The following is a 64288-nucleotide window of genomic DNA, read 5'->3' as shown; positions in this document are numbered from 1 at the left end:
CGCGTGGCGGTGAAGCTTGAGCAAGACTTGGCGCCGATGAATGAAGGCAATAGTGAAAAGCAAGTGAAGTCAAGATCGATAAACCAATATGATCATATGATCATATGAAGTGGATCATATCATTGTTGATCGTGTTGGTGCATGTGTTGCATCAACATTGTAGGAGATGGAATGGAATACGCAAGGCAAAGGTATAACCTAGGGCATTTAATTTCACCGGTCATAGGTGTATAGAGAAGTTGATGATCGGGTTTAGGATAGATGGCCGTACTATCAAGAAGGGCAAACTTATTTGCATATCGATCATCTAAGTGCCACTCGAGTGATCTAACTTTGCATCGTTGCTAGGATTGAGTGGCGTGGCAAGTTGAGTGGCTAATCCTTTGGAAAATATTTGTGAAAATATGCTAACACATGTGCACAAGGTGATACACTGGTGGTTGGCACATTTGAGCAAGGGTTAGAAACTACACCGGCAGAGTGTCCGCCCATAGAGTGTGGACAGTCCGATGATGCCACCGGCGCCCTATACAGAAAAGATAGGGTCTCATAGAGTAGACCGGACACTGGTCATGTGGTGACCGGACGCTGGGGTCCTACGTCTGGTCAGTGGCAGTAGTGAGCGCGTAGGCATCGGTCTTTGACTGGACGCTGGCAGGGTACGTCTGATCAGGCTGACATACGGTGACATAAGTGACACAGAGAAGTTGGTGAAGGACCGGATACTGATGCTGCGTCCGATCGTGACCGACCGGACGCGTCCGGTCACTACTGGTACCTTACTGGAAATGACCGGACGCTAGGGTTGTTGCGTTCGGTCAGTTTGAGCAGCTGCATCTGGTCATCACTTGACCATTGAGATCAAGTGGCTAAGGTTGAATGGAGGCAACATTTGGCGAGCATCCGTTGACCAGACGCTGAGGTCCTGCGTCCGGTCGATACGACCGGAGCATCCGATCGTCCCGAGTTTTTCCCAGTGAAAGAGTAATGGCTAGTTTAGCCCAACCTCGATGGGTATTTTAGTAAGTGTTCATGGTTCCTTTGGTTATAAAGTCTTTGAGTTGTTGAGCTATACTTTTACTTGTTTGCGGGTTCGTCATTCATCGCCGTGGCGGATGCTCTAGTAGAGGGCTCCCGATAAAGACGGATAATCCTGATCGACGCTAGAGTAGTAGTTGATAACGTAGACGTGGTGTCTAGGCTAGAGGCTACCTTCATTTGCCTCGTACCCTCTGGTTAAGGGGTAGGCAGCAGGTGGTGGTAGCCTTATCCGTCCCTCATAATCCCCCATGTTTGGGTACGGTGTAGAGCTACAAGCTAGCCTCGCCTGGCAGACCAGGTGTGATCCGATGCCTGAAGTAAGCAAGTAATAGTAGAGTTTATCTATCCTTAGACCCTAAGCCATAGGAATCCATCTCTACCCTCATCAAGCTATCCTTGTGTTGTCCTTGGACAAATTAGCTAGAAGAAATACCTCCGTTCCCTATGGAAAATACGATACCCTAAATACTTCCCGGTGAAAGCTACAACAGTAATTTTGTACGCTTGCTGAATCTTTCTATTTATGTTAAGAAATACCAACAAGCTTTCTGGCGCCGTTGCCAGGGAACAGTTGCTATTTTCTTCGAACCTAGTTCATCCTCGTATCTGTATCCTTTATTTTTATAAAAACAAAATATTTTTCTTTTATCTTTTCAATCATGAAGCCATCATAATTCCAAAATCTTTCTTCTTCAAAGGGGGAGTTCCTGATTCACCACCAAAATCAACCCTTCATTCTAGGAATGAACTCCACCCTAGTTTAAAAGCTATGGTTCGGGCACAACCCTTCTCTAGGCTTGAAAATGAAAACCCTTGCTACCACCTGCTAGAGTTCGAGGAGATGTGTTCGTGCCTGAGCATCTCTGGCATGACGTAGGAAACACTAAGGTGGAAATTGTTTCCCTTCTCTCTCATGGGGAAGGCAAAGCAATGGTACACACACGCTATAGAAAGTATGAATGGGGACTAGTATGAACTTAAGGACAAGTTTTGTCTTGCATTTTTTCCCATGTCCCGTATCGTCTCTCGACCAAGGGCGATCCGTGACTTTAAGCAATATGGGAAGGAGTCTTTAGGTGCAGCCTGGGCCAGATTTTTAGTGTTAATTCACTCTAGCCTAGACTTGTCGTTGCCCTATGTCATGATATTGCATCTCTTTTGTTCGAGTATTGACATAAATGTTGACATATGCCTAGACATGACTGCCGAAGGATGGTTTACACACAAACCTATGATGGAACAAGTAAAATTCCTTGAAAACTTTATAGACAGACACACTTCTTCCATCATAAGAACCAAACCCCTCTAGGCCAATGTCATGTCGAGTGTTGAGGAATCTTCATTAGTCGAATCCAAACTCATACCATTCCTAGGTTCGACTCATGAGCCCACAACCGAACCACGAACACTGAAGGAACGAGTAATTCATCCTTCAGAGTTCCCTATCGAATATAGGGATTATGGCAATACCTCGAAATACCATGGGCACTAAAAGCTAACACTTCCTTCTAAGGAAGATTCCCCTAGGGTAAATCCATCAAAGGAATGATTAATGGAAGTGAAACATTCTTCCGAAGTAATTTAGATTCTTTCACCTTCCACGGCCATGCCTTGCTCGTTAAGGGGAACAAATGTAAAAGCCCTACACAATCCCACGGTCGAGATGAATATCTTGTGGAAACCCTTTTGCACAACATGCCGCTAGTCTCGACCAACAGACTCTTCAAAAGTTCGTCAGGACTCATCTTCGAGTGTTGTGGGATTGCTAGGGCCATACCAGTTGAAATAGACAAAATCAAGGTTGTCCTAGATTTCCACATCTTTGCCATCCTTGAGTTTGATCTTCTCATAGGCTACCCATTAGACAAACTTTTTCAAGTAAAACCTTCCCATGGGAACCTTAATGAAGAATTGGGAGAAACTGTTGTCGCTACACCTATCCCTTACCCAAAAAGTCCAATGGCAAAGCAGCATCCAACCATGACCCGTTCAAGGAGGTGAAGTTCATTTCCCCTTTTGTTTCACATTCTTGTGAAACGGAACATCCAACACCCTCGCTCAAACTTAAGCAACGTCCCTCTGGCCAACCAAACTCTTATGCCATGGACATTTCTAAAACACCAACTCTGGAAACTAAGGAGAATGATTCCACCATTGAGTATGAAAGTTTCCCTTTTGAGACCCCTCATGTTTCATGCTCACGTTTGGAGTCTTCAGAGTTTGTTATGCTTAGTGTTGCTTGCTGCTATGAGGAAGACAACCACCCATCACTCCTCATCTCTAAACATTTTAGGAGGATGGTTGTAGATGTCTTCGTTTATCACAAACATTGTAAATCCCGTAGTAGCACTGTGGTATGAACCTTGTAGCTTGAACATTAATGCTAAATGTTTGGTGGTAAAGCTGGGAACTATACCACCATTGATAGCTGCAAGATGAAGTTCCCAAGGTCGAGCTTGTGACCATAAATCAAGCACTGTCGGGAGATACCCAAGATTATCATAAAAATAATAAATAATATATGACTAACATAAAAAAAACTTTTAATAAAAGCAAGAACAGGTTGTCAGCTTAGTATGAACCTTCGGGTATTCTTGCCCGCTAACCATCATGATGCTCCTTGGTGATGAAACAAACTCAAAAAGAGATTCCAACCTTACACACTTGACTTTTACGCAAAAGTCCAAGTGTGGAGGAGAATGGTGAGAACATCGCTACACATTTCATTTATACCAAGGGCTACCTAGGTTTGATGATGTTAGCTCTACCTTGCTATAAAAAAATTTATTATAAAAAATGATGATAAAAAAATGTTCACCAACTCCATTACTAATTTTTGCCTCCATATGATGTTGTTCATGCTTTCTTTGTTTATGACATATGCACTTGTTGAGATGTATTCTCGCGAGTTACATCCATAGGCTTTTTAAATTAAGCATGGTGCTTAGGTTAAAATAGCCTTCTTTAATCAAAGTTTGACATGGTGTTGAATTTTAATTAATGAACTTGAGTTATTGTTTTCATAATCAATGAAAGTGAATACTATGATGGAGATATACCAAGGCCTATTTTACTCTACAACTTTACCTTAGCCTTGCTTGAGTACAAAAAGTCTGGTGAACAAACAAAAAAATAATAAACATAATAAATGAATAGATAATAATAATAATAAAATAAATAATAATAATAATAGTGATTAATAAATTTAGGCTCCACGGTGTACAAGCCAGTAGAGCCCTTGCTTGTTTTTGTTTCTTTGTTGAAAAATAAAGCAGGTACAAAATAAGTGTGGAAGAGATCTCTCAAGCACAGCAAACGCACATTCGAGATCTCCCACCAACATGTTGCACAACATCGAATGGTACATCATGCAGAAGGACAAGACAGATAGCTCAGAGAGGATTGGTTGTACCTTTTGGTTTAGCCAAACCACCTCTGATTCCCCTTAACTCCTTCCTCTACAACGTTGGTTTGTGCAACTCAACTCTCCTAAGTTTTGAAGTTTAAAACTAAACAAATTTAAAAATGCAAAACAATAATGCTTCATCTCCATGCTATCCTTGAGTTAAGTTTGCATACTCTTTATTCCTTGCTAAAAATCCTATAACTTGTGAACAAATCATCATAGGGACCCCATGTTATCTAAGTAATTGAAGTATGTGATATAGTAGGATGAAAAAGAACCTTGCTCTCTCATGTGAAGAACTTGGGATTTACTTTACAAAATCAAAATTTGAATAGCATGCTCCTCAATGATATGCAAATTCCTATCAAAGCCATATCTAGTGTTTAGAACATAAAACCTCCAAAAGTATGCTACTTATTCCTGCATTGAGTTTTGTCAAGTCTTGTTGACCCATGTTGAGAAAGTTATCATGCCCCCAAGATCAAGGTCACGTACACCCACATACATAAGCTATTCCTACACTAGGAATACGCTAAAACATGCATCTATCCACCAAAATTCTACTCCTACACTAGGAGTAGACAAAAACATGTCTTAGAAATAAATACTCCATGTTCTACAAATAGTGATCTCTCTCTCAATATGTGGTTTAAGAGACATGTGCTATGCAAAAGTATTGAGAAAAAAAGGGACACATGAAGGTCTCAAGGTATTGAAAAAAATAGGGACACATGAAGGTTCCAAAGAAAAAAAAATGGACACATGAAGGTCCAAGTATATAAAAAATGATGAGCACATGAAGGCTCATGTGAAAAAACAAGAAAGAGAAAGAAGATAGCCATGTTCTCAAAACAAAACTTATGAGAGAGATCACTCATATCAAGGAGTATAGTATAGGTATAAACTTTGTTTTATCCACACACTTGCACTTCTTGATCTAAGGGTATGACATCTTTTCTCCTTGATACAAGATTTGACTTAATAAAATACGCAGAGTAAGTATGCCTTCATATCTTTCCCTACCCAAAAGGTCCATATAAGCTTTCTAGAAGTAGGAAAGAAAGAAGGCAACACTATGATATGCCTTGGTGAGGAACCAAACACAAATGTGAGCGATCTGAGAGAATCATTTGAGGAGCTAAGCTATGTTTACATTTTCAAATTCAAATGAAACCCCAAGTTTCTAAACTGATTGATGCAAGGGGATTTGAATCCATGTTGTTCCATTATTCAATCACTCAAGATAATGTGGTAGACACTCTAAAAGTTCACAAGTGCAGGTGAAGCTTAGAATAACTTGTATGTAGATGTAATATCAAGGAGATGATCCATCTTAGTCCTTAACTTTACTCAAGGATGAGCAAAGGGCTAAGTGTGGGGGAGCTTGTTGGGGGTCCTTAACTCACATTTCTTACCGCCAATCTAGATATAAAAGAGGAGAAATTAATAAACTTAAGCATATATACCTTTACTATTGACCTAGTTCCATATGTATTTGGAGATTATGATTTTAGAGGACATAAACACGAATACATGGGAAAATACACCAAAAGGCGCATTCCAACAAGGCGTAAAGCTGATTTGCGCAAGGAAATAAAGAAGAAGGCCCAACCTACCCAAAGAATTTGGGCGAAGCACCCACTTGGGCTTGATCTAGGATCATCTAGAGACCCACTAGACAAAAATTGGGCCGAGAGGGCACAGTGGTGGTGTGGTAGCACCAATGGTGCGGCCGCACCCCAACTGGCTCCTCTCGAGCCCAAATTTCACAGGTCACCTCCCACCGACGTTGCAAAGGCCAGGTTTAATGCATCTTGAGGTCGGTTTGGTACCTTCCATGAGGAAAGGAAGCATTTTCCAAAGAGCCCCCTCCTCTCCACCAATAAAAGGAGGCTCTCTCCCCCCTCATTTCAACAACACACAAGAGAAGAGCACAAGAGCAAGAGAAGAGCAACACCATTCATGGGCTTAGGCCCTAGCTAGTTCTAGTAAAGAAGTTAGGGAGAGATGTGAGGGAGAGTTCAGGGAAGAAGTGCCAGACTTGTCGGTAACCTTCTTCTGCTTGTACCTCGGCGAACACAAGCTTTGTACCTTGACGGGTATTTTAGTAAGTGTACGTGGTTCCTTTGGTTATAAAGTCTTTGAGTAGTTGGGCTATACTTTTACTTGTTCGTGGGTTTGTCATCCGTCGCCATGGCGGATGCTCTAATAGAGGGCTCCTGATAAAGACGGATAACCCTGATCGACGTTAGAGTAGTAGTCGATAGCGTAGACGTGGTGTCTAGGTTAGAGGCTACCTTTGTTTGCCTTGTACCCTTTGGTTGAGGGGTAGGCGGCAGGTGGTGATAGCCCTGTTCGTCCCTCGTAATCCCCCACATTTGAGTATGGCGTAGAGCTATAGGCCGGCCTCGCCTGGTAGACCAGGTGTGATCCGGTGCCCGAAGTAAGCAAGTAATAGTAGAGTTTATATATCCTTAGACCCTAAGCCATAGGAATCCATCTCTACCCTCATCAAGCTATTCTTGTGTTGTCCTTGGACGAATTACCTAGAAGAAACACCTCTGTTCCCTATGGAAAATATGATACCCTGAATACTTTCGGGTGAAAGCTACAACGGTAATTCCATGCGCTTGCGGAATCTTTCTGTTTGCGTTAAGAAATACCAACAACAGGTTTCTCCATTTTGCACCTGAGCTGAGGAAAAGGACCTAAAACTCCCTTAGGTTGTCTTTCCACCAAAAGGAGCCTTTTTTGGTGCTTCCTGGGTGCTTGACATTAGAGTAGTGTTTTTCCACACAAGTGAGACCCAGGGTATGTCTATTTCTATTGAAGAATTTGTCTACATTTTTCAGCATCAGGGCTTTATTGTGTTTTTTTCTTCAAATTTATAACTTCGAGTTCTACTTCATCCTTGGGAGGCAAACTAGTTCCCATGCTGCTTTTGTGGGTTTCTTAGAGTTGATATTTGCCCCGCCCCTCTAGAGTCACGGTTTTCTAAACTTGTCTAATTGCTTGATGACAAACTTTGGTAAGGCAAGAGCACTTAGGTGGAAGGTGGGTAATGCATTAAGGACAACATTTGTCATTTCCAGCTTGCCAGCTTGGGAGAGGAAAGTTGAGGTGTTGGCTAGCCTTCTTTCACATCTTTGACTTCGGTAGGACAAGAGGCAAGCCCAGATAGGTGAAGGGGAGGGAGCCTTTAGCACAACTAGCAAGATGTTGAACTTTATTATCTTAATGTGATTGTCGAGAAGCAGATTTGGATAACTGGATCCCACTGATCGTGTCCTCTAGTATTATATAAGTTACAATTGTGATTGCCGAGAATATATATAAGCGACAATTATGAAATTAAAGGACATGATCGGTGGGATCCAGTTATCCAAATCTACTTCTTGGATTTTTTTTTCTTATTGATTGATGAAGATGGTGCTTGCGGAATGGGATGAATGCTCTATAACAAGAATAAGAGTGATTTGCATAATTTTACACATACAAAACACAACAGAATTAACTTCTGGGGATCATCAAGGAAAAATAAAAAGAGCATAAACAAGCTCAAAATTAAAGTTGGATAACCCTGGATTCTCACACAACCCTAAATTAAACCCTCCCGCCTCTCGTCCGTTGATCTCCAGCTGTTCACCCGGCTCCTACTCTTCATGGCCAACTCCATCTTCCTCTGACTGTGCTCCACCACCTCCGGGACCTTGTGTTTAAGGATGGATGCGAATGTCTAGATATATGTATCCATTTTAGTGTAAATATGGATATCTGTATTCGTATTCGATTTAAATATGAGTTTAAATGGATATATCAGCATTCGTTTTCAAAGATTGTTCTCTATTCGATTCCACATCCGTATCTGACAAAAATGTGAAATATATGCTATTATCCGCATCCGCGAAGTACAAATTATTTTGAAACCATCTAAATCTTATTATTATGACCAATTTACTAAGTAAATGAAAATTTTTAATATAATAGATGATATGTATCATTATTTAAAAGTTATCTATGGTTAACGTAATTTTAATATTATTAATGGTATATAAATCTTAAGTTTAATTAATTTAAATATGGATAATCATATTAATTATTATTTTATTTATATACTTCTATAATATTATTTTATTTATTTAAATTCAGTAATTAATATATATTATCTACAATTTTCTTATATTTTACATATTTATTATTGAAACACTGATTAACATATTTTGTTTTTTGTAGTCGTCTTTATCCCCGGTGTTAGAGCATCTCCATGAGTATTTCTAAATCTCACTCTCTAAATTATCATTTAAAGAGCCATTTGTATAAAAATCGTTTTCTATATTTTTTTCACTCTCTAACAGTTTTTCCATATCTCATGCGCACTCTGGAGAGCCATTCTCATCTTCTATATTTGGCTAGCGAAAAATCTGGGATAGAAGATGGCTATATTTGAATGACAATTTATAGAAGCTGTTGGAGAGTAGTTTTTCACCAAAATCTCTATTTCTAGTATTTAGGAAGAATACGAAGAGTCTCTTGAAGATGCTCTTATATACCTATATTTTAAATCCCTTCATCCATTATAATTATATTATACTATGAAACTATCAATAAGCAAATAGATACATATTATCTTCAAAATCAAAGTAAATATCCGAATTCGAAATATCCCTTTTACATTAGTATGCGATATCCACGTTCGTATTAAAATTTGAATTAAAATATGGTAAATAATGGTATTCGAATCCGTATCCGTCCCTACTTGCGTTGCCGCGTCACGTCATCAGCTTCTGCTATGCATCCCTTGTATGCGCTCCTGGGTGTTTGCGCTTTGCATCGCCTGTCGGCTGTCGTCTCCTCGTTCCTGACGCGATCGTCGCCATGGCCAGGGAACGCCAGGAGGCATCTTCTTCGGGTTGGGAGTGGGACACCCCATGTCTGAGATCCTGGCGGCTTGCTTGATATCTCCTGCTTTGAACCAGTGTCGTCTCAGGGGCAGGGCCTCCGCGGACGCATCCCGTGACGGAGCGGCGGCGGCCACCTCGTGCTCATCAAGCGATATCTGCAGCAGCGTGCCCAGGGCGGCTTCCAGGGACGCCCTCCACCCGCTCACGACGGCGCGCGCGAGGCCGCACACCCTCCCGCACTCGTGCCCCAGCAGGCCGCCGACGGCCTTGACGATGTCGGTGGTCGTCAGCATGACCGGCGTCACCGGGACCACCCGCAGCGTCTCGAGCGCCTCGGCCATCGCCACGTCGAGCAGCCAGCAGAGCTCCTCCGCTCGGCCGTCGTCGTCAGAGGCGTTGCAGAGCAACTCCACGATGTCGCCTCTCACCTGCCGGTACTTGTCCCGGGAGCAGCCCTCGGGAGCGGCGGCCTCGATGCAGGCGTCGATGGCGCCGAACGCAGCGAAGAAGGGCTTCCACCGCCGGAGTGGGCTCTTATCTGCCATCGATCACGTACCGCGGCGGCGGCGCTGTGCGCTTGATAGGCAATTAATAGCTCAAAGTTGCAATTCAAATGATTTCAATGAATAATATATATATATATATATATATATATATATATATATATATATATATATATATATATATATATAGAAGGAAAAAATATAAACATACTTGAACCGTCTCTATTCATAACACAAACCTTTGTGTTTTGTTTTGGCAAGCACTGCAGTAATAAATTCCGGAAATCTTCTGGTCAAAACGCTCAGACCAGAGTCGCGTGCCGAACGGCGCCTGCCACCACTGTTGCGTGAGCCACAATGTTATCGGGTGGGCTGTAACATCTTAGATGTTAAAAAGCAACTAAAATTTGACCATAAGCATCATCAGCATATCACTAAGTGTCATGTCATTGTGCATTTTAAGTTTCAATTGTTGCATTCATATGTTGCATATATGGTATTTCTTTTGTTGCATGAAATGTTATTAATAATAGTGATTAAGAAACTTTGTGAATTTCTATATGTGAATTTGCTTAAACAAGTAAAATTTTGTTAAAACAAACTTTGTAGTGATTAATGTGTACTTTAATGTGGAATCATAAGTTGGTGGTGTTTCTAAATCAAACATGTTGAATTGGAGCTTCAAAAACTGTATTTAATATTGCCTTTCCCTCGGCATTTTTGGCTGTGTTGGAAACCAGTTATTAAGTTCATTATTTGGAGAATTATTAAACCAATTTTCATAAATAAAAGTTGAGTAACTTTGCTGCTATGAACTGGTATGATGTTTAGGATTTGATAATATGTAATTAGTTGCAGTGTTTGATTAATGGTTGTCCCCTAATTAATTGCTCAAAGTAGCTTACTCAAAATTGTTTCAAAACCTGAAACTGAATCCTGTTTTTCAGTTTCATTGTACCCGAGTTTCCCATTCAAAATCTCTCCAATCTTTGATCCTTTGATGTTAGTTCCTTAAGCAAATATGGATATCAATGATGGAGGGACAACTTTGATTAAGTCTGTTGATCAAGTTGTTCTGCAAAATCGTGAGAGAAAGAGATAGAAAGATGGCGTTTCATTCGGGTCCTGTAGCATGTCGACAGCATGACACGCAGGTGCTTGCCGCCGTGGTCGCCGAGCTCCTTCGCGCCGCTTCTGGACCGAGGCACGCAGCTGCTTGCCTGGTGATGGTCAAGCAGCTGCTGTCGAATTCTCCTGCCTCGCCCTCATCTTCTTAACGCGACGAAGCCGGCCGTTCTCCCTTTTCTCCTCATCCCGCTCGCCGCCGTTCTTCTCTGCGCGTCGGAGCAATTCGTCAACACCGCCGCGTCCCTATCCAATTCCTTGCGTACGCCGCTTCGCCGTGTCCTTGCGCTTTCCCCTGACCCGCTCGCGCCAACCCTCGCCAGCGAAATCGGCCGCAGCGCCAGTTGCCGCCGCGATCACCCCGCCATCGCCACCGCGCACACCTCACCATGGCCAGCCCGCTCCAGTGAGCTTCTCGATCAATTAGCTGCAATTATGAGTTCTCCGTGATGCCTTGGTTCTCACCAGCGTGACCGTTGATCGATTCTCCTCCAGGTCGGGTCGGAACGCCGCCCTCGCCGCCGGTCCGAGCCGCCGCATCCGCCCTCACCGACGGCAGCCGCCTCCGTCGCGTCTCCACCTCAGCTGAGTAGTCTATCAGGTTCGTTGTGAGGCCCTGGAGCTATCTGACGCCTCAATTTAATCTCTACCGGCTTGTCGTGTCCGGCGCGTCACAGCCGCTCCGCCGTGGCCGCCATGGCCGGCGTCGAGCTCGCCATGAAACCCTAGCTGCCCAGTTAGCACCCTAGATCGATGTGCGGGTCATCCCGAGCACGTAGGTGCAAGCCGCGTCGCCGGAGGTCTCGCCGGCGGCGAGAACCCGCCGGTCAGCGCTAGGAGCCCGCCAGAGTTGACCCGGGCCCGCTGTCAGTGAGCGCGGGTAGGCGGGAGCTCAGTAAAAAGGTTTTCTTCGGTTTTATCTTTTTCAGAAATGGATTAAATGTGCTGATTCTTGTTAAATTCATAGTAAAATATAGGAATATGATAAAAATCATGAAAATATTTGTGTAGCCTCTTCATGATGTGCTCTATCTAACAAAAATATGATTTGGTGGAAATCAGTAGTTTTTACACGCTTTAAAATTATATCTTTTAATTAATAAATGCACTTTCCATTATTTTTATAGGCTAAAATAATTAACCTTTGTGGGTAACCGCTGCATTAATCCACCTAAATCGAGTGTCGACCACTTGACCCCTCAATTTAAGCAAACCAACAACGAGGTTCTTAGGAGCGCACGTAGCAACTCCTCTTTAGGATCAGTTCGAGAGAGAGAATACATCACAATAGTGCATAGATCACATTACAAGTTCCAAGCATTAAAGTTTACAAGTCTAGGTTCACACACTTAATTCATCACACGGTCATACATTGCAATCTACATCAAATTCTAGCAGAAGTCTTTCAACATAACATAGTTCATGATAATGGATACATGGGTGTGCCACAGCCTTATATGTACAGAACACAAGATCCTTCACCACTCCTGATCCGACGAGGGGTCGGGAGCATAGAAGTATCCATGCACAGGAACTATGGTACCTGTAAAACTTAAGATCTCACAGGGTGAGTACTCGAGTGTACTCCGCAGGACTTACCCAATAAAATAAATAAGGATTATGTATTTGGGTAGTAGCGTATTTGGGTAGTAGCAAGGAATGCGTATCTTTGCATAAAAGCATTTATATTGTAAAGTAAAGGTGATCTATGAGGTAGCAGTTATTAAGCATAGCAACGGTAATCAAGTTAAGCAATAATAAGCGGGAACTTGATCTTCCACGAGTCCTAATATCCAAGCCCAACTCTAGTCAGTATCTAGAAGTAGAACTTATTGCTTTCAATGTTTATACTCTGCAGAGGGGTATAAGTTAACCCCACTCGAAACAAGGGATATCACCCATAAGACCTATCGGTACAGAAGGGATATCTCGATGTCTTGACCTTTCCCTAACCTAGCCAAGATGTCCGACGAAAGGTTCGGCTACGATGCCTGATCAATGTCCTAGACATTCTCGACCAACGCCATCCCCCTTGCCAGTTTCACGGATAAGCTAGTCGCAACCAATTACTTGGCTTGTCACCCCCATTGGAGACAAATGGTTTGTACAGTTTTATGTTTGTACTCACTACCATGGATACACAGTCCTTAACCGGTAAGCAAGCTATGTCATCCAAGAATCCCCATCTTGGCATGACCATACCCCTTGCCGACCAAAGCTCATACCATAACCAAGTAGAACTAATGTTGATCCCTTCCCAAGGTGTTGCTTAGTGGATTATCATCCTATCATCATGTGAATAATGAGAAACCCATCATTAGCTCGACTTCTAAGATCTAAGCATGGTTTGTTAAACAAGACATGTTTGGTTGATTGGTGTGGTGATATATGGATAAGGCTTGACATAGGTAATTCCCTTCCCGGTTTACTAGTCATATGGTAACAAAGCAATGCAGTAGATAAACATAGTTCATTATGCATTTGTAAAGCATAGGGATGCATAGGGGCCTGCCTTGAATGTCGTTGCTAGGCTCGAGGACTTCTTCCTCCTGAGGCTCCTCCTCAATAGGTTCTTTAGGAATCGGGTCACCTATACATGCATGATGCTTGATGAGTGAAATGCGTAAAGTACATGCTCATGCTATGCAATGATTCTTAGTTGTTTATGCTTTAGTGACACATGAGTGAGTGCATAGTCAGACACTAGTTATCTATTGATTGGTTACTATTGGGTAGTATGGTGTGGATGTCGGATGGTCCGGTGGTTACTGGGACTCAGTGGGATATTGGCTCTCTAATCCATCGGACTCTCTGAACTAGGATCAGAATCTCCGGTATGAAGTCTGTGCTCTCGGGAATCTCTCTATGTAAGAGGTGATCCTATCGAAAGGTTCCATCAACTGTAGCAGACCATCCATCAGATCAGGTCTATAGGGTGCTGTGGCTACTAAGGGTTCAGGCTCCATCGGATACCCCGTACGAGTGACAGTTCATCCGTAGGAACTGGCTACTCTTGGGTTTCTAGTTTATAATTCAGCGAACACTCCGGAATATCGACAGACGCTCCGTTGTACCAAAACTATGATCTAGGTTCTCTGGACACTTCTGTCTCGGGCGTATAACTCATCGGATGGTCTGGTGTAGTGATAGACACTCCGGTGGGTTATAGACGTGTTTTGTGCAAGTGAGCAGTAAGACATTCAGTACTGACAGACACTCCACTGGTGATGTTGGACCCTCCATCGATACTGACAGTGAACACCTCATAGTAACTCGAGTTCCAACTCTTCATCCATGGTGCTTACATGTGTAAACCATCTTTAGGGTAGACTACTAGGGTTCTATAGAACATATCTAGCTAGTTAGTTCTAACTACATTGGGTGCAAACTAACTTTAGGCCACAAATCGATGTTTCTTAGGTTTTGGCTCCTAAAGACACAATCCTAGGTTTGACTTGGTTAAATCCTTACCAAGGGTTGCAAACACAAGGTACCAAGCTCTCCAAGAAGATGGAGCAGCTAGAGCTCCTCCTTGGTAACTCAAAACCTTCTTCTTCTTGCCTCCTTCTCCTCCTAGCTCCTTATGGCAAGGGTGAGAGGGCTCCTCCCCCTTCTAACCCCTATCTCTTGTGGATGACGGCCTCTAGGTGATCCCTATGGCCATCTCTTGCTGCTTCCAAGCGCCAATCCCTTCTCCTTTCTCCTCCCTTACTTCTCTTCCTTGCTTGAGTGTGAGAGAGAGTAGAGAGATGAACTAGAGAGAGAGAGTGGGAGTGTAAGAGTGAGTGAGTGAGCTGGTGGACTCTCTGCCTTGGTGTGTCCATGAGATGGATAGCTATGGTGAAGTGTGGGACCCAATGATTCACAAAGTGACACCTCACATTTCTACATGGGACGATCCTATCGAACAATCTGTCATGATGGTGGACTCTCTGGTGGTGTCGGGTTACTGACGGACAGCGTGCTAGCGAACTGGTAGATAACCCAGTGGTGCTGCAGATTCTCCACAAATTCAACGGTGAGCAGTTTAATGCAGCATTCAGTTTCTAACTATTTGATTTCAAATGCAAAGATGCTCATGATGTTGATGCTCACAAGGGTGTCAAGACCAGGTCGTGACAACCTTTAATCATGAAACTTTTTGTGTATGCTTTATATGCTTAGTCCTGCCTTCATAAAATTAATAATTTTAATGTATCCACTTAATTGCATGCTTTAATTATTAATTAATAATTACCAGAATAATTAGGATAAATCATAAAATGACTTTGGTGTGTTTTATACTTTGATTGTAGACCTTGGAACACCAAAACCCTTGTTTAATTACTTGTTTGATATGCTTTGAATCAACTTGTTTATATAATAAATTAAAATGGTTTATTTAATAATTAGTTTAGTTTTATAAGTTTCTTATAATGATCGTGAGTTTTGATGAATGTTAATCACTTCTTGTTGGACCATGCTAGTATAATTCTTTTCATAATAGACAACTAATATACTTGATATGTTAACTAACTAAAATGCTTTTATGATAATGAACTCGGTTCTTTGTTGAAGGAAAGTTGTACTCAACTTTCTTAACCTTGTTTAACTTCTGTCATGCATTTGAATGCCTCTCATCATGCATCATTGCATGTAGTCCATCTTGTTAAGCAAGCATCCTTTATTACGTGTAGTACATCCAAGAGTGAGAAGATTTGTGTTGATCAAGTTTTGGAGAAGGTCCATCCACCCATGGTGTTGATGCCAAGTTAACCTCTAGATCTTTCTGTGGATTCTAACCTCCTCTACAACGCAGGCAAGCCCTAGAGCATAAACCCTTCTCTAGTATTTTCAAATCTTTATTACACTTTAAGTCTTGTGAGATGTGCATTAAGTAATTAGGAGTTGGTTGAATACCGTTGCTGCATGATTACCTTGATATTCAGGTATCCTTAGTCGTACCCTGTTAGTCTGTGTAGGTCGTTTACCCTAATGCTTAGTAATGCTTAGACTTCAATAGAAGTCGAATGATGGTTTCATCGTTCGAGAGAAACATGTTTACCTTGCTCTTCTCAGCTCTGTTTATGAGTTGTGGTAATACCATGATAAGGTTAATATTAAATTGAGACTAGATGGGACACGGGTTATGTCTTTGGTGGTTAAGCCAACAGGGTTGTCTAGTCGTGCTTGTCCTATCTGTGTTGATTGAGGACCGTTTGTTGTAGGCCACCCTTTGGCCAAGACCTTGCAATACTGGCCACATACTCCGATAAGCCTAATATCTTAGCTATTCCATTATGTGAAAAGACAACTGCGCACTGGGCGTGGGAGATGGTGAGAGTAGCGTGTACACATCCTGTGAATCCGTCACGGACGAACGACGCAGGGAGGTGGAGTACTGTGCTCTCGGGTAGCGTAGACCGGTTCACGTTTTGGAGGATCCAAGTGAAGGTTGATATATGTAGGTCTTGGACCTGCATATGTCATGTGGTAAGGAAATCCTAGCTGGGCCTAATCGATTCGAATCGTCGTGCTCCTCGGTTATGAGGACTTTACCCTCTGACCATACATCGTAGTTAATCAATAGAACATGGTTACTTATGGATAAGAGATGAACATGAGATGAGATGAGTAATGAAGTGATTGATTTAGATCAGGTGTGAACTGGATACTAATAATGAAGTAATACCTAGCTAAAACATTAAAAGTAAGGATCCACTGGTAGTAAGCTTTTTCTGCTAAAGTTGCTTCTTGCTTTAAACTTTTCTTTAGGCTTGCATACCCTTGGAGTCTTTTCTTTTTAGTCGGGTAAGACTTGTTGAGTACCCTCAAGTACTCAAAGTTTGTTAACCCCTGTTGCAGGATCTGACTCGTGCTGCTAATTGAGGTCATGTTAGTGGACGCGACATGATCTGGACATCTCTTCTACCTTAGATGCTTCACCTAAGTCGCTTCCGTAATTATACTTACATTTTGAAACTTAAGTTAAGTTTGACTTGAACATATTTTCTAAACTAATGTTATACTCTGATGTAAGATATTTTGTATCAATTATTGTAATGTTGTGGTAACTCCATTGTTGATGTATGAGTTGTAAAATATGGATGATTCGGGGTTCTCTGAGGACACCCGACAGACTACCAAAGTAATCTGGCTTTTGTGTGCAGCAGTCAGAGGTATTTAAGACAATGATAGGTGCACGTGCGCCATATAATTTGGGTGGTTCTGCCACATGGGCCCGAACAGGCCCATCAGCATCCTCAACGGTCGCACCACCACCCGTGTCTGTGTCGGCATCCGCATCTCCGGCGCCCGCGTCCGTCTGGCTCTCTGTCTCCCTCGTCTCTATCTCCGACACTCGTGCCCCAACACCGCCCGTGTCTCCCTCATCTCCAACTCCGGTGGGGCTTAGAAGGAATTTTGGGGGGGAGGCAGACTGGCTAGCGGGCCAGGCGGTGGGGATGACGGCTATGCGGTTAGGGGCCCTGGCAGCGATGGAGGCGACTGAGCCAGGTCGGGGTGGGGGCGTCGCGGCGGTGCTCGTCACCATGGTGGTGGTGGGATTGGGCCAGGAGGCCGAGGGGAAGGATGAGGCCTCTGTGGGTGTGGTAGGGTCGCAGACGCAGACCTCCGGCGAGACCCTACCGCGGTGGGGGCTGGACGGTGGCAGCGTGTGCGAGGCGAGGGAGGAAGGGCATGTGGAGAAGAAGAATAGTGACCTGCCGGCGCGTGGCTATGGTCTGAACGACCGGACTGTAACACGCCCTAGTAAATTCGGTGCAAAACCCGATCGATCTGCAACCGTAAATTGGAGAAAACAGCACCAGTAAAACAACACCATTTTATTCTTTTTTTTTATGTGCAACCATGAAAACTCATAATCAAGTAGAAATTTCCAAAAGTAGTGATATGTTTTACTACCCGTGTGGTGTTTGATGATTTTTATTCTAGCATATTAAGCTTTTTTTCTAGCCAAAACAAAAAGATTATCCTGTAGTAGATAGATGACGCTCAAGTAGTAATTAGCATACAATTTTGGTTATGTGATTTAAGTTTACTTATTACTCTTGATGTCAGAAATAAATGTGAGGCAGTTAGTAAATTGTTTTTTTTAACTGTAGTATTTGAAATTTTGATGTTTGAACAAAACCCTGAATGTGGTAGTGAAGTAGTAACTATTTTAGTATTGTAATAATTCTTCAGAAAGATGCTCAAGTGGTAAGTAATTGATTTTCAAAATGATTAGTGATTAAAATCTCCAAATAAAGTAGTAATTAGTCAGATTCATATAGACCATGAACAAAAAGTATTTAAATCCACGTTCACCAAAACACTAAACAGTAAACAATAGGAGACCTAACGGGCTACGGGTCAATTAAATGGGATAAAATCATTTATTTGGGTCGATGAACCCTCTAGTTTCCTTCTGGAGTTTTTTATGAACGATGTAACTATTCTGATAAATTAGTAAAATTGCCCATGGGCATTCCCTCAAAAAAAAAAAAAAAGACATGGCTGGTCACCAAGTAACAAATTCTCAGATTTTCTGAGATCCAACAGTGAGAATCTATTCTCGCCAATGTAATGGCCCCGTTCGCGTGCCCTTAAACCCGACTTGATCTGCTTATTTTTTTCATCCGGAACAGTGTTTTTCTCTCACAAATTCCTCCAGCATTGCTCCAAACCATCCAAATATGTTTCTTTAATGAATTTCGTGCCACGACCAGAAGCAGAGCAAATCAGGCCTGTGTTCATCCCATCTCAAACAAGAGCATATACAGCCATGATCAGAAAGACACCAAAGCATATGAGCTGCTTTATTTCTTTCACTTTTTCTCTAGCTCATTGAGGTCACTGGTTTTGACAAATTAAGGCAAGTGAGAAATGCATGCTCATGCTCCTAACCATGGCACGTGGCAGGGTGGGATTTTCTTGACTGGCGCACTGATCTGCATTTTCAGCTGAACAACCCATTGCATATATAATAACATGATGAACAAACCATTTTTTGCATGGTTCACTACTGTCCACAATAATCTAATCTGTTAAAAAAAGCGCGAGAAATACATAGGAAATACCCAGAAAGATGGTACTAGTACTACTGAACTGCTGCTACCAGATACCAGATACTACTGTGGTAGAGTTGGAAACACCAAGAAGAAGAAGAAGAAGAAGAAGAAGACTCGTCATCAGGCCCAGCCCAAGGCCGCAGGGACAACAAGCAGCGCCTTGACCAGCCGGCCGGTGGCGACGACGGCGTGGATGAATAGGTCTGCGAGGGCAGGGTACACCACAGTGACGAGGCAGCCCGTGCACGCGCCGGCGACGAAAGGAAGCACGAACTCCAAGGTCGAGTCGAACGTGACCCTCGCCCCGCCGTCGGTGAAGGTGATTGCCATCTCGGGACGGTGGCGGTGGCGGAAGGACCACAAGGCAGAGGGCAGACGGCGGCGCGGCGAAGAGCTAGGGAACGGAAGAAGAAGAAGAAGCTGCCGCGCCTGCCCGTGGTGGACTGGTGGAGAACTGGAGATGCTAGCTAGCTAGCTGTAGACATGCAGATGCAGTGCGGAGCGGTGCCGAGCTCGCTGCCTTGCACTGAATGGAAGGGGCTGCACTGTAGCGAGGAGTGCTGCTGATTGCTGTGAGAAACGAAAGGGTCTGGCTCTGGCCAGTGTCCAGATTGGGAAAGATTCCACCAATCCGTCCGTCACCGCGCAGGCCGTCCGTCACATGAGCTTGGCGCTTTCACTCAATGGGCCATGGCCTATTGGCCTATGATGATCCCTACTGACACCACTTTGATCGCCTTTGCTCTACTGATGAAGAGACTGAAAGCACGCGTGTAGGAACAGTAGGTATTGCTCGTCCTCCAACAGCAAACTTCAAAAGTCCTCCAACACCAAACTTCAAAAGCAAAGAGCACCACCCAAACCTTGGCAATCCTGTATTGCCCCGTTCGCTTGGAGGAATCTGATAAATTTGGAGGAATTTGTGAGAGAAAAACACTGTTTTAAATAAAAAAAGAAGCGGATCAAGCCAGATTTAAGGGCACACAAACGGGTTTTCTTAACAAGTTGCAAACTTCATAATAAATAACAGAGCTGTTACCTAGCTAACTGAACACAAACTCACATTGCAACTTCTTATCAGTAAATTCTTGACACAACTACAAGCAACTTGGGTTCCTGCGTTCAATCGCCTTTGCTACTGAAGCGACTCCAAGTTTGTATTCGCAGGGACCAAAGTTCCATTTAAAGGTAGGCATTGTTCTGCGTCCCGTCCAGCCGTCCTGCAACATTAATGGGCATGGGCATGTGTTTCCACAAAATGAACAGAAGAAGCAAACAACCCACTTCAAAGTAAAGAGCATTTTACTGCCATTCACAATTTTACACTTTCAAGCACAGTGCAAATACTTTTTAATGACAAGGTAACCTAACTGAACAGCATCTGACCAGTGTAACTTTTTATCAGCAAATTCTTTAACACGACTAGTGTTCACTCTATTTATAGGAACATGAACATCTACCATCAGCTCGTCACACAAAGAGCATGAACTACTATGCTGGAGGCCTCCTGAGGAGCTGAATTGGCCAATTCAGAACGCCTAATAATCTTCAGTTGACACGCTCATTCTTCTTCGTCGTGGTCGTCCTCGTCGTCTTCGTTATCGATCCCCACCCAGCGAGTAAAAGCGAAAAGGAATTCCTTGAAGGTCACTGTTCCGTTCTTGTCCCAATCCATTTCCTCTGCATTTCACCAAAGGAGTAAATATCAGGGCAAACATATAAACACAGGTTACAACCGTGACTGGACCGAGGTAAAGCGTTTTCATCAATCAACGCTGAATCCAAAGCTGAGTGGGTAAATTTCCAAATGTAAGAATGCATCTTCAGAGTGGGAGTCTTGGGACTAAAATCGAAAATACGTTGAAATCTCTGAAAGCATGAAACTTGATCGTAGTTCATTTTTATTTTTTTGAAAGCATGAAATCTCTGTTTTATTTTTTTTCGTAGTTCAAAATTCATGCTGTCTTTGATTCTCATCACAGGTTAAAAGGAAAAGGAAAAAGAAAAATGTCAAGGGCACTGTAGTTTAAGGTAGCTGGCCCTCGACTACGAAGCTCGTAGTCTCCGGCTGAGTCTTCCAGAGCGGAGGTTATACCCCTCTCAACCGGCTGGGCTTAGGAGGCGTGGAGGAAGAAGAGAATAGGAGATTAATCTTGCTTAATTCATTCTTCCCTGCTTACAGGAATAAATAGCCAATGGCTCAACCAACTATGGAAGGAATTCCCCTAATTATAGGACTAACCAAAACAGCCTCTAATCCAATCCCTGATTTCTAGCCACTGGAAGTTGCCCCTTCGGGCTGGTGGACCGCGCGCTCTGCGCGCTCAGCCGCGCGGCGTACGTCGCGGGCGCGCCTGCACCTTGCGTACGTCCGTCCACACATGACATCTCTCCCCGCCTCGAAGTCCAGCTCGTCCTCGAGCTGAAAAGCCGGAAACCGAGAGCGGAAGTCATCCAGATCCTCCCAGGTAGCAGCAGATGGTGGCTCGCCCTGCCATTCGACGAGCAGCTGGCGCACGCCCCTGGCGATCCGGGCCTTGGCGACCTTGGCTGGTGCAGGAACAGCAGCCCCGTGCCGTAGTGGGGGTAGTGGTGGAGGGGTTGCCGGCGGTGTGCCGACGAACTTCCTGAGGACGCCGATGTGGAACACGTCGTGCAGCCGTGCTCCGGGGGGCAGCTGGAGGCGGACAGCCACCTCGTTGATCAACTCCAGGACCTGATACGGCCCGATATAGCGAGGCTTGAGCTTCCCCTTGGGCGCGTTGGGGAGGGACGCCGCAGCGCACTGCCGAAGGCGCAGCCAAGCCCAGTCGCCGACCTGGAAGGACACCGGGCGATGGTGCCGGTCGTAGATGCGCTTCTGTGCCGCCTGAGCCTGCTCCAGGCGATAGCGGACGTCGTCGAGGAAGGCAGCGCGCTCCTCCATCTCCTGAGCCACCGCGGCCACCCGGGTCTCGCCCGGCTCATAGGAGCGAATGGTCGGGGGATCCCGGCCGTAGACCACCCGGAACGGCGTGTCGCGGAGAGAGGACTGGTAGGCGGTGTTGTAGATGTACTCCGCCCATGGCAGCCACCTGAGCCACTGGCGCGGACGGTCACCGGAGAAACAGCGCAAGTACATGACGATGACGCGGTTGGCGGCCTCGGTCTGTCCGTCCGTCTGCGGATGGAAGGCGGATGACATGAAGAGCTTTGTCCCGGTGAGCCGCATAAGCTCCTGCCAGAACGCCGACGTAAACACCAGATCGCGGTCCGAGACAATGGACTGTGGGACACCATGGAGGCGAATGATGTCGGCGAAGAAAGCCTGGGCGACGGACTCCGCGGTGTAGGGGTGTGCCAACGGGATGAAGTGGCAGTACTTGCTGAAACGGTCCACCACGGAGAGGATGACTGTCTTGCCCTGCACCTTGGGCAGCGCCTCGATGAAGTCGATGCCGATGTCGGCCCAGACCGCGGATGGCAATGGTAGCGGCTGCAGCAGCCCCACCGGCCGGAGGTGGTCCGACTTGAACTGCTGGCAGGTACGGCAGGCCTGCACGAACTCCTGCACGATGCGGCGCATGTTGGGGAAGTGGAAATCTCGCCGAAGTCGATGGAGAGTGCGGTGGATGCCTTCGTGGCCATCGTTGTGGACGGCTGCCACGACCTCCTGGAGTAGCGGCGACGCGGGTGGGATGTAGAGGCGGCCGTCGTAGGTGACCATGCCATCCACCAGCGCCCAGGGGGCAGCGCGGGCGCCCGCACGGACCTCGGTGTAGAGGGCGACCAGGGCCGGGTTGGTGGCCTGGGCATGGCGCAGACGGTCGACGAGGTCGAAGCGGGGCGCCGAGATCGCCATGACCTCCCCCTCTTCGGTGTAGCGGCGGGAGAGGGCGTCAGCGACGATGTTTGTGGCGCCGGAGCGGTACTCCACCGAGAAGTCGAAGCCCAAGAGCTTGCCAACCCAGTGGTGCTGAGGGATCGTGGCGAGGCACTGGTCGAGGAGATACTTCAGGCTGTAGTGGTCCGTCTTGACGATGAAGCGCCGCCCCCAGAGATATGGCCGCCAGTGCCGTACGGCCTGGACGAGGCCGATAAGTTCGCGCTCGTAGGCGGCCAGCGCGCGGTGGCGGGGCGCCACTGGTCGGCTGAAGAAGGCGACCGGGTGGCCTTCCTGAGTCAGGACCGCCCCAAACCCGACGGTCGACGCGTCGCACTCGACGGTGAACAGCTTGGTGAAGTCCGGCATGGCGAGGACGGGGGCGGCCGTGATGGCGGCTTTGAGAGCCGCGAACGCCGAGGCTGCCGCGTCGTCCCAGGAGAAGCCCTCCTTCTTGAGGAGCGCTGACAGTGGTGCAGCAAGTGCCCCGTAGCTGTGGACGAACTTGCGGTAGTAGCCTGCCAGACCGAGGAAGCCGCGTACTGCCCGCACCGAGCGCGGAGCCGGCCAGTCGTGGATCGCCTGCACCTTGGCCGGGTCCATGGCCACCCCCTGCGCGGAGATGATGTGGCCGAGGTAGGCGACGGAGGGGGCTCCAAAGGAACATTTGGAGCGCTTGACGAAGAGCTGGTGGCGTCGCAGTTCGTCGAGGACGGCCCGAAGATGACAGAGGTGATCTGCCCATGTCCTGCTGTAGATGAGAATATCATCAAAAAATACCAGGACGAAACGACGGAGAAACGGCCGGAGCACGTCACTCATCAGGCTCTGGAACGTTGCCGGAGCATTGCATAGCCCGAATGCCATCACCAGGAACTCGTAGAGGCCATCGTGGGTGCGGAACGCCGTCTTGTGAACATCTTCCGGCCGCATCCGCACCTGATGGTACCCGGACCTGAGGTCTAGCTTGGTGAAGAACTTAGCGCCATGGAGCTCGTCGAGGAGCTCGTCAACCACCGGGATCGGAAAGGCATCCTTGACGGTGAGCGCATTGAGCGCCCTGTAGTCGACGCAGAAACGCCACGAACCATCCGGCTTTTTGACGAGGAGGACCGGCGACGAGAAGGGCGAGTCGCTGCGGCGGACGATCCCCTGCTCGATCATAGCGGCGCACTGCCGCTCCAACTCGTCCTTGTGCGCCGCCGGGTACCGATAGGGCCGTACGGCGACGGGCTGGGCGCCGGGCTTCAGGGTGATGCGGTGGTCGTGCGCGCGTTTGGGGGGCAGACCCGCCGGGTCCGCGAAGAGCCCCCCGTACGCGGTCAGCAGTGCGTTGAGGAGAGGGGCGGCCTCCGAGGTGGCGCCCAGGGACGGTGCTGAAGGGCAGGCGACGCCTGTCCAGGAGACTGGGCGCCCCTGGTGCTGGAACATCATGCGCCGGCTGCCGAGGTCCCAGACGATGGGCCCCCGCGCGCCCAGCCACCGTGTCCCCAGGACGACGTCGTACCCGGCCAGCGGCATGACGAAGAGGTCAGCCGGGAACGCGACGCCGTCGATGAGCAGGGGAGCGTCGCAGATGACGCCGTCGCAGGTGACGCGCTCGCCGTTCGCGACCAAGGCGGTGAGGCGGGGGCGCTGGCGCAGAGGAAGGCTGGAACGCCGGGCCGCTGCCTCCGAGATGAAATTATGCGTGCTGCCGGAGTCGAGGAGAGCGACGAGGGCTGCGGCGCCGAGGGCCACGCGGATCTGCATGGTACCCGCCACAGGGACCCCAGCCACGGCCTAAAGGGAAAAGCAGGGGGCCTCGGCGTCGGGCGCGGCCGCCGCCGCCTCGTTCGCGACGTCGTCAATCTCGACACCCTCCAGGAAGAAGATGCGCCTGCAAAAACGGTTATGGCCGCGAGTGTATTTCTCGTTGCAGTTGAAACAGAGACCGAGACGGCGGCGCTCAGCCATCTCCTCGGGCGAGAGGCGGCGATTTCCGTCACCGCGGCCCGGCTGCGCGGCTGCCGGGGGTGCAGGCAGTGCCAGCGGCTGTGGTGGTGGCGGCAGGGCGGCCCGGGGAGCGGGCGTAGGCAGGATGCCCCGCGTAGGCGCGCGTGGCGCAGGCGGCGTCGGGCGCTCGGCCTCCATCAGCTCGATCTGGCATGCGATGCTCATGGCAGCGGCGAGCGAGTCGGGGTTGTGGAGGCGAACGGTATGGCTGAACGGTGCCAGCAGACCGCCGGTGTAGAGCTGGACGCGCTGCTCCTTGTCCAGCCGACCCGCACGAGGCAGGAGCGCCTGAAAACGGTTGGAGTACTCCTCGACGGTGCCCGTGCGCCGGCACTCGGTGAGTTCGAACAGCGGCGCCGACCGGAGCGGCGGCCCGAACCGCAGGTTGAGGAACTCCTTGAAGCGCGCCCAGGTGGGCGTGCCGGAGTCCTCCTCGAGCTGGGTATACCACAGCTGCGCGACGCCGTCGAGGTGGTAGGAAGCCTGCCACACGCGTTCATCCGCCATGGTACGGTGTTGGCGGAAGTAGGAGTCGCATTTGTTGAGGAAGAGCATGGGGTCGGTGGTGCCATCGAAGCGTGGGAAATCCCACTTCTTATGCTTTGGCGGGTAGTCAGGGTGCTGACCTTCCGCGCGCCGATCGCCACCGCCGCCGCCGGCGGACGACTCGGACTTCTCCTTCTTCAGCGAGGCCATATCGGCCTTCATGGTAGCCATGTCGTCGGTGAGGGCCTTGATGGCTGCCATGAGGTCGGCTGCGGAGGGCTCGGCCATGATTGGCGCGAGGGAGACGGACGCGGCTGAGAAGGGCGATGGGGGTGCGGCGGAATCGGGCTGGGCGGCTGCGGAAGAGGAACGGGAGGAGCGGGTGGGAGAGGATCGACGAGACCGTGATACCAGGTTGTCAAGGGCACTGTAGTTTAAGGTAGCTGGCCCTCGACTACGAAGCTCGTAGTCTCCGGCTGAGTCTTCCAGGGCGGAGGTTATACCCCTCTCAACCGGCTGGGCTTAGGAGGCGTGGAGGAAGAAGAGAATAGGAGATTAATCTTGCTTAATTCATTCTTCCCTGCTTACAGGAATAAATAGCCAATGGCTCAACCAACTATAGAAGGAATTCCCCTAATTATAGGACTAACCAAAACAGCCTCTAATCCAATCCCTGATTTCTAGCCACTGGAAGTTGCCCCTTCGGGCTGGTGGACCGCGCGCTCTGCGCGCTCAGCCGCGCGGCGTACGTCGCGGGCGCGCCTGCGCCTTGCGTACGTCCGTCCACACATGACAAAAAACATATGAACAGTTGTAGCCTACATAAGCAACCTACCCTTGCCCTAAAAAGAGAGAGAACGAACTGCTTATCCAGACCAAGGAAAGAAGGTATGGGATCACTGTTTTCTCAACCAAAAGACAATGGTGTTCCTAGAAAACATGACAAAGAAAGCAATGGTGCACCAGCATAGGATGATTATGGCAATTAGTTTGAAGTAAGCATTTTCATCAATGGACACTGAATCCAAAGGTTCCTGAATTGATAGAACAAAAAATCTTCAAAATGTAAGCATCAATCTTCAGAGTTGGGAGTAAGCATCAATCTTCAGAATCGATTCCTAAATGTTATAAAAGTTTTGAAAACATGAGACTTGAAAATAGATGATCTTCTATCACAGCTGAAAAAAAAGGAAAAAGAACATCCTAGGAACAGTTGTAGCCTACAAAAGCTACCTACCTTGCTCTCAAAACGAGTAAAGATCAGTTGGGAATGCTACAGTTGGCACCACAGCCTACTGGGATTCGTTTCTCAGGGTGGTGGAAGAGAACAACTGCGGCTGTTCCTAAGGATTTGCGTAAAGGCCTCAACTCCTTGATAATTTTTGTGGCTTGGGAGATTTGGAAGCATCGCAATTCTTGTCTTTGATAATAAGAGACCAAGTGTTCAGGAAGTCCTTAGGGCTATTAGCTCGGAGGGTGGGCTCTGGTGCTCGGCCGGAGCCTCCAAACTCCAGGAGCTGGTTTTCAGGTTGATGCCTTCTGGAGCTTAATGCTTGGAGAAGTTTGGTCGTCCTTTTCCTTTTTGTGTGGCGAGTCTGTAACCTAGTTCTGGGGAGTGGGGTGTGGGTGTTGGGTCACTTGGACCTTTGTAATTTTTTTCTCTACCTTAATGAAATGACGCGCAGTTCTCCTGCGCTGTTCGAGAAAAAAAAACGAGTAAAGAACTATCCAGCCACACCAAGGAAAGAAGTTATTCACATAATTGATTTCTCAAGAACAAGCAATGGTGTCTCAAGAAAAGAGGACTGACAAGTAGTGGCATACCAACATATGATGGTCGTGGTGAAAACCAACTGACCTTTTTATTGAGAAACTAATAGAGTAGAAATTAGGGAGTGTGGATGATGGTGCCAGAGGAGATAACTCACCAAATCTTTTCATGCCTATGCGCCCAGAAGAGCGCTCTCCTCCAATTGTCTCATTTATTGCTTGTATCATCTCGCTCTTACTGACATATCCATCTTTGTTCTTGTCCAGGAAGACAAATGACTCGACCAATGTCTCAAATGTTGGTTCAAGGCTACCTAATCCCATTCTTTTTCTCTACAACATCATGTCAAGGACATAAGCAATATCCAAAAATACAGAATAAAAAGAATACATAAAATAGGATCTCAACTTGAGGAATGTCTAACGTATCCTCCTTATATGAATATAAAATATTCATACCAGAAAGTTCAATAAGTTGTTTTTATCTACTAGAATTCTTTATCTTGGAAATCTCAGAGAGAAAACTTGATGTGATCTACTAATATGCCTTACTGGATGCAACAAAGCAAGCAGAAACATTGCTATACCATGATCAGTTCTAAATCTCAGGTAAACACATACCACAAGTTTAATATCTTATTTTGCTGAGATAGAGAAAGAATCAGACTTTGGAAATCTTAGAAAATTAACGCATTGTGTGGATTTCCTGCGCTAAAGAAAGAGACAAAGTGAACTTTGAACAGTAGATATTTTTGTACTATGGCAAGGATACTGCTTCAGACACTGCAGGATCATTTAGAAGATAAACAAGGCACAGGAAGACAATAAACTCATTGAACTTCATGCCCATGTGTTCATAAATGTCACATGCCTGAAACAGATCTTTTATCTCCTCATCAGTTGATTCAATACCCAAATTTTGGAAACAATGCTTTAGTTCCAGTTGATCTATTTCACCATTGGAATCTTCATCTGCATAAATACAAAAGAGTAAAATAACATTTGTCAGAACACAAAAAAAAAGGTTTGATGAAACATCCCAAGAATGAAAGATAATTTGTGGTCAGTATTTACATTTCATTTAGACAGGGCAAGTCTGGATTGGACCAGTTCATGCGGATGGCAACAAATTCCTCACGTGGGTGTCAATGCACACCGAGGCTCAAAAGCAAGTAAAATGGGACAGAAATTGGGCAGGTTTATCTTGTGCTCAATTATTTTAGTGGATTCAAATTTGCAGGAGCATTTTCCCTAAATCTGACAAAAAGAGCCATGGATGTGTTAAGTTTCATCTGGTGGATTTCACCTGAATTCACTCCTTGGCATAATGCAATGCACAGGATCCTATGGTAAATTTGGAGAAAGATAACTGCTATGCGCACGAGGCATTTATCTGACATCATTAGACCAAAGGCAGCAGGAGACTTTGGTCCTATAAAATGCGCATGCATGGTGTGGTTGCACCAGAGTTAGAAGAATGTGTTCTACGCGGAGCACTACTCTTTGAGAAATATCTTTGCTTTTAGTTGGATAAACAAAATAGGTGGACCAACAGTTCATTTAGATCGACTCAAAACAATTTGTTAATGCTAGTATTGTCCAGCACTTATCCATTAGATGAAGTCAAAATATCTCTGGGTATCACTATAATTCAAAAATAATATTGTAGAATAAAGACTACACAAAGTTAACAATTTGTTCAGGGCTGCCTCTAATTAAATTTACATATTTCAACTATACATCCAGTTTTATGTCAAGTTTTGACCTTTAAATGACATGGTACCATAGTGCTGGCTCAGATAGAGGGGTAAAGCTCACCAAACTGCTGAAAGATAGTCCTGCAGTTTCTCAAACTCTCGTCGATTTTAGGAAATTTCATGATGACACTATTGAATGATTTCACAGAGGTTCCTTTTAATGCTCTCTGCTGCATGGCTTCAACCATCTTCTTCTCTAACTTCGATGCCGGTGAGCTGTGCCTTGGCGAGTCACCACTAATTACACCTCCCATTTCCGCAATTTTGACGATCTTGTATGGTGCCAAAACCTCCTTGCCTGGAGATATAAATAATATTCATGGTGAGAAATTAACAATATCCACTGTAACCTAGATTTGAGATGAACTAATGTTAGGGGGGCACTAAGCTAGTACTGCCACAATGAAAGGCACTGACCTCAAAAACAATAAAAGACAGTTTTGGCAGACATAAAGATCAAGAGATGAAATAAAGAGATCCAAGAACCATGCTGCTAAGAACAAGATCTTGTCCTCATAAATGTAACAGGTTTTTTACATAGTAAATTTAATTTTTATCAATCAAATTAAGTGGAAAGTAGTTAACGATGGAAGCAGCATGCATTGAAATTATTAAAAAAAATCAAAACGTGTACCATTTGTAACATGCAACAAAAGAACAACAGCACTGATAGCGGCAAAAACTATATATGATGTCTGTGGCATTTAACCAGAAATTACCCTCAAACGAAACCGAAGGGTTTAACGTGCTGAAAACAATTAAGGCTTTCTTTTTCTTAAAAAAAAATAAAAGAACAACTAGTGTTGCAAATGGAGGCTACCGACTACCAATGGCCCAATTTTTGGGGGAAATGAAAAAAAAAAACACTGATCGACGCAGCAAACGAATCGGCGCCGAACCACCGGATCGGAAAGAACATTAAGAAGGAACTGAAGAATTCAGGGGCTCACATACAGCAGCGAAAAGATCAATATTCCGCGTGCGGCACAAAAAGAACGATCTTTCCACAAAATGGCGCAACCGCACAGGGCCGAGGAAAATTGGATAGCATCCTTACCGAGGAGAAATCCACCTCCGGACGGATCTCCGGCACTCACTCCACCGGCAGGGCCGAGGGGCGGCGATCGACAGGGGACACCTGCTGCTCCTGCGGGCGGGTGATGGAGGGAGGGGACCGGGAAGGGAGGCGCGGGTTGCGCATGCGGTGGGAGGGGAGGGGAGGGGAGGGAGAGGCTGCGCTCGCGGGGATCTGGTGGTGGAGTGGATGGAAATGGATGGAGAGAAGAAGCAGAGGCGTGTCCGGCGCCGAGGGCGGTGGGCAGCCTACGAGAGTGTAACGCATGCGCGTGCGGCGCGCGAAACGCCCGCGTCGCGCCAACTCCAAGTCTCCAACACACGTTCCTTCTGCTACCTCCTGCTGCTGATGTCAGCATAGCACAACGATAACGTGAAATTCCAAAAATGTCATTTTAGTAAGTTTTATTAACACAAGCAGAACCTCTATGTTAAGAGACCTCTCACTAGCAATCATCCTAACACGTATTTTAAAATTTAAACTGTTATTTTTTTTATCAATAAGTAGTCTAATCATATACATGATAAGATGAAGCATCAAAGTGAAAGTGGTGCACCACTGAAGCAAAATACAAATTTTCCATGTCATATGTGATGAATATTAGTCAATTTAGACAAAAGATTTGGGCACTCTGGTGCCAGTGCACCAAGGATACATAACATGGCGCCAGCTCTGATCATATCAAAAGTTGATACTACAGAAGTGGTTACTTTGGGGGGTTTTATGTAGAAATGTTTTCTAATGATCAATTTTTATTGTCATTAATTATATATTAGTAGAAAAACATGTATTTACGTTGCAATTGGAAATAAAAGTTTTGTTGCGCAGCTATTTTTATTAGATTTAGTTGGGCCTGACCCAACCTTAAATCAAATAAATTTGAATCCATATAATCAATTCTAAGGCAATAATAAATGACTAATCCAGTATGAAAAATTGATATGAGATTGACTGAATTTAAATAGGTGGCTATTGTGTGCACCTGTTGTCAGTTTAAAAGAAGGTGAAAGAAGGCAAAAGTGGAAGGCGAGCCACACACGCGCCGCGATGTGAACAAGCTCGGGCAGCCAGCCTATGGCATGAGTGTTGTGGCATTGATGAATATTTTGCAGCTCTAAACTCAAAGCGAAAAAGATGAGAGTGGGTGACGTGGATTAAGTGACAAAAAAAGTGTGGCCGGACATATAGGGGAGAGAGTGATAGGTGAAAGAAATGTTCACTCTTTAATATTAGATATAGACGAGAGAAATTAGCTATCAAAATGTGATCTCATCTATATCTAATATTAAAATCTTGATATAGCCTTTTTAAGGCAAACTTTTGAATTTTGGCCGATTTAAAAAAAATATCAACAACTACAAGTTGAAATAAATAGTCTATATCACGACATGTTTTCATAAAAAATATGTTGCAGGCGTTGGTGTATTTTTTAATAAATTTAGTTAAAGCTATAGAGGTTTGAATATGGATAAAATTAAAGTGACTATAATTTGAAACAAAAAGAATATCTTTATGTTTTGAACTTCAAGAATTAAGAAAAAATATTACCGTGCTACATGTCGCTCCCAGCTTTCAACGCTAGCCGATCTTATACTATACCTCTCACTGACTAGGGCAGCTAAGTAAAAAAAAAAGGCATCGAAAGAATATGACAACTTATCGAAAATTTCACAATCGTAATCTATACTTCAAAAGGAAGTCGATCAACCCAATTTGAAGAGGGCAATGCCACTAGATGGAGACTACAGCAATGGATTTTTTTTCACCAAGACTGAGTGGCTGTATACCAATAGGTTCTATGTTTAGTATGTTGATTAGTTTTGTTCGGTCCCTCCATTTTAGGCGTTTTGAAAACTTCTCTTCACTGGGTGAAGGCTAAAATCTTATTATAGTGGATGGTTGAATGTAAAACGTTTACAGAAACGCAGAAATAAAAATCTGTTTTTATAAATGAGAATTGTCGAAATTGTATAATCTAAAATCAGATTATTAAACTTAAAAATTATAAACGTAGTAAATCGTAGAATCAAGCCATTTTATTTAATCGCTAAATCATACAAGAAGTCGAGATTCTTTCATGAAGGAAAAAATATGGTGGTAGTGGCACCTGGGAGTTGCAATAATTTTGTCAACCACCAGATGAGGAAGACGAAGGATTGTTGCTACTCGCATTCTACCTCTCTACCACCCGTCCTCACGCATGACGCATAGGTAAGCTTGAAATCTAAATGGGGCTTTTGGGTAATCTACAATTTCTTTTTTTCACGTACACAACAATGTCCACGGACCACCTCATGAAAACTGTAATTGCTTGGTTGTGGCTGTCATTGGTAAGTTCAAATCAACATTTTAGCTGTAGTATTGCTTGGTTGTGTACTTGTATGTCTATCTTTGCTTGCAACCGTAAAGGGGTGTAGTTTGATAAATCACCTCATCTGGAATGAAATGGTCAATCGGAAAATCAGTGTTCGCCATGTGAATTTTAGTGAAATAAAGTCATTTCTTATTATTAAGCTAACCATGTGCTTGTGACGGATGAGCTGCCGATGGAATTAGAATTTTGGTGGGATAAAACCATTTCTTATTATTAAGATAATCACGTGCTTGTAAGTAATGAGTTAGCTAAAATGCGTTCATAATTTCTCAAGCCGAACAACCAATAAACTACCTGATCAGGAAGTTGTGGTTTCACCTTCTGGAACTTTCACCGATGCAAGAACGGTTGGGTTACTTCAGTCACTAGCAGCCAGATTACGAAACAAATAAAAAAAAACTATATATAAACCTCCACAGTCCACAGTTCGTGAAATCGTGTCCAACAAATCCTCTAGACAGCACGGAATAACAAGACGTCCAAATAATTACGAACAATGGCGGTTGAAGATGAAAACACCAAACCTCATTTTCCATTTCACCACCAAGCCGATGTTGCTTTGCAGCACTGCAAACTACAGGATGCAAGTGGGGGAAAGAAATTACATGAACAGCGAGCCAGAGATGGCACACTTGTTTCAGGCAATTACAAGAGATGATACAAGGGCGTGCTTTCTCAGCTTTCGAGCATCCTTGCATGCTACATTGCGGTCGTGTAACATATATTCACCTAGGGTTATATAGGTTACAGCGTGGTAATGACAACAGTAGGTCAGGATAAGGGAGAATCTGCGGTGGACAATCAGTGGTTCAAGTAGACTTGTCAGGGCTATGAAGTTGTAATCCCTCCAGATGATCTATTCCTCTTGTGCCGCGGAGATTGCCCCAGGCACATCTTCAAACGCGAAGATAGGCTATCCCCCATCTCCACCTTCTCACGCTTAATCTTCTTCCACAGGGCTTGAACCTTCTTCTGCTTAGCTTTCTCGATCGGTTTCCTCTGGCTTTGTCTCTGGTTTTGTCTTAGAGGCGTAGCCAAAGCCTTGACTGTCAAATTCTATGATGCACAGACCAATAACCAGATCAGATAATTAATCTTTTTTCATTGATCATATCAAAGTGGTAAATGCCAAGAGTTAGAAAGAAGGCAACTAGTAAAAACTAGCTTTGATTAAGATATATCAGCCACTGGATAACAAAATTGTCAAGCAATTGAAGCAAAGTACCACCTGCTTATCATTATTATTGCCTGACAATGATTCATCACTAGCTGCTCCTAAAGATGAACATCTGCCCCAACTTTCTCTGTTAGAGCTTGTGAATGAACATGACTCCTCATTGCACCTACTTGTTTTATCCTATAAGAAAGGAAGGCTTCTGATCAGACAATTTGCAAGCAAGAAGTATATGAGCCTCAGTTCTCAACACTTATAATGTGTTCCTTAGGACCCTCACTGATCGGACATCTCTGTTTCACGCCTATTACAATAAACAATTTAACACAATGGACAATCCAGTGGAATCAAGAAAATGCATTGCATGGATAAAATTGCTCAACTTGACTAAAAAATATACAGGGTCCAAATTGCGCGTCAGCTTACTTGAAGTTATACAGTGAACTTTACCTGCAAACGTGATCCAACACTATCCCCATCAATCTCTGACAGGCTGCGGTTTTCATCTAAAAGAAAGTCCTGCAGCTAATGGAATGCAGATAAGGAAACAAGCAAGGAAAAAGGTCTTCACATCAGACACAGACAAAATATCAAGAAACTTACCAAGTCATTCTCATTCTTAATGGACAGTTGATTCATGCTAGACAACAATTCAAATACAGATGTGCTATCTGAAACAAAATAAGGTAAAATAATCAGTATAAAACCAGTTGTTATAATATTACAATTTACAAGGAAGTAGCTCAGGGAGCTGAGACCAAACCATGTGGGATGTTAGGTGCATCTGTTGATGAACCGCAGGCTGCAGTGTTTGCTGACCGTAGACCGTTGATGATTTCAAAGAAGAAACTCTGCAAGAATGGGGGGGGGGGGGGGGGGGGGGGGGGGCGCGGGCACAAAGGTGGTTCCTTAGAAGCCAAACCATATAAGATACTCTTCAGGTTCAAATGGAGTTTTGCAATGGGCATTCCGTTAATTTACCTCATTGGTTATGTTACCAACTTTAAATGCTCCCATATGAAGCTTTGATCGTGCTGCAGGCAGCATAGGAGGACGCAAAGTTTTATAGAAGAATATAGAAACTGAATCATAATATGATTGAGGTCTTGGGGAATTATGATCACCCTCAAATTTAATTATATTTTTATCCCCCTGCACACAAACATGCAATGAGGCAATGGTTAACAGAATGGCTAGCATGATCTGCAGCAGGAATAGTCGACAATCAATCTCCATGTTATTTGTTATAAATATGATCTGCCATCTATATGCCAGTTAACTTTTATGAAGGAAGCTAAGTAAACATTTACCCCATATGCCTGGTGAATACGATCACAATGGTGAGGCTGAATAAACATATCATTAAAACCATGTCCAAATAATGCAGGGATAAACATCTTGGGAGCCAACTGGTTATGAACAAAAGAACACTGAAGTTAGATTGATGTGAAGTATAAGCAGGTTCTTTCAAAGTTACAGGAATTGTGCAGGAATTACAACATACAGAGATCTCAACAATAAATGACTCAGACTAATAAAGGACAAGAGAAGTGTAAAATTGTCAATCCTGGCAATAACCAGATGGTCAGTTGGTCACTATTGGCAACCTAGAAAGTAGAAACTCTAAAACTAAGCAGTCTTTGGGTTAAAAGAAAAGGAACAGATAATGCAAAACCTCAACACTAAAATTGCTCAGACCTATTTAAGGAAATTCTCAATAAATACATGCCAAATACAGACAAAGAAAGAAGCGAGGCTTTCCAGAATTTTGCTGGAAATTCTACAATTATAAAATATCCTACATGGAAAATGCCAATCTGAAGAAGTGGTTCTAACTGCATAAAGGGTCTACAGAAGGAAATTATTATGACACTACCATATTAAAAGTAATTAAACAAATAGCTTATTTTTATCATTTATCAGGTCTATTAAATTTTACATCAGCATGACATGGATAATACAATGCAAAATATAAACATGACTTCTACAAGCCAAAAGGCAGTTTTGCAACCATCGTGAGTTGAATTCTTCTTTGTTTTGTATTAAGGCTTCAAGGTGTCAAATTATGTTATGAAAAGATAATGTTTTAAGAAGTATACCTTTAAAACATTAAGATCCATTATGTCAAACTTAGCTCTTTTCTGAATGATTCGCCGCATGTACTGTACAGCCATCTTAACCTGAAAGGGCAGATTTCAGAACAACCCATTAAAACTTTACAATTACAGCAATGATCCCTAGGACTGTATAGACTCTTGTGCTAGCAAGGATGTAAGATAGTATGGAACTTTCACTAGATCTAACTACATTATCCTTTTACACATTCCACAAATTTATTGCAATAACGAGCATGTGGATTCATCTATGAACTTAATAACCTAAGGTAAAGCTCAATACAAAGGAAAAGAAAGCAAGTCCTATTGGTTTGTTTTTCAAAGTTAGCAATTGTAAATCATATTAAGACACAAGTCCCCATCACCATTCCCATAATATACATTCAACACAAAAGTAATGCATGCAGAAGATGTGCTGGTCATACCGTGAATTTAGGAACTCGAATTTTGTAAACGTCAACAAGTTCCATCATCAAGTCATACAGGTTAGTGAAAGCACTATCCAATACCATGCCAGCAATAGAGGGGTCCTCTGCTCCATAGAGTAGGCTGTACATTTGTATACAAAATATTGTAATGAATTACAGGGGACAGCCATCAAATGGTGATGAAATATTTGAGCCTTGACATAAACTTAAAAGATTGAAAACAATCTTAAGCATATCAACTGAAAAGTGCTATGGAAGAACTTGCAAACTGCTCCTCAAGATAATGAATTGCATGAAATGAAACAGAGAGATCTTGCACCAAGTAAAAAGAGCACAAACTTTATCCAAAACTACAGATTACCATGTAACAGCACCCATTGATCGCCCCCAAAGGCCTATAGTGGAAACTTGTTTATTGTCCCGAAGACATGACACTGCACATTTGAGGTCCTCTTTCTAGAAGTAAATTATTGGGAATTTCAGAAAGGTGTGATCGCCCAAAATATGAATGTAGAATAAGCGAAGAACAACGCTGATTATATACCTCATGCCAACCCAAGCTGACATAATCCCCACCCGATAAACCTGACCCAGAAAAGTCAAGTGTGAAAACAGTGATATTTGAAGGAAGAAGTATTACAGCGGCTTCATTTGCGTCTGCTCGGCATCCGCTGCATTGAGTCAAAGCAAAATCCTGTTTAATATTCCAAAAGATACCAGAGATTGTTTGAGCTTCTGAATCATATAAATAAAGGAGTGCAAAAAAAATTGTAACTAAGTCTTAAAAGTGTTAAAAGAAGGAAGCACCCTATGAATCGTCAAGCATATGCAAACATGGAGCAAAAAAGTTAAGTACCTATTTCCATGGCAATAGACCACACATGGGAGAGCAGTGTTCTCTGGGATAAAAGCAGGAACATAGTGGCTGCATTTTAAGATATAGCCTCTTGCATTTGTAAGCTGCCAGGAGCAAGTTACCATAAGGTTATCAACAAAGATGCTCATAATTGCCATCAAACTTGCCATCAGCAAATAAAAGACAGAAGAAACCTCTATAAATGGTCTCCGTACTTGCCTCCAAGTCTAGTCGTTTGTATTTACGTCCTGCGAGGATAAACTCTTTCTCCCATAGATACTGATCTGGATTATATTCTGACCTGTGAATTAACACTCATTCAGTTCCAATACACCAGATACATGGATGAATCCTTCACTCGTTTAATGAATTTCACTTTTTTGTTAGCTCAGTAAATTTCATGTTTTTTTTTGCTACAATGGGAAACCCGAATTTCATTACTTAAAGCAACAAAATTACAACCACAGCGCGTTCAAAGTATCAATGTCACAGAGCCCACCCAACTAGCATCCATACTTCTCACCGCAGAGGGACCAGAACGTATGGAACCACCTCAAATCCCCAAAAATGGAGTTAACTGCCTCCACAACAGGTACAAGCAGCAGAAATTTATCAACTTTATACATGGCCATGGCCAAGATCACAGCACACAGGCTGACAGCTACCAGCGTTGAGAAACAGAATTATATAGAAGGTACAAAAGATACCAATGGGTATGTGAAAGGTGCAAAGCCATTGATCAGTTAATTTTATCATTACATTAAATCATCTTTGCAACCAAATTTGGGGAACAAAGAAGCATTCCATGTTCCAATTAATGCTCCAGAACAAAGCATACTCGTCCATCCTCAGCAAAGCAACACTTTACAGCTGTGTTCCAAAAAGGCACATAAAGCATGAACATTGCAACCAAAACGGTACAACATCAAGTGGTAGCAGCCAACAATTCTCACATGATCCCTCCTCCGAGTGAGGATCTCAAATTGGTAATTCAAGCAGAAGGTAACACTAAAAAAAAACAGTTACCCTTGAATTGTTTTTTAAAATAATGCTATATGCATAGATTAACACGAAAGTAACCCTTGACAGCTATGAGCAACTACCACATGCTTAGAAAAGTTCAGGTACACATAACATGACAAATTGACAACTTCAATGGATATTGTGATTTTACCTAATGTTAACTTTAATGGCACACGGTACAGATTTGCAATAACATAACCAAGAGTTTATGTACCATGATCCAGACTATCTGAAACCAGTAACCCAATATCATCATGATCTCAGCCTCCATTGGAAATTTCAAATTGTGCATTTCCAGGTATCCTTCGTCCTAAATGCCTCTTGACAACGCTAAATAAACAGCTAATACGCCAGCATTTCAACAACGCTTGCGGACATGCAGTTGCCAGAGAACTAACGGCAGCATTGATCCCGCTCCTCTCCTTCTCCAATTCAAAACAACACGGTTGGTCACATCCAATGCAGCATCGTAATTGATGCCTAATAGGACACAAGAAGCAAATGCAACTATGCTCAGGATATATGGCGGGACAGCGCGTACCGGGGCGGCCGGATGACGAAATTAACGAACTGCTCGATCATGGCGCCTCCCGGCGGCGCGCGGTGCTCCTACGCTGCGCGCCTGCGCCGTGGTCCAGCGCTCATGCACCACCCGGCTCCGTCGTCCTCTCAGAATTACGACCCCCGCCGCCTGTCAGGTGGAGCCCACCGAAACCGGACAAATCCCCGGCGGAGCCGCCTCGGATTGCGGGAGCCGCGCCCTCTGCCTCGCCGGATCAGGCTGCCCGAGCCGAGGGGATCCGGGAGGGGGAGGCGGTGGTTGGGGAGGCGGGGGAAAAGGAGCGAGAGGGATGGGGGATGGAGGGAGAGGGGGCCGATGGCCGTGGACGAGCGAACGAGTGATGATTAGAACGTTAATGAAGCGGAGGTAATCGTGGGGAATTTTAATTTTGAATTCTTTTTGTCGTGTTTAATTCGGGTCTTAGTCATTGATGGTCAGCCGTTGCAGGTGTAGGCCAGGTGCAGCGTAACCTCTCTGGTCGTCTGTTACGACTGTGCAAGCGTACCCTCTCTGGTTTCTAGCTGTGGATCTTGTGAAAAAAAAAACATTCGTACTGTTTTTTTTACAACATTCCATATTTGTATTCATATAAGTTACTTGCCCATTTTTAATAACTAATGCTTTAGATTTATCCTAAATCAAACTATTTTCATAGAGTATGTTTTAGGTTTGTTCAAAGTCAAACCATTTCAAGATTTGATTAAATCTCCTACAACTAAAATGACTAAAGAGGAGACACCATATTATTGCGACAAAAACTTCACCTCACTTTCGTGCTGCCCGTGCGAAAAAAATTCACGTCACCGCTCAGCCTTCGTCGTGCGATCCCGCGACTCCGCGATGCCGATTGTTTCGTCACCGCCAGGTGGGCCTCCCTTCCCGTGCGCCGTGAGCCCGTGCTATAGTTTTCCAAACGGGCCAAGCCCGCTGGACCGACACGAGCACGGTACTATTAGGCCCGGTACAAAAACGGCCCGGCCCAGCCCGGCAGCTACCGTGCACATGCCAAGCACGGCATGACCCCGTGCCCGTGCCTGGGCCGCGATGCCAGCATGATGGCACGGCACGAGCACAGCCCGCTTCAACGGCCGGCACGGGGGCGGCACGGCCTCGAGCCGTTGGATGGAGGCCCCCCGCCTGCTGATCGTTGGATCTAGGGGTCGGGTGGGACGGCTTTATAAGCCAGCCGCCGCTCCTGGCTCGGAGCCTTTCCAAACCCTAGCTCATCGTAACCTGGGCTTCGCCGCTCTTCACCGCTCTCGTAACCTGGGCTCCTCGACGCCGTCACCATGGAGTCTTCCAGCGGGTAAGGGGTCAGTTCCAGTGGCCGGTGGTTCCCTCTTCTCTCTCTCCACCCTCAATCTCCCTCTTCTCCCTCAGATCCGGTGGTTCCCGCCCTCAATCTCTATCTGTTCCCTTATTCTTCATCCCTGAACGTCGATTGAGCCTCGTTCTCGGCATCCTCGCCGCATCTCCATCATCTGTCCGTCGTCCACATTGCTGGCTGCCACCACCTCTGGGGCTCCGGTCTCCGTTGAGGTACCAGGGGTGTGCAATCGGTCCGTCTCATCGTCGTCATTTATGGGGCTCCGGCCGTAGAGGTAAGGGTAAACCCTAACCCTAATCCCCAACCTAACCCTGCTTTTATCTGTTGATTGTGGCAGCCGTCAAGGAACCAGAGACGGCAGAGATGGCCCTAGGCGCCGAGCGACACGATGATGGGGAGTTTGACCACTCCCAAAATGATGAGTTGCGTATGTGCGGGATGGCCGGAGATGATGAGAACGATGATGTCCACGAGGACGCTGCCGTGCTCTTCAGCCGTTCTGCTGCTGATCCCCTTCCCGTTGACGACTCCGACCCCCCAATCGACGTGGCTGATGGCGACGGTGGCCAGAGTGAGGTTAGCCCTGTCGGTTCTAATCGCCCTTCCACGTCTGCTATCTGGGAGGACTTTGAGAAGCAATACAAAACTAAGAAAGGTACAAAACTGGTAGAGATCTGTTTAAATACTATAATGAGAAACGTGATAAACTGATGGTCTGTTTAAAGGATAATGTTGTTTCATCTGTCGCTATTACCTCTGATATATGGTCTGGAAAGACTAAAGAAGATTATTTATCTGTTGTGGCTTATTTCATTAATGTTGATTGGCAATTAGAGAAAAGGGTACTTGGTTTAAGGTTGATTGATGTGTCCCATAATGCTGAGAACATTGCTGAGCGTGTTGCATCTGTTCTTGCTGAGTATGGTATACTTAACAAGGTTTTTTCTATAACTTTGGATAATACATCTGCAAATAAAAATGATATGAATAAACTAAAACCTATACTTAAAGAATATTTTGGTTCTGATCTGTTTTTGCATCAACGATGTGCTTATCATATTATTAACCTGATTATGAAAGAAGCATTGGCTACTGTGAATCCTCTCATTGAGGATTTTAGAACAGCAATCTCTTTTATGAACTCCTCTAATCAAAGAATTGCTGCATATAAGAGTTATTGCATTACTAGTGGTGTTAGACCTAGGAAGTTTGGATTAGACATGGATGTTAGATGGAACTCTACCTACCTAATGCTTAAGCACTTGCTGCCTCACAAGAGTACTTTCATTGAGGTCAATTACCCTAGAGGTTCAGGTAGTGGTTTCCTTTTGACTGATGATCACTAGGCTATGGCAAATAAAATCTTAGAATTTCTTGAATTGTTCTATGACTCAACTATTAATTTGTCTGGTGTTTACTATCCTACTTCTCCACTTATGATTCATCATCTTGTTAAGATTGCTATACACCTGCATAGGTATCAACATGATGAACATCTAAGATCTGTTATCCAACCTATGATTGACAAATACAATAAGTACTAGAAGAACATACCTGATCTTTATTATATTGCATTCATATTGGATCCAAGAGCTAAAATTAAGAGATTTACCAAAGTGCTTAGGAAGTTACATTCTCTTTTTAATATTGACTACACTAATAAGTTGTTGGACACCAGAGCTCTTCTATTTAAAATGTATAACAGGTATGATGTAATGTATGTCTCTAATAGGCTGAAAAGGGTTGTTCCTCCATCCCTGTCTGGTAAGAAAAGAACAGCTTGGGCTAAAATTTATGATGATGATGAGTTGGATCTTGGAGCTGGCTGTTCTTCCCTCCCTTCTAGTCTTGATCATTCTAGGAGTGTTTCTGCCACTTCCTTGCTGTGGGCAACAACTGCTAGTTCTAACTCTAGTGAGCTTATATCCTACCTGGACTGTGACACAGTAAGCCAGTTGGATGATGAGTTTAACATCATGCGGTGGTGGCATGAGCACAAGCTTACTTATTCAGTACTTTCTGTTCTTGCTAAAGACATTTTGACAGTGCATATGTCAACCATTTCTTCAGAATCTACTTTTAGCTTAACTGGCAGGATCATCGAGGAGCGGTGGCGGAGGCTGAACTCTGAAACTGTAGAGGCGCTTACCTGCATCAAGGATTGGGAGAATGCTGAGATAAGACTACAACACATGGTGGAGGACAAGGAGCTGGAAGAGGCCTTTGTTGGTCTTTATCTTGATGTCGACTAGTTCACTTCCCATTTATGTATTGATTCTGTAATAACTGAGACTTGGACTTGTGGTGATGGATGTAATAAACAATTAATCTAGGAGCTGGCTGTACTTTTTTCTGTTTAGGATTTCTCACCAAGGTGAGTTTTACCTAAATAGGTTTTTAATGAGGCAGCCATTGCACAGCTCCTACTTAAATTAGTTTTAGTTTCAAAAGTTTGTGTTCTTTGTTGTGCTGTGTTCTGGTCTATTTTTGATCTTTTGTGAACTTAGTCATTTTAGATCTCTTTGAATTGCTGTGCTGAGTTCATTGAGGGGTTTTGCCAGTTTAGTGGCTGGGCCGGCACGGGCACGCTGAGCTTGGAGTCAGCACAGCATGACATGGCATGCTCTAAGAATGATAGTGCCGTGTAGTGCCGTGCCGACACGTTTGGAAAACTATAGCCCGTGCGATACCACGACACCAGGTGGGCCTCCCTCCCCATGATCACATTGATCGCGCACCACGTTCCCTTCCTCAAGTGATCTCGGTCATAGAAAGCATGACAACGTCGACCAAAGATTAGCAGATCGAGTTCATGGTGTTTTGATCACCACCATCAGCGATGGTGGCGTGAAGATGGTGAAGATTCTAAGCCCTAGGAGGCTGTTCAGGAGCCGGTCCAGGAGCACCACCATCAACGGTGGCAGCGTGGACATCTACGCCATGGTCGCCGAGCACAAGAAGATCGAGTGGGAGGTGCAGCCCGGCGGGATGCTGGTACAGAAGCGGCGGTCGCCCGAGGACGACGTGGCGGCCATGGAGTACATCTTGGTGAGAGTCTCCACCGGCTGGCAGTGGCACAACGTCTCCATCGATGCCACTGCAACCTTCGGTACGTCTGTCGCCATCTACTCCTCCATGCTTCGTGGCACCACATTAGTGCCGGGACGCCAAGAGCTTCTTCATCGACGACCAGCAGAGCCACGACTACTGCCGCACTCGACCGTCGGCTTCCAATTTCAATCCGTTGTCCTTGCCATCATGCGGCGTGGCCACCCTAGCCTGTCACCCATTGTAGTTGCTGTGGATGGGGCTTGATAGGCCGAGCGACTCCAGCAACGAGCCCCTTGACTGGAGTGCAGGCACCTGAGTCGGTGGCCGATCACAGGGTAGGCATCATTACTTGTCATGACTGAGATCCCTAGCGTCGACCACGGTAGGTGCCGCTACACCGTTCACTCTCTAGCTTGGCCGTTATCTAGCGGCTTTCTTGTGGTGTTTTGATAGCCAGTTCATTTCTTCCTTGAATTGCAGGCGTGTCAAGATGATGTTGGACAATTCAGAAGGTACCTCCTCAAAAGACTTGGTTTAGATGTTTGACTTATTTTGCGGTCGTTGTGTGAGATGAGGGATGTAAAATTGTAAAAGTGGGAGCCTATTGATTGCTGATCCATGCTGTTGCCATAGCCTAGATCTCCATGGCCACTGCTTACAACATGTTTGTACAAATGAGTCCCTACTCAAGTGCTCAATGCCCAGATGGACCATCCAGTGTTGTGGATTAGAGTGGTGTACTTAACTGAGCCATACAAATTTGCATTAAATAAGTTTACATGAAGTTGGGTTCTATGATATGATTTTTCATTATAAATTTGTTTCAATATTATATACACTATTATTGTCCAAAAGCAGCAGATGGAGCGATGATCCTCGAGATTGTATGGTCAAATTGAGTCATGCTTCAACTAATCCTTTTTTTATCTCGTGCTTCAACTAATCCTGGTATCAGACAAATGGTATGCCTTGATCTATGCCACATTGGTTGTATAGTATTACTGGATTTTCCATATTTGTGATGTGTGGCTTTTTTCTATTTCTTGCAGTTTGATTATTGGTACGTATATGCAATGAGTGGGTTTGGAGTGGTTTCTTATAAGAGTTGCAGTAATAGTTGTGGTCATGACTCCAATTTGGGTATGCATGTTTGAGGATATATATCTAGGGATGTTGGCTTACCAATTTTTTTCTGAAGGTCTTGGTTCAGCAATCGTTATTTTTTGGTCCAAGGAGCTATTGCATGTTGGCCTTGCTTTCATCAATCGTTATTTTTTTCTATGGATTTGCATCTGATTGCCCTGCATCTTTGCATGAGTAGGCTATAGAGAGTGCAAGGATTGCTGGAGTGTCCAGGATAATTGGTGTTGACCTGAACCCCAGCAAACTCGAAGAAGGTGTCCCTTTGAATCAAATGATTGAATCCTCATTTTGTCATGTTGTTTTGATAATTCAGTAACCTCATCTATTTACCTATTTTCAGCTAAGAAGTTTGGTTGCACTGAATATGTGAACCCAAAAGAGCACAAGTGCACGTTTGTTTCTTTACCTGAGCTAACCTATGATAGTTTATGCAAAACTTGACCATAGTATCCAATTTCTAGATGCTTTAGGTATTTGCTGAGATTACAAATGGAGGGGTTGACCGTAGTGTGGAGTGCATTGGTACCATCAACGCCATGATCTAGGAATTTGAATATTTCATGATGTAAGGCCTAAATAAATACATCATTGTTGCTATTATTTGTAGTCTATTCTATTTACATTAAATTTTATTCAACATCTCTACTCGATCTAAATCCAGGGCTAGGGTGTTACTGTGCTGGTGGCCTGGTGGGTGTGCCACACAAGGATGTTGAATTCAAGACTCACCCAATGAACTTGCTGAATGAGAGGGCCCTGAAGGGAACCTTCTTCGACAACTACAAACCACACACTGACTTGTGCAATGTCATTGAGCTGTACATGAAAAAGGTAAATGCGAAGTGCTATTTCTTCGGGAGCCTTGTTACTTGAGCTTTGCTGAAATTAATAGGCTCCCAAACATCAGCTTGCTCTTGCTACAACTCTACTTGTTTGTGGGCATGAGTTAGAGGTGGAGATGTAGATGTCAATGCATCTGGATCATTTTTGTGCGACCTTCTTATATGTTAACTGCTACTGCTTTCAATGAATAGATCTCTCCCAAAACTTGTATTGATATTGTGTCGGTGTTTTGAGTAAGCACCGGCTAGTAAATTTGTATATTGCGCATCTGACCCGGATGGTGTGCTAAGAGGACACAAGGATTATATGGGTTCAGGTCAAATGTCCCTACATCTAGTTTTGAGCTGCTCGTGTTACTAGCACTGAGTTTGTAGTAGGGGGTTACAAACTGGCGAGAGAGTGAGATAGCTCCTAAGTCTGTGGTGTGATGTGGTGTATTTATTCGATAAATCGATCCCCTTAGTGGGACACCCTGCTTTCCCTTTTATAGGTCAAGGGGAAGCAGGGGTTTTTTACCATCGAAGGGAGGAGAAAAAAGGAAAGAGAAATAAGGCTTTCGAAGGTGCGTCGTTGAAAGCTCTAGTTTGGTTTTGGTGAATTGATGAAACCCTAAGTGCTAACCTAGTTTATCAAGTGATCATGAGATAGGTAGCACATTCCAAGTGGTGAAGCAAATGAAGATCATGACATGATGATGGTGATGATCAAGTGCTTGGACTTGAAAAGAAGAAAAAGAAAAACAAAAGGCTCAAGGCAAAGGTATAAATGGTAGGAGCCATTTTGTTTTGGTGATCGAGACACTTAGTGAGTGTGATCACATTTAGGATTGATAGCCATACTATTAAGAGGGGTGAAACTCATATCGAAATGCGGTTATCAAAGTGCCACTAGATGCTCTAACTTATTGCATATGCATTTAGGATCTAGTGGAGCGCTAACACCCTTGAAAATGTTTGTGAAAATATGCTAACACATATGCACAAGGTGATATACTTGGTGGTTGACACATTTGAGCAAGGGTTAGGAACTTCACCAGTGGAGTGTCCACCCATAGAGTGCGGATAGTCCAACGGTGCCACCGGTGCCCTAGACAGAAAAGATGGAGGTCACCGTAAGTGACCGAACACTGGTCTCGGTTGGACCGGTGTGTCCGGTCAGTAGCAGTAGAGGGCGCACAGCGTTGGTCTCTAACCAGATGCTGGGTCACTCAGTGACCGAACGCTAACAGGGTGCGTCCGGTCCTGCTGACATGGCAGTGGACAAAGGAGTCGCCGAGTGACCAGACGCTAGGTGTGTTCGATCGAGCATAACTGGACGCGTCTGGTCATGAAAAGATGTCTCTAGATGCTTACTGGAAATGACCGAACGCTGGGGTTCAGTGTCCGGTCACTTTGAGTTACTGCGTCTAGTCGTCACTTGACCATTGAGATTGGGCGATCAACATTTGAAGAGAGGGGACACGTGGTACGCATCACGTGACCGGTACGCATCGGGCGATCAACCTACAAGATTGAGCTACAGCACCTTAATCCCAATGGAATCTAGCACATGGCGGCGTTCATCGCCCTGTGTGAGGGATTCTTGGGGATTAGTCCCCACTTTGATCTATGGTGGCACTTCTTCGCCGTTACCCTCCAGAAGAAGAGGGAGAAGAAGCAGGAGCAGAATACGCCAATGGGATGTGTCGGCATCCACCTCTAGAACAACCAGGTCAGTGAGTACCCATCAATGCAGCTATCGACCTCCAACAAAGGGTGGCATTTGTATTGGTTCTATCTCAAGAACAACACTTCCGCCCCGCTACTAGAGTTCTCCGGGCGCTTAATCGAAGAGGCCCCAGATTCATGGAAGTGGGGTGTCCCGGAGAAGGACAAGAAGAAGATCCGAGACCACCTCATCGCCATCCGTATCCTAAAGGAGAGGGTTCTGAAGGGGTTGGGCATCATCGGGGCCTACCATGCGAGGAGGCTGGCGCCACTAATGAGGTGCATGCTTCCAATGTATGAGATGGCGCCTGAGGCATCATTCGTTGGCACGGTGCTGGCCGAGGGAGCGCTCTTCCCCTCTGAAGTCACGCAACGCATCAAGGAGGTGATGGAGCCATCTCGGGATGACACAGGTATCCCTCTTGATTTTGTGTACACAGTGCGAGGGCACCCTTCGATGCGGCCGGAACCGGGCTACATCATCTTTGTAAGTTTTCTTTCCTCATGCCTCCTCTTCAATTGATCTCCCGACCCCTTGAAACTAACATTGAGATGGGGCCAATCGAGGGACCTCATCCTTATGGATCTCCTGGCTCCGCTACTAAGGGATCCGTCCATGAGGGTGGCGAATCGCGCTGAGGCCAAGTGGCAGAGGAAGGCGAAGGAGGACAAGAGGAAGAAAAAGCAACAGAAATTGCGGGCGCGGGAGCGAGGGGAGGACACTAACAGTGATGATGATGATGATGAGGTAGTTAGTGATGCCGAGCATGATGACCTAAAGAGCAAGGATGTGCTGATAGGTATCCACTCGTTCTTGCAGGAGTCAGGGCTCTTCCCGTTCCATGGAGGGGAGGGCATGTCTAAGAGGCCGATGGAGATGGACCAGATAGTCAGCCTGCCCTAGGAGCCAATAGGGGCAAGCGGGCCTGCTGCTGCACCCAAGGTACCAGCAGAGGAGGGTGGCTCTATCGCCGCGCCCCAAGATGCAAGCGGGGCGAGCCCCTCTACCTGGGAGCAGGGAGCGAGCTCAAAGCGGCCCCGCCTCGACAAGGTGGAGTAGGGATCTAGGGGTTTGCCCCCCAAACGTATCCACTGCCCAACAGCGTCGATGTAAGTCACCAACTCCTCTATTTTCATCGTGACTCATGCTTTCCTTTCTCACAGCGTCTTGAGGCGGCACAATCTTTTGGTGCTGGCACTAAAAAAGAGCGTCGCCCTTCAAGTGAGGCGACAGCCGTCGGTTGATTTCACACCCACTTTGGGTGGGAGCAGCCCCGGTGTGACTATGTCATCGGCTGGTCATGCACCGCCCATGGTGGCGCCTGTGCCCTCGGTGAGACAAGACGGCGTCGATGCTCGAGGGATGCCCTCAGAGGTCACTGAGCAGTCAGCGACAGAGGTGATTCTGCCACCGACGATGGGGTGGACGAAGCGGCTGACCACGCTTGTGGCACCGACCGTGGTGGGCGTGATGCCACCAGTCGAGGCCCCACCAACATAGGTGGAGGTGGCAGCAGCTGTGATAGGCGAGACACAACCGGATGCAACCGTGGCAGTGCCTGAGACAGCGGCACGATTCGCGCCACTGGCAGCCCGAGTGATGACGCTCGATGTGGGCCGGACGGAGGGGGATGCAGCCGATGGGTCCCTAGCAGAGAGGACCGGTGGGGAATCGTCCCTAGCCCTAATGTCAGGGGGCAGCCACTCACTCGCGTGGGATGAGCCCCTGCTCTGGTGGGCGAATCCGCAGGACCCGACGTCGACACTCTTCACCCTTGATGATGCCACTAAGAGCATGGAGTGGGAGAGTCTCGACGAGGGGATTATGGCCGCACTGAAAGCCTTGGACCATTCCAAGGGTGCCCTATGCAAAGTCGTCGTTCCCACTGGTCAGGTATTCACTCGACCTTACCTCTCGCCTTCTTCTTTCTTCATGTATTTTTGTGTTCTGACCATCATCTTTTTTCAGTCTCTTATCGCTCGTAGCCGGGAAAAATCCCGGTTTCTTCGCAAGCAAAAGAAGAACTATGGCCGCCTTGTCAAAGAGGCGTGGCTGCATGGGGATGTGACTACCTAGCTCATTGCCACCCAACATAGGGTGGCCGAGCTGACTCCCCTTGCTAAGGAGGCAAACAACCTCTGACTGCGGGAGGCCAAGGTCCATCGGCATGAGGAGGAGACCGAGAGGGCATTCGAGGCCCTATCAGTGAGGGCATGACAAGATGATGAGGAAGCCACTAGAGTGAGGAGGGAGTGAGATGAGCTGCTTTAGAGGGACGCCAAGACCCATCGGTGGATCCTCAACCTTCTAGCCAAGGTTGAGAAGGAGCAGGAGCTAAAGCTAGTAGCCGATGAGAAACTCACAGACCTAGAGTGGAGGGCGAGTCTAGATGCCAAGGTGGTCACCTGGCTATGCAAGGAGCGAGGCAAGCTACTCCAAACCATGGGGAGGCTCCGCTTGGAGCATGGCGTGGCCCATGAGATGCGCGACCAGGCCATCCGAGAGCATGACCAGGCACAACAGATGATTGGCTCCCTCTAGGCCAAGCTTAGAACCGCGATAACTTAGAGGCTAGAGGCCAAGGGTGTCTCTACTGGGCTAGCCATGGAGCTCACCGAGGCAAGGAGGAACCTTCAGGCAGAGAGCGACAAGCTCGGTATCCTAAGCGCCGCCCTCGGAGTGGTATGTGATGACCTGGAGGTGGTATGATCGGAGGGGACCAGTTCACTTGCGGCCCATGCTATTGATATCATGGCGTGGGTGTGCCAGCTCAAGAGGGATGCCCTTCACACTAGGGTCTATCAATCCTTCATGATTGCTCATTCTCATTATGGGGACAACATCGACCTAGAGACGATGAGCCTCGGCTTCACGCCTGGCTACACTGATGCCGAGCTAGATGAGATAGAGGCGGCAGTGGCTCCTCTTTCATGGGACCTGGTGGACAAAATGGAAGACAATTCTAGCCCAGAGGGGTTAGTTAGTGAGATAGGTCAAGTAATCATTCATGTAACAAGCAGACAAACTCTGACCCTTATGCACTATCACACAAACTTATCATTTTGTTTTGTTTGTCTAAGTTTGTTTTTCCTCCCTTTTATGTGTGGAAAGGGTTTATATGTTCCGACCCTTTCATTTGCTAAAAACCATGGGGCCCAAGGTGTAGGAGGGAAACTCTGATTGCGCTGGTGAGTAAGAGTGTCATGGTTGCAGGGGCGTAGGTTTCTCATAGTCCAACTAGCGATGCTCAATCACTTGTTTCCATAGCCTTGCCACTAGATTTATCATAAGGAAGATGTCGGCTATAGTGACTATTTTAGAAAGGGTGCATTTATACCCTTATCAGCCTTGAGTGAGATCTGACCCCTTCCTGTTGCTGGAGTTAGGTGTCACTAAAGATCGTGGAGAGGATAGCGAGATTAGTAGGAGAAATCATCTCTTGTTTTCATACGTACTCCCTCCCTAGGATTCGAGCTATCGTTCTATGACTACACGTTCGGTCTCTTTGCAAGTCCAACTTTCGTTGAGCCCCCTCACGTAGTAGGAGTTTGAACAAGGGTCGGCTCAACTTTGTGATTGTTGCCCCATACATGGTTTCTGCAACCATGGGGGTTGAGCTAACGTTACTTGCCTCGATGACTCGAGTGATGTGTTCGGTGAGCTCGCTAACAGGTATGTTCGAGTGGAATCCGAGTTCGTCATTCGTGATGGCCTCGATAGAGCCTTCATGTAATATTCTATTGCTCCTTAACTCGCCTTCCAATAGATGCCCCCTCAATGGGGATTCTATAGGTTCTACTAGGAGCTAGGATCGAATGAGAAGGTTGAGATGACCCTGTCTGCTTCTAGGCAGGTCGGGTGAAGGCCACTGGGGTTCATCTACGTTTTCTCCTTTGGCTCTTGTTTGACGTGAGGCAACCTCAGATCCTCTGTGGGTCAGCCTTTAAACCCTGGTCTCCCAATTTAGGGTTGAGTGGCTCAAACCCTCAAGCCTTGTGAGGCTCGGTAGGGGTCGGTCATGTTTCATGCATTACCCCGCCCTCAGTTTCCACAGCCAAAGGTGACTTGTTGTCTGTCTATGACCGCATATTCGGTCTCTTTGCGATGTCGAGCCCCCGAGCCCCCACGCATAGCAGGGGTTTGGCCAGGGGTCGATTCGTCTTGCGATCATCATCCCTCATGCGTCCATTCGCTAGAACGAAGGGGTTGAGCCGTGCTATGCTTTCCTCACTGGACAGAGCATGGTGCTCGGTGAGTTGTTAATGGGCTTGTTCGAGTGGAGCCCCGACATCCCCTTCACGGGGGCTCGGTTTGAGGTCAGCTGGTGACTGACTCTAGATTCTTGGTGGCTGGTCCATACAGTTCCTAGATCCATTTGACTGGTCCAAGGGCTCGATGCCTTTCTTTGAGGAAAATCATGGACCCTGCATCATCCAAGACTCAAAACAAGGGTTAGGACGCCTGAGGCGCTCCACACGCTTCGGGTATTGGCCACTAGCGGGCCCGTCCTTAACCTCCCCTTACTCTAGGGTGCCCTAGAGCGGCTGTGAACTCACTGGTGGGCCAGCCTTCAAACTCCTAGGCGTTAATGGGCCGTAGGAATGTTTTCAGCTCCGTATCCCACTTACCTACAGCGGCCCATAGTCTTTGAAGGTGAACCATCGCTCGGCGGATCCTTCATGGGGAAGATTTGGATAGGCATGCACTCGTCTTCCGATAGCTTCCTAGAGCTGTTCGATCAACTTGGACATAGGTTTTACCTTGATGATAAGAGTGATGGGTTTGGGAAGCTTTTACCGGATATGATTGAATGAGATTTGGGTTCGTTGTTCATGATGGGGTTGGCACGACCCGCATCGGGCACCCTGCTACACCCTACCCATTTCACAGTGTCGATCAAGCCATCCAATTGACTTGCGTTACCTGCTGGAACAAGGTTTTCCTACGGAGACAGAGGATGAGAACATCCCGCGCGAGAATTTAGTTTAGGCAGATAAACTAGGTGGGGAACTCGTGATAAATGGATAAGCTCTTAAATTTTGTTATAGCAAACAACTTTTTAGTTCTTCTCACCTTTTTTGTATAAGAAGGTTAGTGCATTCCGACCCTTTTATCGTTAAGGCCATAAAAGCTCGAGATGCGGTAGAGCCAGTTTTGATCACGCTGGCGAGCAGAGGTGCCATAGCCGCTGGGGCATAGGTTTCCCGAAGCTCAACCAGTTATCTCAGAGCCTATTCCCATAAACCTAGCTCCTCGGTTTTAACATGAAAGGGGGTTGGACACTGAGAATGTTTGCTAGGCGGATAGATTTTTAAAGCGTACCGGCCCTTTCCATGCCTAAGGCCCAAAAAAGCCCAGGGTGCGGAAAAGAAACTCAGATTACGCTGGTGAGCCAAGGCGCCGTAACCGCTGGGGCGTAGGTTTCTCGTGGTCTGACCAGTTTTACTCAGGGTCTATTTCCGCAAACTCCGCTTTTTGGGTCTTAATCGTGAGAAAGGGTCGGACATAGAGATTATCTACTGGATAGATATGCCCTTATTAGTCCCCAAGTGAGGCTCATCCCCCCGCCGTTTGCTGAGGTCGGGTGTCACAGAAGGTCGAGGAGTTCGATAGTGAAATTAATAATAAGAAAAAATATGCGTACATTAAGGGTAAAAGTGACATAGCTGCTTAATGTTCCCGGTGTTTGACGAAGACCTCGCCATTGATGGTTTTGAGCTTGTAGGCACCTGGTCGGAGCATCTCCATGATGACACGCGGTCCTTCCTACGGTGGGGAGAGCTTGTGGAGGTCCTTGCGTACTTGGCCAAGCGAAGGAGGGCGACATCGCGTGCTTTGTCTAGCTGGGCTCCATCCTATGCTCCCCCTTGTTAGAGCTTCCAGACAAGAACTGCTTCAAAAGAACATAGTCCTTGTACAGGTGGTTGACGAGGAAAGCATGGTTCAGGCATGGCCCTTCAAGCAACTTCTCAAAGTAGCTTGGGGTGCCCTCCGTAGGCTTTCGACCCCCATGCAGTTGGCATTAGCTGCTAGCGAGCTCCCACACCGCCGCTTGTTCTTCCTTTTGTTGGGAGGCTTGGAGGTGCCTTTGTCGGCATCCTCATCCCCCTTTGCCTTGCCCTTGAGGGTGTGTCGGTCAAAGGCCTGAGGTCCCATCAAGCCAGGGCTTGGGCTTCGGTCCTCACCGCTATCATAGCGTTCGCCATGACATGGATGGTAGACGTGGCTAGCCCCTTCCTTTGCATCACCATAGGCATGCATGCGGGCATCGAGGGTGTCATGGGTGTCACAGTGGAGGCCGAGACAATCATGCACTAGAACTACGATGCACGGCTCACCACCTTGTTGGGCCTAATGGACCGGTACGTCCTCATCGGGTTGTTCTAAGGGTGCTTCACATCTGCGAGCGTCGGGGGTGTCACGCGCATCACGGTGGAGCTCAAGACGCTTGTGCACTGAACCCACGATGTGTGGCCTTTCCTAGTCGAGGCTAAGGGGCTGGTTGCTTCTGGGGGCGCAAACCTCCGTTGTAGGTAGCTGCAGCTCTTCGGGCGCCTCGGCGATTGCGTAGAGGCCAGTGAAGAGGAGGGGTTGTGTGGCAGCTAAAGACCGCACCAACTCTCCCTCAATCATAAAGACAAAGTCTAGGTTCCTAAAATGCACGCGCACGCTTGGGACTTAGCTAACGTTGCGATTAGCCATCCGAGGCCTGGCATGCCAACTATCAGTGTTTTGAGTAAGCACCAGCTAGTAAATTTGTATATTGCGCATCTGACCTGGATGGTGTGCTAAGAGGACACAAGGATTATACTAGTTTAGGCCGAATGTCCCTACATCTAGTTTCGAGCTGCTTGTGTTACTAGCACTGAGTTTGTAGTAGAGGGTTACAAACTAGCGAGAGAGGGAGATAGCTCCCAAGTCTCTAGTGTGATGAGGTGTGTTACGCCCTAGGTGTTAGGCTTGCATAATTTGACTTGCATTGCATGAGCATGAGCATCAGGCATTCATATATATGCTTTTATATTGGAAACATATGTTTGAAACATATGAAACATGCTTTGTTATTTCATGTTTTCTTTGTGTATACTTATGATCATGTATGAATGAGTGCAAGTGGGTCATGTTAGTCACTAAAACACCTTAGCTAGACTTAGGATGGCTAATGGGACATTGTTCATGTAGATCACTTTGCATAATTAAGCTCCTAAGTGATGATATGCAGGTTGACCTAGAAAGTAAAATATGTACCCAATGTATAAAGTGCTTGTGTGACCTTAGGAATACATTAAACATGTTTAGAGTGTCATTATGAACAACTTTGGTATACATGGCTAGGTCTAATTTGGTCGCTAAGTCATAGTTTCAGTGTATGTCATCATTTAAATGTAGTATGTTTGACCTAGTTTGAACTATGTCATAGAGACTTTGCATGGGTGTGTTCACTTAAGAAAAATTGTAGTATTTGAGTAGAGTAACAACTTTTATTTTTGGGTCATAGGCCAATTAAGCTCCTAACATGCTTGAATTTGGATCACAAAGATCATTGTATTGCTGTTTGAAAACTTGAAATATTTCTAAGTCTTTGAACGTTTTTCAGTTTTCGTGTAGTGTACTTTGGTGCCTCATAGTTTGAAAACAGTGGAGTTTTAGACGATGTTGATGTTGGAAATTTTGGAGATTACCTGTAGCTCTACAACATTTGTTATTACCTCTCATGCCAAAACTAAACGGGTTAGGAGATAGAGAGGCGAGAATATGGAGGTTCAGTCGTGTGTTCAGACATTTTTGAACTAGCCTGGAATTTTTGAACGTGGCCGACATGAACAGAGGCTTGCCGCCGCGTGGTGCCTGTGTGCCGCCTCGCTTGCCACCTCGCCCCACCTCTGTGCATGTAAACCGAGCACCTGGCGCCCTCTGCTCCTCACTCGCGCTCGCCACCTCTCGCTCTTTTGCTCGCTCTCGTAGTCACCGTGCACGCAGAATGGTGCATCGCCGCCATGGCCGAGCAATGAAGCTTGCCGCCGCCGCTGTTCCCTGCCTCCGTGCTTCCCCCGCTCCTAGCCAGCACCACCACCACCTCCGCGTGTTCGCCTGAACCCGTACCACCTATCCCCGGCCTTGCGCGCTGCTGGGAAAGCCGCTGCCGCCGTACTGTCGTCTGCCGTGGCCACCGTGCACGTGGCCGGGCCACCACGAGCCGCCTCGTGCCAAGACGAGTTGTCCCATGGGTGCGCGCGAGGCCCCTGGTGCTCCGCCGCCGCCCCATCGTCGCCGACGAGCCTCCTCCGGCCGGATTCGACGAAGTCCAGTGCATCCTCTGCTCCAAATCCCGTCAGGGACCTCGTCTTAAAATTCGACTAAAGGGAAGGGCCTAAATGCAATGTCATTGACTCAAGTGAATAGTGCCTCGAGGGACCTATTTGTTGTAAATCGGGTGAAACTTTGGAAATTCATAGTAAATCATAGAAAATTCGTAAAATAGTAAATGGGGACTTTTTGGAATCCTTGTGAAATTCTCTATGCACTAGATCTATAATATGTCAGGATTTAGTTTAAAGTTTTAGCTGTAAAAATAGATTTGTGCAGTCAGGGTTTGAATGCTAGTCTTACTTGTTTTTTTTATAACTGCAGTTGATGTGCTCAAATAAATGTGAAATTTTTGTAGAGTGCTACTAAGGTGATTGTTGTTGTCTGGTAAAAATGTCATGAGTTTAGGATTTATAGTTTAAGAGTTATAAAAATAACAAATGCCCTGTTTTGATTTGCTCCTATTCTGAACAGTTCTGCATGTTTGAATTAATTGGCTCAGTTAAGTTATGAATCATGATTTGATGACAATACATGAGTTTTAGTACTTTTCTTAATCTTTCCAAAAAGTTAAATATCATGATTTTTGACTAAGTAGATCTTGAGTTATACTTGCTTAAATCTCTGTGGCTGTTTCTGCCCAAACCCAGATAGGGTTTCCTTGTTCTTACTGTGGGGCCTTCTTAGTAGTAGAATTAGCTTTAGGTGTTTACAACAAAGTTGTTTACAATTTTCTAAGATTTCTAAAAAGTCTAGAACCATATTTATTGGACATACATAACTCCATTTATAGTTGTTTAAAGTGGCATGTCAGTTTCTGTCTATGTTTTTGACAGAGCTGCAATTATTGGATTAATTGACCCTTCTAACTGTAGAGTCATCTTAATATGAGAATAAGAAAGTTGTAGGTAACTTCCTAAGCTTTTCAAAAAGTTATGGTTCATATTTGTTGGAGGTCTAGAACTCCAGTTATGCTTCTCTGAAGATGCTATCAGTTTTCTATACCACTGTTGTTGGGCTGGATTTGCAGTTTTGCTTGTGCAATTATTTTCGTGGTGTAAATGATGTTTGCTATGGTTGTAGTGAATACAAAAGTTGTAGAAAATTTCATGGTCTTGCTTGTGTTCAAATTGTAAGGTCATAGGCCAGATAGTGTAGGAGTTACATGACTTTTAAGTCTTCTGTCAGGTTTTGATTTTAGTCTGAGCAGATCTGAAAGATGCTAGTGTTTGATCTAGTTAGGATTTGAATGAGTTTTTGGTGAATATAACAAAGTTGTAGATAATTCATATATCTATATTCTGTTAAAATTTGGTGGTATTTGGCCAAGTAGTTTGTGAGTTATGCCTGTTTAAAGTTGGGTTACAGAATTGATTACTCTCTGTCTTGTTTAGACCAGTTTCTGTAAATGGGTATATTTGACTTAGTTAACTTGAGAATCATGCTAAGATGATTAAATATGAATTGTAGATAATTTCATAAGCTTTCTAGAATGTCTTCTTTCAAGTCATTTGGATTTGTGTAACTCTAGTTATAGCTAAATCTTGTAGCTGTTGTTTGCATGTCCAGAAATTGATAGATTCCAATTATAGTTGTTTGCTTGTATATTGCTAAGTGTGGCTCATACCTTTGATGATGGTTGAATTAGAGTACCTGAGATCTTGGGAAACTTGTGTCATGCTTGGTGTTGTCATCTTCTTTGCTATCGTGGCATGATAAATTGTGCGATATTTATAGTAAGCAATGCGAAGTGCTTGTGCATGTTAACGTAACCTTGTGCTTGTCTTACTTACTGCATGCGCTGCATTGTCTATTGCACTTCCATGTATTCACACACATGCATCTTGCATCTCATTTAGGTATGCTAGATAAACCACATGAAGGATGTGATGTGGAGTCAAACCCGAAGATGGAAGGACTAAGCAAGTGCTAGGACCGGAGATGTCACCAAGTCGGTGCAAGCTAACTGAACTGACTTGTGTTGGATCCTAGGCAAGCCCCGGAGCATTATAAGTCTCCCAGTAATTTACAAATGTTTACTTACGTACTTATGATTGATGCATTAGGTTATAAGAGTTGAATGAAACCACTTGATGCATGTAAATTCCTTGTCCAGATATTAACCCTTTAACCGGTATAGGTCCAGGATCGAATATATGCTTAGCCATGCTTAGACCGGTAGAAGTCGGGTGATGTCCTGTCACCTGCGAGATGTAGGTGGATACCGGAGCACGGTTGGCTATATCTGCTATCGTGGAACAGAACCATGAAGTAAAAGTAAATCGAGACCGGACGGGAAGTTGATAGAGAAGCAACTAGACATGGAGGTCTTGGGTGTGGATTTATCCTCGTCTGTGTCGATTAAGGACCATACCGTTGTTGGCGCTTCTGACAAGATTGAACGCATGCCTCTCACTTAGCTGGCCGGATAACTCGTTCCGACCGCGAAGCCGAGTAATTCAACTCAGGCCAGGAACCGTTCTGTTGTGCGCTCCTTCCGGGGAATGATCAGACTAAGCCCAAGGGCAGGCGTGGCCTGAGCATCCTAGCATCTGGTGTTCCAGATTGTGCGGCGCGGTACGGACCCGCGAAATGTGTACCTGAGTTATACCAAAGGTGACCTAAGGTGACCGTTGATCTGGTCTGCCTGGGTTTGTGTTAGGAATAAATTCCCAGCTGGTTGAAATCGATTCGAATCGCCGTCTCTCCCGGATAGTGAGAAACTTGGCTAGTCCCAACATCGTAGTAATTGGATTATGGAATGTGAGGGTTCGGATAAACATGGAATTACTATACCTGCTATGGTTACTATTGTATGCTCCAAAAAGATATACCACATGTTTGGCACAGGATAGTTGCTAATCTAGAGATGGATAGTTCTAATTAACTTGATAACAGAATTATAATTGTATATTTGAGTTAATCGCTTTTTATGCAAAATGTTGTCAAGCTACCTCCACTTATAAAGCCTTGCATACTCCTTGGAGTCAATTTTATTTCTAGTTATGACGGGTAAGTCTAGCTGAGTACATTCGAGTACTCAGGGTTTATCCCACCATGTTGCAGGTAGGGTTTTGACCTGCTGAGGATGGTGGCTAACCACCGGTGGGCTCGGTGACTCTATATTCACTTCTCATCTACATGCTTTTGTCTGAGGATGTCACTTATGCTAGCAATGTATTTGGAACTTATATTAATGTAATCATTTGAAAGCTATCTCGTTTTCACCAATCGATTTTGAAACCCCAAACTTGTACTATTAATTGTGAACTTATTGTAATATTATTTCCGCTGCAACTCTGTGTATGTGATGTGTATTTGCTTAATCACGCGATCTTGGTTGTGATGTTGATTTACCGAGGTCCTACGTGACACTCGGCGGACTACCGGGTTTATATAAGTGAAAGTATGCGCGTGTCAACGTGTTAGCGGGGACAGACGTACTTGATCTTGTATAAATTGAGCGGTTCTGTCACAGCTGGTATCAGAGCGAGATTAAGCATAATACTGTCATATACATAGTTGTAAAATCCAAGTTTTGGTTTTAAAAAGTCTATTTTAACTAAAACTTTAGCTACAGGCAAATTTGTCAAAACTTATTTGCAAAACTATGCTAGCGACATCCTCCTTTATGCCCAGTTAAGGACTATTAGGTGGCTATCTAAGTACTAATTGTGGGGGTTTACTTCTTGCAATTTTTACTTTCGTCGTCCATATGGCGTGCTGTTGTATGGATGTCGTTCACTTGAATGGTAATGTATGGATCAATTGCCTCTACGCCCAGGTAAGTGTGAGTTGTGAGAGCATGACCGTCCCACTGTCGGTCTAGGGAAGAGTTAGCTATGGTTGCTAGAATATTTACATGTTACACACATGTATATATGAAGGTACTTAATTGTGGGTATATCTGCCGGGTAGCTATGGATACCAAAGTATATATATCTGGGGATGTATATATGGAAAGTATCTTAGTTTACTGCTTTCATTGTGTGCTTATTTATCTCTTGTGGGAATGGGCTGCAATGAATTTTCCTGTAGGTATGCTAACTATGAATGCGTAGATTGAATGTAGCTGACGACTAGCTATATGTCGAGAGAGTACGTGTTGTGCCACCGACATAGAACGTGATTGCCGCCTTAGGCTGGCAATTTTGTGAGGATGAATAGGATGAGCATGCATCATGATTGTGCTTGTGCATAAATATGCTTCCCTCACCTTGTTCTAATACTAAGTAACTTGTGACCAATGTGATGCTACTATCTTCCTTGTGTGAAGCTAGACAAAATGTCTTGTTCCATGCCGCTTGAATAGCTATGCTTGAAGATAGTGTGTGATTAGCTTCGCCTTATATGTTTGCTTCCAAAGGAAATAAATGATAACAATACTTTACCACCATGTTTTGCATGATATGTGTAGCAATGTTGTTGTAGGTGACTACTTGTTAGGTGCGAGCTTTGTGCATAGTAATAGTCGCTTAAGCTAATTAGATTGAGTATTTTGAAATGCTTGCTTAAGACCATGATGTAGGTGCGGATGCTCGTAATCTAGGTAGTGCCGTAGCTGTCACTCCTTTTGTCCTCGGAAAGCATATGAGTGTTGAAGAGCGCTATCCTGGAACAACATCCAAGTTTTGGTAATCTCATGGTTGTCGTTTTCAATTAAGTTCTCTCTTAGGAGCCTGAGCCTGTACATGTGGTTGCTAGCCATTGAACGTTGTGCTACGGAGACCTTTATCCATGTCTTTGCCTGACCTTAGGCCCAAGCTTAGCTCCCTTCTTTGCTTGCATGTGTCGTGGTTGTCCCACTCTTGTGTGGAAGGACCTTGCTCCAAAATCCTTATCGGACTTCATTGCTCCTTCTCCTACAGATGATCTAGTGCAACGCTAATCGCTATCTACCCTGGCTTTGGAAACTTTTCCTCGTAGATCCTGTCATTGCTTTATCAGCTGAATCCCTAGTCAGTGCAATGGCTCTGTCCCTTGAATCTCGTTTGTTTTGTCTACAACCCTTTCAAGTCTCTGAATATTTATCAGTCTTGATCTCATGTTGCTACTCGACAAGACCAAATCTCAGGTTAATCATTATCTGGTAATCACTTGGTGGACATAAGGCGTATATGGAAATTCTGCAAGAGTATCCTACTTAGTTGCCTTCGGCAATTAGGATATGTTCTCTTGCGCTGTGTTTTGATCTTCAGATCGCTTCCTTGTTGACTCCTAACCTTGTGACTATCTTTGTTGCTATCCCTCCTTCTCATTGTGCTTGCTCTTATGCAACCAAATTTGTGCAACATGAGAATGCGTGTGGGTTGTATGTTCAGTAATGGTGCCACGATTAGCAATCTACGGTGCCGCGATGAAACCAAGGGCATCCTGTGGACTACAGCCACAAGGTTGTGCTGCTCGGCACGCGCTGGTATCGAAGTTTCTAGTCATGATCCATTGCAAGACTACATCGATGTGTTATTTTCACATGAGCTCCTCCTTGATTATCTCTCCTTATCTTGTCAAAAGATCTGTACGTCAAACTAGATACCATAGGACTTCCTTCTGGAGTCGTCCAAAGGATAACCTTTGAAGAATAGGTCACTGACATAAGCCATAACAGACTGCAAGACGGTAGACAAGTGACTCTACTTGATGGTCCCTGTAATGACGTCGATCATCTAGTGAGCAACTTATGTCATTCTCGTTGGATTGGAAAAGGAGGCTTCAATGTCCAATGTAGTTCAACAAAGCTAGTTTTGCTATAGTGTTAGTCAAATCAACTTACTACGCCACTGCACTATAAAGTCAAATTGTACTCAACCTGCTTGGTAGTGAACTAGTCCCTAGTTTTGTGATTACTTGTAACTTGTGTTGTCCTCCAAGCCTCTCTAACATCCTTATACGTCAATGGTTCTCCAATGCTGACATGCCTTTGGTACCTTATATGTGTTTTTACCCAAGAGGTTGCATCAGATTCAACCTAGATCACTATTGCAACTTGGATCCAAAGGCTCCCTAAAGAATGATCATTGAGAACATTGGGCCAACAGAGTCAGCTATCACATTCACCACTCACTCAACGGACTCAGATAATACGGTGTGGTCATCAGAAAAAGAGAACTGCACACATGGAACCATTGCAACGAGTATCCTTCAGGCAGTTATGATCTAGTGCAAAGTCCATATGGTCTGTGCTATATCCACTAGGGAAGTAGATGTTACAAGTATTTAGTCTACGCTTGTATCACTCTTCGTACATTGAGGATGAAGTACGCGGGACCGTGCTATCTTGGATTCCTCCTAATGTAACAATGCTTTATGGACGCCAACGAAGAAAATTCTTTAGACCAAACTTACTATGAAGGACAAGTATCAGAAAGTGTCTTGACCAAATTAGCCTCTCTTATGCTTGAAGCTATATAGCCTAAAGCTATCGCTGATATTGGAAACTGGTAGCATGTCTCTCTTCCCTTAAAAGTCTTTTGCACTGAATCTCGGGACGCGATTCCTTTAAGGGGGGAGGGCTGTTACGCCCTAGGTGTTAGGCTTGCATAATTTGACTTGCATTGCATGAGCATGAGCATCAGGCATTCATATATATGCTTTTATATTGGAAACATATGTTTGAAACATATGAAACATGCTTTGTTATTTCATGTTTTCTTTGTGTATACTTATGATCATGTATGAATGAGTGCAAGTGGGTCATGTTAGTCACTAAAACACCTTAGCTAGGCTTAGGATGGCTAATGGGACATTGTTCATGTAGATCACTTTGCATAATTAAGCTCCTAAGTGATGATATGCAGGTTGACCTAGAAAGTAAAATATGTACCCAATGTATAAAGTGCTTGTGTGACCTTAGGAATACATTAAACATGTTTAGAGTGTCATTATGAACAACTTTGGTATACATGGCTAGGTCTAATTTGGTCGCTAAGTCATAGTTTCAGTGTATGTCATCATTTAAATGTAGTATGTTTGACCTAGTTTGAACTATGTCATAGAGACTTTGCATGGGTGTGTTCACTTAAGAAAAATTGTAGTATTTGAGTAGAGTAACAACTTTTATTTTTGGGTCATAGGCCAATTAAGCTCCTAACATGCTTGAATTTGGATCACAAAGATCATTGTATTGCTGTTTGAAAACTTGAAATATTTCTAAGTCTTTGAACGTTTTTCAGTTTTCGTGTAGTGTACTTTGGTGCCTCATAGTTTGAAAACGGTGGAGTTTTAGATGATGTTGATGTTGGAAATTTTGGAGATTACCTGTAGCTCTACAACATTTGTTATTACCTCTCATGCCAAAACTAAACGGGTTAGGAGATAGAGAGGCAAGAATATGGAGGTTCAGTCGTGTGTTCAGACATTTTTGAACTAGCCTGGAATTTTTGAACGTGGCCGACATGAACAGAGGCTTGCCGCCGTGTGGTGCCTGTGTGCCGCCTCGCTTGCCACCTCGCCCCACCTCTGTGCATGTAAACTGAGCGCCTGGCGCCCTCTGCTCCTCACTCGCGCTCGCCACCTCTCGCTCTTCTGCTCGCTCTCGTAGTCACCATGCACGCAGAATGGTGCACCGCCGCCATGGCCGAGTAATGAAGCTTGCCGCCGCCGCTGTTCCCTGCCTCCGTGCTTCCCCCGCTCCTAGCCAGCACCACCACCACCTCCGCGTGTTCGCCTGAACCCGTACCACCTATCCCCGGCCTTGCGCGCTGCTGGGAAAGGCGCTGCCGCCGTACTGTCATCCGCCGCGGCCACCGTGCACGTGGCCGGGCCACCACGAGCCGCCTCGTGCCAAGACGAGTTGTCCCATGGGTGCGTGCGAGGCCCCTGGTGCTCCGCCGCCGCCCCATCGTCGCCGACGAGCCTCCTCCGGCCGGATTCGACGAAGTCCAGTGCATCCTCTGCTCCAAATCCCGTTAGGGACCTCGTCTTAAAATTCGACTAAAGGGAAGGGCCTAAATGCAATGTCATTGACTCAAGTGAATAGTGCCTCGAGGGACCTATTTGTTGTAAATCGGGTGAAACTTTGGAAATTCATAGTAAATCGTAGAAAATTCGTAAAATAGTAAATGGGGACTTTTTGGAATCCTTGTGAAATTCTCTATGCACTAGATCTATAATATGTCAGGTTTTAGTTTAAAGTTTTAGCTGTAAAAATGGATTTGTGCAGTCAGGGTTTGAATGCTAGTCTTACTTGTTTTTTTTATAACTGCAGTTGATGTGCTCAAATAAATGTGAAATTTTTGTGGAGTGCTACTAAGGTGATTTTTGTTGTCTGGTAAAAATTTCATGAGTTTAGGATTTATAGTTTAAGTGTTATAAAAATAACAAATGCCCTGTTTTGATTTGCTCCTATTCTGAACAGTTCTGTATGTTTGAATTAATTGGCTCAGTTAAGTTATGAATCATGATTTGATGACAATACATGAGTTTTAGTACTTTTCTTAATCTTTCCAAAAAGTTAAATATCATGATTTTTGGCTAAGTAGATCTTGAGTTATACTTGCTTAAATCTCTGTGGGTGTTTCTGCCCAAACCCAGACAGGGTTTCCTTGTTCTTACTGTGGGGCCTTCTTAGTAGTAGAATTAGCTTTAGGTGTTTACAACAAAGTTGTTTACAATTTGCTAAGATTTCTAAAAAGTCTAGAACCATATTTATTGGACATACATAACTCCATTTATAGTTGTTTAAAGTGGCATGTCAGTTTCTGTCTATGTTTTTGACAGAGCTGCAATTATTGGATTAATTGACCCTTCTAACTGTAGAATCATCTTAATATGAGAATAAGAAAGTTGTAGGTAACTTCCTAAGCTTTTCAAAAAGTTATGGTTCATGTTTGTTGGAGGTCTAGAACTCCAGTTATGCTTCTCTGAAGATGCTATCAGTTTTCTATACCACTGCTGTTGGGCTGGATTTGCAGTTTTGCTTGTGCAATTATTTTCGTGGTGTAAATGATGTTTGCTATGGTTGTAGTTAATACAAAAGTTGTAGCAAATTTCATGATCTTGCTTGTGTTCAAATTGTAAGGTCATAGGCCAGATAGTGTAGGAGTTACATGACTTTTAAGTCTTCTGTCAGGTTTTGATTTTAGTCTGAGCAGATCTGAAAGATGCTAGTGTTTGATCTAGTTAGGATTTGAATGAGTTTTTGGTGAATATAACAAAGTTGTAGATAATTCATGTATCTATATTCTGTTAAAATTTGGTGGTATTTGGCCAAGTAGTTTGTGAGTTATGCCTGTTTAAAGTTGGGTTACAGAATTGATTACTCTCTGTCTTGTTTAGACCAGTTTCTGTAAATGGGTATATTTGACTTAGTTAACTTGAGAATCATGCTAAGATGATTAAATATGAATTGTAGATAATTTCATAAGCTTTCCAGAATGTCTTCTTGCAAGTCATTTGGATTTGTATAA

The 64288-nt window shown here is 45.1% G+C and overlaps 2 protein-coding genes and 1 pseudogene across 5 annotated transcripts; all 3 read right to left on the bottom strand.

Moving 5' to 3' along the window:
* Positions 1–9199: 9199 nt before the first annotated feature.
* On the bottom strand, positions 9200–9893 carry LOC136468697 (uncharacterized; annotated as a pseudogene).
* A 10418-nt stretch (positions 9894–20311) lies between these two features.
* LOC136471343 (probable calcium-binding protein CML21) lies at positions 20312–30087 on the bottom strand. The gene is made up of 5 exons (XM_066469073.1): positions 29955–30087; positions 28959–29195; positions 27913–28112; positions 27299–27473; positions 20312–20707 (listed from the first exon to the last, which is right to left on the bottom strand). Exons 2-5 carry the CDS (start codon positions 29149–29151, stop codon positions 20589–20591), a joined length of 687 nt encoding a protein of 228 aa, XP_066325170.1. The 5' UTR covers positions 29152–29195; positions 29955–30087; the 3' UTR covers positions 20312–20588.
* A 2746-nt stretch (positions 30088–32833) lies between these two features.
* LOC136471342 (uncharacterized) lies at positions 32834–38832 on the bottom strand. 4 transcript variants are annotated; one of them, XM_066469069.1, is made up of 14 exons: positions 38483–38832; positions 37138–37219; positions 36919–37022; positions 36607–36733; positions 36424–36518; positions 36060–36183; positions 35620–35700; positions 34831–34929; positions 34502–34672; positions 34284–34371; positions 34124–34191; positions 33971–34045; positions 33575–33703; positions 32835–33402 (listed from the first exon to the last, which is right to left on the bottom strand). In XM_066469069.1, exons 1-14 carry the CDS (start codon positions 38521–38523, stop codon positions 33175–33177), a joined length of 1512 nt encoding a protein of 503 aa, XP_066325166.1. In that variant the 5' UTR covers positions 38524–38832; the 3' UTR covers positions 32835–33174. The 4 variants fall into 4 exon arrangements, with proteins under 4 accessions (XP_066325168.1, XP_066325169.1, XP_066325166.1 ...); XM_066469070.1 differs by having other exon boundaries at positions 33971–34039; XM_066469071.1 differs by lacking the exon at positions 33575–33703 and having other exon boundaries at positions 32834–33402.
* Positions 38833–64288: the final 25456 nt, after the last annotated feature.

This window comes from Miscanthus floridulus, chromosome 8 (genome assembly GCF_019320115.1).
Source record: "Miscanthus floridulus cultivar M001 chromosome 8, ASM1932011v1, whole genome shotgun sequence".
Lineage (NCBI taxonomy): Eukaryota > Viridiplantae > Streptophyta > Magnoliopsida > Poales > Poaceae > Miscanthus > Miscanthus floridulus.
This window is presented reverse-complemented; position numbering and strand designations above follow the sequence as displayed.

Bases quoted from the DNA above. Each gene is read 5' to 3' on its own strand.
- LOC136471343 (XM_066469073.1), bottom strand. From the start codon at position 29,151: ATGGGAGGTGTAATTAGTGGTGACTCGCCAAGGCACAGCTCACCGGCA. The intron at 27,474-27,912 runs GTATCCTTGCCA...ATGATGTTGTAG, and splicing joins ATCCTGCAGTGTCTGAAGCA to AGAAAAAGAATGGGATTAGG. The intron at 20,708-27,298 runs GTGAGTTATCTC...GGTGAAATGCAG, and splicing joins CATAGGCATGAAAAGATTTG to AGGAAATGGATTGGGACAAG.
- LOC136471342 (XM_066469069.1), bottom strand. From the start codon at position 38,523: ATGATCGAGCAGTTCGTTAATTTCGTCATCCGGCCGCCCCG. The intron at 34,372-34,501 runs GTAAATTAACGG...CCATTCTTGCAG, and splicing joins TTGGTAACATAACCAATGAG to AGTTTCTTCTTTGAAATCAT. The intron at 34,192-34,283 runs GTTTGGTCTCAG...ATTTTGTTTCAG, and splicing joins TGCACCTAACATCCCACATG to ATAGCACATCTGTATTTGAA.